General features: G+C 44.2%; 2 protein-coding genes and 1 non-coding gene across 7 annotated transcripts; 1 reads left to right on the top strand and 2 right to left on the bottom strand.

The window, feature by feature from the left end:
* Positions 1 to 49,070: 49,070 nt before the first annotated feature.
* TRNAR-UCU (transfer RNA arginine (anticodon UCU)) lies at positions 49,071 to 49,143 on the bottom strand. The gene has a single exon. It is a non-coding gene; the product is annotated as a tRNA-Arg (tRNA).
* A 102-nt stretch (positions 49,144 to 49,245) lies between these two features.
* On the top strand, positions 49,246 to 55,916 carry LOC115673866 (uncharacterized). 5 transcript variants are annotated; one of them, XM_030596120.2, is made up of 14 exons: positions 49,246 to 49,365; positions 49,489 to 49,649; positions 49,780 to 49,869; positions 52,275 to 52,340; positions 52,423 to 52,488; positions 52,574 to 52,659; positions 52,745 to 52,790; positions 53,023 to 53,077; positions 53,913 to 53,989; positions 54,131 to 54,290; positions 54,383 to 54,510; positions 54,589 to 54,693; positions 55,334 to 55,474; positions 55,559 to 55,916. In XM_030596120.2, exons 2-14 carry the CDS (start codon positions 49,632 to 49,634, stop codon positions 55,625 to 55,627), a joined length of 1,107 nt encoding a protein of 368 aa, XP_030451980.1. In that variant the 5' UTR covers positions 49,246 to 49,365; positions 49,489 to 49,631; the 3' UTR covers positions 55,628 to 55,916. The 5 variants fall into 5 exon arrangements, with proteins under 5 accessions (XP_030451980.1, XP_030451977.1, XP_056170008.1 ...); XM_030596117.2 differs by having other exon boundaries at positions 49,247 to 49,388; XM_056314033.1 differs by having other exon boundaries at positions 49,250 to 49,649; positions 55,565 to 55,916.
* Positions 55,917 to 57,703: 1,787 nt separating this feature from the next.
* LOC115673775 (uncharacterized) lies at positions 57,704 to 60,173 on the bottom strand. Its single transcript, XM_030596019.2, has 4 exons — positions 59,540 to 60,173; positions 58,823 to 59,168; positions 58,565 to 58,646; positions 57,704 to 58,181 (listed from the first exon to the last, which is right to left on the bottom strand). The coding sequence occupies exons 1-4, from the start codon at positions 60,039 to 60,041 to the stop codon at positions 57,981 to 57,983; spliced, it is 1,131 nt and encodes a 376-aa protein (XP_030451879.1). The 5' UTR covers positions 60,042 to 60,173; the 3' UTR covers positions 57,704 to 57,980.
* Between the last annotated feature and the right edge of the window lie 11,916 nt (positions 60,174 to 72,089).

Genomic DNA, 72,089 nt, shown 5'->3' with positions numbered 1-72,089 from the left:
AATGCAATCAGATTCATGAATTATGTTTTCTCTGCCCCTGCGCATGTGTTGTTTTAGCCTTTTCTCAGAATGTGAGACATGATCTCTTTCATATGTTCACCAAGTGGAACAGGTGACATATCATTTGGTATTGCCAAGTGGAGTACGTGGCACACCCCATTTTATGTTCGCCTAGTAGGACAGGCAGCATAATATCTCATTTGGTGTTGCTAAGAGGAGTATGCGGCACACCCCATTTCATGTTCGCCTAGTAGTACAGGCAGCATAATTTCTCATTTGGTGTTGCTAAGTGGAGTACGCGGCACACCCCATTTCATGTTTGCCCAGTCGTACAGGCAGCATAATTTCTCATTTGGTGTTACTAAGTGGAGTACGCGGCATACCCCATTTCATGTTCATCCAATGGAAGAGGTGACATGATCCTTTTTGTGATTGCCCAGTGGTATGGGCAACACATCCCATTCTTTCTTTATATCATGCGCTATTTCGCATCTATAGGAAACTACAGGTAACAGATAGGCAATCCAGTACCTCAAGAACCTTACTTCCAGTGGACCAGAAGTTTGGAGATCGAGGGAAGTCAAAGCATTATAAAGCTTTCCCTCACTTGGACGCTTTTTGTGCGATTCGTATGTAAGGCTCTTTCACCGCTCTACACGAAGTGAGAAGCCTTAGCATACGTTCTTTATTGTTTGCATATCAGGCATCATTGCATTAATAAAAAAAAAAATTCATCATTTTGCATAGTTTAAATTTAGGTCTCAGTCTTTGAGCGAAACCTCTGCGAGCCTCCACTCAAAGAGGGGCAGCTGTTGACACCTAAATTTCGGCGCATCATGTAGTGGTTAATTACATAGAAAATTAGGGATTAAAATTTAACCCCTGAACAAAAATATTACAAATCGCATAGCATAAAGTTTAGGTTCATATAGATTAGTTGCATTCCGCATCGGACCGGCGGTGGTGAGAAAACTGAAAATTCATCGCGCAAACCGAGCTCGAGCACTCGGCTCATTCAGAGGATGGGGCAATGGGTCTTGGTTGTCTTATTTTGAGCTTAAATCAGCCCATTAAAGGATAAAGCCTAAGCCAAAGCCCATTAGGACTAGGAAGCCCGGTTAATTAACCTAGGGTTGTGATATAAATATGTTGTTATGCGTCATAATCAAGGGGGGCTCTCATAATTTTTCAGAGAACACAATTCTTGAGAGCACGAGAGATACACGTGAGAGTGAGAGTGCAAGAGAGAAAGAGTCGGTCGCGCACGCGCCAGCCTTCACCGCACCGCCTCGTGCCCGTGCCGTGCCACCACCTTCCTCGCGGCCAGACCTACAGCCACGAGAGTCCCGAGCCCGCCTTGCCCACTGCCAGCGCTATCTCAGCCCAGGCGACGAAGCTGCTGATCCGACTATGAAAGAGCGACCCGAGTTACCCGACGACGTTGCTTTTCTGTTGCTTTCGTCCTCGATGACGGTCTTCGTTCCACACGACGAGTCAAACCGTGAATTGCTTGTCCGTGAGCGAGTCCCATCCTTCAACGGCTCTCAGCGGGGTGTCCAACTCTTGGACGACCATCTCACTCCCTTCGTGCGCACAAGAACAATGGCCGAGTAAATCGAAAACAGAAAAGAAAATAAGAAGTGGTGGATTGTTGAAGAACGTGGATTCCTTGGTCAAAAACTCACGGATTGGTCAAGCTTGGAATTAGTGGGCCTGCACGATACAGGTAGTGATCTTGAAGAGAAGAAAAATTATAAGTGGAAGGGCAATTTGCGAAGTCATTGAGGTCCCCGTTCCACGAGTCAAGCCGAGGCATCCATCAAGCTCCATCATCTGCAGATTTCCAAGCCGAACCAAGCACCAGCAGCAACTCGCCATTGGTCCCCTAGCCACGAGCCGCCGTCGGCCGCATCGTCGCCACCGCCGCCGCCGACCCGCCCACCGTCGGCCGTCCCGTGATCCGATCCCGATCCCCTGCAAATTCGAATTTGGGAATTATCCGCCAATTAGGTAAGATTATCCGAATATTTCTTTTAAATATTTAATTTCCTAGCTTTCGGATAACTTAGATATTTCGTGAATATTTTGGTGGATAGTTAGATATCTTAGGATAAGTTTGTGCTATCCGCAATATTCAAAAGATACCAAAAATTAGGAATCATTCCTAATTTGGCAACGTATCTGGACGACTATCCGACCTTATCCCTAAGGTACGATACACGGCGATACGGAAAATCATTATCTTATCCATAATCACTTGGATATGATAATAGATTTTATTTGCTTTCCAAATTTGAACAATCAGCTTTCCGTCGATATCTATAACCCTATAGATATGACCGTTAGTTTGATTTATTTGCCTAATTTGAATCTGATAAGAAGAATCTTGCGGATTGCGTGGATTGTTTGAACGTGGTTGTTATCTTTGTTTAATTGTTTTCCTTTTAAAAAGAAAATTCCAAAAAAGATTAGTTTGGATTTGAATTGATCTTATTAGAAGATAATGATGCATGTTTAGGATATATTTAGAATAACTTTCTTTGAATAAGTCGATCGGATGACTTTTTAATTTAAATTAGGAATTAGAGTAATTTATTTCCTAGTTTAATTTAGATATTATCGTAATCTCGATGGTTCATTTTAGGGTAATTCTTGATTTCGAATTTTCATAAAAATCCCAAAAAGAAGTCACTTTAGGATAGATTAAATTATCTTTTTTTTAAAATAGATTGCATGTTAATTTAGGCATTTTTTTAATTCCGAAATTCATTCAAAAACAAATCATTTGTCCGTCATTAGAATTAGGTCACGTCGTCGCATGACATATAGTTTGCATGTTAATCTGCATTAATCGCATGTTAATTTGGACGATGCTCGACTTCCGACTTAGGGTATCCGCTACCCGGTTGGCTTTTCTGGGATGATACAAAATATCACAGTCATTGTCCTTCAGCAACTCCATCCAACGACGCTATCTCATATTTAGCTCCTTTTGAGAAAACAAGTACTTGAGACTCAGGTGATCCGTGTAAATCTGGAACCTTTCTCCACATAAATAGTGCCTCCAAATCTTAAGTGCGAAAATGATTACTGCCAGCTCCAAGTCGTGAGTCGGGTAGTTCATCTCATGAGGCCTTAACTGACGCGATGCATAAGCAACCACCCTTCCATGTTGCATTAGCACGCATCCCAATCCCTTAAGCGAAGCATCGCTATAAATCTCATATCCTCCCGGTCCTGAAGGGATTGTTAGCACTGGCGCAGTCGTCAATCTCTGTTTCAATTCCTGAAAACTCTTTTCACACTGTTTCGTCCATTCAAACTTTGTCACCTTCTTAAGTAACCTTATCAATGGAGTGGCTATCGCTGAGAATCTTTCCACGAATCGTCGATAGTACCCTGCCAGACCTAAGAAGCTTCGAACCTCAGTAACTGTCATCGGTCTCGGCCAATCCATCACTGCTTCAATCTTCGCCGGATCCATGGAGATTCCTTCTCCAGAAATTATATGTCCAAGAAACGCCACTCGGTTAAGCCAAAACTCGCACTTGCTAAACTTAGCATACAGTGCATGCTCTCTTAACATTCGCAGGACCTTTTCCAAGTGTACCTCATGTTCCTCGGGACTCTTTGAATATACCAAAATATCATCTATGAAGACGATGACGAACTGATCCAAAAACTTCTTGAATACCCGATTCATTAAGTCCATGAAAGCAGCAGGGGCATTAGTCAGCCCAAACGGCATTACCGTGAATTCATAGTGCCCATACCTCGTCCTGAATGCCGTCTTAGGGATATCCTCCTTTTGGATCCTCAACTGATGATACCTTGTCCTCAGGTCAATCTTAGAGAATACCGAGGCTCCTTGCAACTGATCGAAGAGGTCGTCAATCCTCGGCAGTGGATACTTATTCTTGACGGTCACTTGGTTCAGCTGCCGGTAGTCGATACACAACCTTAATGTTCCATCCTTCTTCCTTACAAACAGCATCAGCGCTCCTCATGGAGACGCACTTGGGCGAATGAATCCCTTGTCCAATAATTCTTGCATCTGGACCTTTAATTCCTTCAGTTCCGACAGGGATATCCTGTACGGTGCCTTCGAGATCGGCTCAGTTCCTAGGGCCAACTCGATCACAAATTCCACTTCTCTTTCTGGTGGCAAACCCGGCAATTCCTGAGGAAAGACTTCGGAAAAATTGCACACCACTGGTATCTCTTCCAATTTTGGCTCCGCAACTATCGGATCAACTACATTCACCAAATATCCTTCGCAACCCTCATCTAACAACTTGGTCACCTCGAGAGAAGAAATCCAAGGTGCTGGAAAATCTCCTATAATCTCTCCCTAATTATTTGGAATATTATGTGATTTGATTTGTTAGCTGTAAATATTTGATTTGATTTTGTTACCTAATTTAGGTCTTCTATTCCTGTATATATACACCTTGTAATTACTCAATCATAATAGAAAAATACAAATTCTTTTCTTCATGGTATCAGAGCCTAGTTTTCTGATCTGAATTTCCTGCCTCTGTTTCTTTTCCCACCACTGCTGCTTCATTGCAGCCCTTTTTTTCAGCCTTATTGCTGACTAAGCCAGCCTTATTGCTGGCCTTCAAGTTGTGTGATAAACACCACTGTTACTCAATCCCTTCTTAGTCTCTTACTATAATCTGTCCTTTCAAGTTGCCAAATGGAAGATTCAGGGAAGGCTATCTCCAACCAAACTGGGTCCTCTCTTCAGGACCGATCCAACTCACCGATTGGAGATTTTCCCAACATGAAGGAATACCGATTGGATGGAAAAAATTATCTTCAATGGGCATAGATTGTGAGGACGTTTCTTAAAGGAAAAGGGAAGCTAAGTCATCTAGAAGGCACCGGTCCCAAAAAAAGTGATCCCAAGTTTCAGACATGGGACGAAGAAGATTCCTCAATTATGTCATGGTTGTGGAGCTCAATGCAACCCAAATTCAGCAAAAACTACATGTTTCTCCCTACTGCCAAGGACATATGGGAAGCTGTTCGTCAGTCTTATTGAAAAGTTCAAGATGCAGCAGTAATATATGAACTCAAGACGAAGGCTTCAACAACAAAACAAGGTAATCGTTCTGTTACAGAATACTACAATCTCATGAGAGGTCTCTGGCTTGAAATAGATCACAATCTGAATCTAGAGATGAGGTGTGCTGAAAACACTAATACTCTCCGAAACCATATGGAGAAAGATAGGATTTTTGAGTTTTTGGCAGGTCTGAATGCAAACTTTGATCAGATTCGAGTTCAGATTCTCGGAAAGAAGCGGCTGCCATCCTTGAATGAAGTTTTTTTCTACTGTAAGAGGAGAAGAAAGCCGACGGACTGTAATGTTTGAAGACCAACACACCGAAGGATCTGCCATGAAAGCAATTAAGGAGGAAACAAATCCCGACAAAAACAGGAGACCGGATCTGATTAAGACAATGGGCAGTGAAGGTTTATGGTGCAGTTTCTGCAAGAAACCACACCATACAAGAGAAAATTGCTTCAAGCTTCATGGAAGAACGTAGGTGCTCAGCAGAGCTAAAAGACAGCCACAAGCGCACATGACCAGTGAAGGTGAAGCTGCCCCTATGGACCAATACAAACCTGTTAGTGAGGAGATATTTAACAGAGAAGAAGTTGGTAAAATCAGGGCTCTCCTTGACTCCCTATCTAAGTCTTCTGATATGTGTTCATTAGTCCAGTCAGGTACGTGTCTAATTTCCGAAAACTCAACGGCTTCTCGGTACCCTAATTCATGGATTCTTGATTCAGGAGCAACCAACCATATGACACATGATCCCACTAAATTTGAAACTTATAAACCATCACCAGGAAATAGGAGTATTACCATAGCATATGGATCTCCTGTTACCGTAGCTGGCCAAGGAACCATAACTCTAAATCCCTTACTTAAACTTGACAATGTCCTTCATGTTCCTAAGCTGTCCGCCAATCTCCTTTCCATTAATCAACTACCAAAAATCTGAATTGTAAGGTGCTTTTCTCTATTGATCATTGTATCTTGCAGGACCTGAAAACGGGAAGGACGATTGGATTTGCTAAGGAACGGAATGGGCCCTACTACCTTGAGGATTCGAGCAAAATTGGTTGGTCTCTTGTGGGTTATAGTACCTCTAACAACTCTTATAACCCAGGAAACAACTCTTGCAATCCTATCCACTCATCTCAGATTTGGCTTCACCATTTTCGGTTAGGACATCCACCGTTTAGTCTTCTTAGGACTATGTTTCCTTCCATTTTTAAAGATGTTGCTGTTGAAAATCTTCATTGTGAAGTTTGTGAACTTGCAAAACATCATCGTGTTTCATTTCCTTTGAATAATAATGCTAGAGTTTCAACACCATTCTCTCTTATCCATACTGATGTGTGGAGTCCATCTAAAATTGCTAATTTTACAGGAGCTAGATGGTTTGTCTCTTTTATCGATGATTGTACTCGTACTACATGGCTATATCTTATGAAAGACAAATCTAATGTTCAATCTATCTTTCAAAACTTTCATAAAATGATAGTCAATCAATTTGGGGTGTCAATTAGGAGACTTAGGTCTGATAATGGGAAGGAATATTTCAATAAGTATCTTGATCATTTTTTCCAAACTCAGGGTATTATTCATGAGTCTTCCTGTGTTGATACCCCTCAACAAAACGGAGTAGCCGAAAGGAAAAATAGGCACCTCCTAAATGTTACTCGGGCTCTCCTCTTTCAAATGTCTGTTCCAAAGCATTTTTGGGGGGAAGCTGTTTTAACTTCAGCATATCTGATTAATCGGGTTCCTTCCAAAACCTTAGGAAATAAAAGTCCCTTACAGCTCCTGTCTACCTTTTTTCCTGATGTTTCCCATAAATGTCACCTTCCCTCTCGAGTCTTTGGCTGTATTGCTTTTGTGCATATTCATAATCACAACCGAAACAAACTCGACCCCCGTGCTCTAAAGTGTGTCTTTATTGGGTACTCTAATACTCAAAAAGGTTATAAATGCTATAACCCTTTAACACGTCGAGTTTTTTTCTCTATGGATGTCACTTTTAATGAAATCCAGTCATTTTTTCCTTCCCACCACCATCTTCAGGGGGAGACTCCAAATGAAGATAGTGGGTTTGAACTACTGCCTCCACTACCTAGTGCATCGCCCAATCCTACTTCGTTCAATCCAACTTCATCTCCTTCCCCATCTCTGTCTAGTCCTAGCCCTCTTAGTCCACCTAGTCCTTCATCAAGTCCATCAAGTTCTCTGTCCAGTTCTAGTCCCCCGTCAAGTCCTCTGCCTAGTTCATCATCATCCTCATCTAGTTCTACTAAGAATGAACCAACCAAATTGCAAGTTTACTCAAGAAGGACGAAGCTCCATCCGGAACTGGATCAAGTCCCGTTATCCGAACCGTTATTAGGAAATGAAATCACTCACCCTTCTTCTAATGAACCTGAGTTAAGTGATTTGGATTTACCTATTGCCTTGAGAAAAGCTACCAGGAAATGTACCCAACATCCTATCTCCCATTTTGTGTCGTACCATAAACTATCTGCTCAACACAAAGCCTTTATTACTACTCTTGATTCAATTACTATTCCTAACTCGGTACATGAAGCTTTTGAGGATAAGAATTGGATACAAGCCATGACGGAGGAAATGAATGCATTGAAGAAGAATGATACATGGGAAGTTGTGACTTTACCCAAAGGCAAGCAACCAGTGGGATGTAAATGGGTTTATACCCTTAAGTACAAAGCTGATGGGACCTTGGAGAGGTATAAAGCAAGGCCGGTCGCAAAGGGGTACACCCAAACCTATGGGGTGGATTATCAAGATACCTTCGCACCAGTAGCAAAGATGAACACAGTACGGGTGCTACTTTCTCTTGCAGCAAATTTTGGTTGGTCTTTGCAACAATTTGATGTGAAGAGCTCTTTTTTACATGGAGATTTGGAGGACGAAGTCTTTATGGAGCCTCCACCAGGTTTTGACAAGGACTTTGGAAACAATAGGGTGTGTCGGCTTAGAAAGGCTCTATATGGTCTCAAACAGTCCCCAAGAGCTTGGTTTGGAAGGTTCACGAAGGCAATGCTCGAGATGGGTTACAAGCAGAGTAGAGAGGATCACACTCTGTTCATCAAACATTCAAATGAAGGTATGGTCACAGCTCTACTTGTGTATGTAGATGATATAGTTGTGACTAGTAATGATGAAGCTGAACAAAAGTCTCTTAAGAGCAATCTTGCTCAACAATTCGAGATCAAAGACCTTGGAAAGTTGAGATACTTCCTTGGTATCGAGGTGGCCTACTCTAAGAAAGGTATTTTTATATCCCAAAGGAAGTATGTACTTGATCTTCTCAAGGAAACAGGGTGTCTCAATAGTAAGGCGGTGAGCACTCCTATTGATGCAAACCATAAAATGGATGGACAGGGAGAGAGTGGCGTAATTGAAAAAGGGAGATATCAAAGGTTAGTAGGAAGGCTTATTTATCTGTCTCATACTAGGCCAGACATAGCCTATGTTGTGGGAGTTGTAAGTCAGTTCATGCATGATCGTAAAGAAGAACATATGCAAGCTGTCTACCGGATTCTTCACTACCTCAAAGCTACTCCTGGAAAAGGTATTTTGTTTAAAAGGGGTGACAAGCTGAATCTTGAAGCCTATACTGATGCAGATTATGCTGGGTCACCAATAGATAGAAGGTCAACATCCGGCTATTGCACTTTTCTAGGGGGAAATCTTGTCACTTGGAGGAGTAAAAAACAAAATGTGGTTGCTAAATCTAGCGCTGAAGCTGAATTCAGAGCAATGGCGAATGGGATATGTGAACTTTTGTGGCTCAGGATTATCATTGAAGACCTCAAAGTGGAACACAAAGGAACTATGAGACTCTATTGTGATAATAAATCAGCAATCAACATTGTTCACAAACCGGTTCAGCATGATCGAACCAAGCACATTGAGGTAGACAGGCATTTTATAAAGGAGAAGCTTGAATCTGGTTTGATTAGTACTCCCTACACTCCTAGCAAAGATCAGCTAGCAGATGTATTGACCAAAGGCCTACCGGTGTCGAGATTTCAGGAGATTATCAGCAAGTTGGGCATGGAAAATATTCACTCACCAACTTGAGGGGCAGTGTTGGAAAATCTCCTATAATCTCTCCCTAATTATTTGGAATATTATGTGATTTGATTTGTTAGCTGTAAATATTTGATTTGATTTTGTTACCTAATTTAGTTCTTCTATTCCTAAATATATACACCTTGTAATTACTCAATCATAATAGAAAAATACAAATTCTTTTCTTCACAAGGGATCAAGGTTCCTCCTCGGTTTCCTTGAAACTCAAATCTAGGATGTCCAATCGGGTTAAATTGGATCACCCTACAACTGCAGTCCATTACGGCTTTTTGCTTAACTAACCAATCCATTCCAATAATCACATCAAAGTCGAACATGGCCAAAACTGCCAAATCTACCCTTCCTTCTCTATCCTCAATAACTATTTTACAGTCAGGACACCCTAGCGAGACTAATACCTTATCATTCAGAGGGGTCATCACACACAACATAACCTCAAGCAGAATCGACTCAATTCCAACCAATCTAACAAACTGCTCTGAAATAAACGAGTGGGCAGCCCCTGGATCAAACAAGGCATATGCAGCATGATCACAGAGAGAGACCGTACCTATGACCACACCTGGCGTGTCCTCAGCCTCCCTTCGCGCCATCGCATACACCCTTCCTTGCGCTGGCGATCTACCTTGAATGGCCGGTGGGGGATTCCCAGCCTGATTTCCGGCCTGGGGCTGCTGAACTTGCATCGGCGGTCCGGTTGGACGTTGCTGAGGGCAGTTTCTTATCTGGTGGTCCATGCTCCCGCACTTGAAACATGCCCCAAACCTGCTCTGCGGGTGGTTCGGCTTCCCGATGTTCTTTCTGACGGGAGGGACAAATCGCCTTCCCGCCATCGGCTTCTTCCCAAAGCGGCGGTTGTCCTTAGCCGGGGCAAACCGCGATCCAGAAGCGGCTGCCCTGTCCACCTGATCCCGCTCAATAGCCTGAGCCCTTTCATATAATTCCTCATAAGTTCTCAAATTCACCGGTATCAACTGACTGCGAATGTCGACTCTGAGTCCATCCCGAAACCTTCGCGCCTTGTCCTCAGGATGATCTACCATCCTTGGCGCAAACTTAGACAGCCTAGCAAATTCTGCCTCATACTGGTCTACAGTTATATGTCCTTGACGGAGTCTCATAACTTCTGCTAGTTTCCTTTCCCTAGCACTCTCAGAGAAGAATTTTCCATAGAAGTTCTCAGAAAACACGGCCCAAGTCTGGACGGTAACCTCGGGAAATACTCTTCCCCTGGTGGCCTTCCACCAGTCATTAGCATTATCTTGCAACTGATACACCGCTAAGGTCACCTTTTCAACTTCGGTGCACCCCAGAACTTCGAATGCCTTCTCCGGCTCCTCAACCCAACGCGGCGCAGCCTCGGGGTCACCCTTTCCGTCGAACTTCGACGGCTTTAACTTTAGGAACTGTTCCACTAACTGATGCATTTGCCTATTCCTAACTACCTGAGCCTACCCTTGATTAGCCTGATTACCATTAATAGCAGCAGTCGCTGCGGCTTCAGAGCTTGGGCGATATTGGCGGCCCTCTCTTGAGCCTGCCTTCCCATCAAATTCCCTATTTCTTGCAACGTCTGAATAACTGCATCAAGCCTTGGGTCTCTTGCTTCTTGGCCCACGACACTCGACTGACCTCTTGTTCCCATTCCTCTGCTCATCCCTACGGTTTTCCTCACTACTCACCTACCTGCTACAATTCCGCTCAGGAATTAGAGATCTAGGCCAAACTATACCAGTCTAAAGCCCTAGGCACAGAATTACAGCAATCAATCACTCAGCAGGCAGTCAGACACGAGTAGCATGAAGTCTCAGCCAAAGGGACATGCGTACTTACCTCGGGTCCTACCGCACCTGCACTTTACGGGTCAATCACAACAATCACTCAATCATGCAATTCAAACAGTTTGGAGGTACACGTAGCACACAAGTCACCCTATTCGGCTACCCATGGTCATCGCTCCTTATCACTCCAGACTTCGACCGAGTTGGATCGAGCTAACCTTGCTCTGATACCAAATCAACGGGGGTTGTCACGCCCCGAACCCTACGGCATGCAACAACCCTACCGCAGTCGATTCAATGCGACGTCCCAGGACGCGTCGCCGACCCAAAATCCAAAATAGAGGACAATGCACATGCGGAAGCAACATAACACCCGTACATAATAAAACAACATGACCAAGGATAGCGATAATTATAATAAATACAACTTGCATTAATAACAGGGATTTACAATATCCAAAGACAGGCAATATACACCAACCAAAATAGGTCAACAGCCACTAACATCAAAAAGGGTATGTGGCTCGGGCGGTCAGGCACTAACTCTAAAAAGGGCTTTATCAAAAAGTGTCGGCCCTACCTAACTAAGGTCAAATCTAAACTTTAGGGCAACTAGCCCGGATCGGATCCTGAGGACTCGGACGAATCGTCAGACGACTCGGACTCGGAATCCATCGAATCCGGCTCGGACTCGGCGTCCATTGACTCCACCCGAAATCATCCTCCGGCTCTGGCTCTTGCTCCATAGGCTCCGGCTCCGACTCTGACTCCTGATCGGACTCCCATTCCATCGGCTCCTCTTCTTCGGATTCGGTATCCATCCTGATGATGACTGCTGGGGGTCAGGATCCTCCTCGGACGTGGCAACGGGGCTCACGATCTCCCCATCAACGGCCTACGGATCCGACTGGCCTAACTCGTCGAACGGGACATCGAAGGTCCTAAGAGGACCGTGGGTGCCGAACTGGTTCCGGAAATACCAAGCGAGATAGGGATGGGCCTGGAGCTGTGGCCCGCCCTCATCGACCCAAATAATGTTATAATACCTAACATAAGTCTCCTAGTTCCCTACGGGGTACTCGGTCACCGATTGCTCTATGCAATACGGAATCCCCAAACGAAGTGGTGCTTCTGCCATCTTCAAGGTCGGGGGTCTGAAATGTGGGGTTTAAACAACAATGAGAATAAACCTAAGTGAGTAGGCCCCCTAAACCTAAACTAGGTTAACATGCACCTCCGGACAAGTATTAACCAAACAAACAATCAAACAATCATCTGACTTAGGCCTTCGGCCCAAATCCAACATATAATTTACCCTGTAGGTAAGGCACATAATAAAAATCATAATGGCACCGAACCCAATTACGGTACAAATACGAAATCACTTGGCCACGAACACATGCAATGCACATGCTCACACTCGTTAATGCACCCTTGCACACGTGCCACCACTATGCATATGCTCATGCTCATTTTTGCACACTTACACACGTGCCAACTTTCCATTTATCACCGACCCGCGTAAAACGTATCAGGTCCGACCCGCGTAAAACGCATCAAGTCTATCACATTTCAATCGATCTCCGGCCCACGTAAAACGCATCAGGTTGGCCTTCTTTAGGTAGTCCGCGCATCGTCTCGCGTAAAACGCATCAGGACGGGTTCAACACCCCGCGTAAGACGCATCAGGATTTTATGTGATCACATGTACACATACCACCAATTATTATCTGAACCCCGCGTAACACGCATCGGGGCAATTTAGATGATCACATGCTCATGTCATTCGCGCACACTTGCATAATTCACATGCTATGCTAATGCTCGATATGCACATTCATGGCCACATCATCTCGAACTCAGGGCATTCATAAAATTCACATTGAGCACTCAATTTAACATACTCACATGTTCAATTCACATCTCAATATGCCCAATTAACCACGTAATTCAAATCAGCCACTGTACAAATAATTGGCACCCGAACTCATGCGATTAAAATAATATAATTGATTACACTCAAGGCCCGCCATGCCTCTCGACTCTCGACCACATTAAACATTCGACATGGCATCATACAATCACTCCCGAACCATGCACCATTCGGCCAATACATGGACAAACCAAGGCACACACGACAATTCACAATGAAGCCCTAAATTAGCCGAACAAGGCCCGATCAAACCCACAATGACCAGCCACAAATCAGTCCACCTTAGGCCTCTAAATCATCATCGAATCATCACATTAGGCTCCCAAAATTCACCACATAATCAGCCACTACACGGCCCACACATTACACCCATTTTAATCCACATATTAGCCCAAATCAAGTCTATAATGATCAGCCAATAACCAGCCCATTCTAGGCCACCAAATCACATTTAAATCATCACCCTAAACCACCAAAATAGCCACAAAGTCATCCCTAATCATCCGCCACTAATTAACCCCTAAAATACCCTAATTAACCCCTAAACCTATCTAGAAATGCATAATGGCCTAATTAGGGTTTAGAGTTTGTACTCACTAGGTCTTAAGCTCTAAACGTGGCTGAACAAGGAGGAGAAAACGGGCTGAACTGAGCTGGTCCTAGCCGGTTCAGCGACGGCGCTCCGGCGGTCCTCACGGCGGCGGATGGCTGCGGCAACGAGCGGTGGCTCTCGGCTGAGTTGGGCGGCTAAGGAGGGTGGTGGTACTAGTGGTGGTGTCACGGAAATGAGAGAGGAAAAAGGTTGGGAGTGACTGAGGTGGCGGTGGTGGTGCGTGAGCAACGAGCTGCCGGCGGTGGTGGCGCTCGGCGGCGATGCACGCACGGTCAAGGGGGCTGGTGCGAGGTGGTGGTGGTGGTGGTGACGACGAGAGAGGGAGAGAGAGAGAGACGGTCGAGTGGTGATGATGAGGTGAGGCGGTGGTGCGGACGAGCGGCGTGCGGCGCTCAGTACCGGCGAGCGGCAGCGGCGTGCGACTGCACTGGTGGGCGGCTCACGTGGCCGAGGGAGAGGGAAATGGAGAGAGTGAGGCATGAGCGAGGGGAGTGGCCGGTGCAAATGGTGAGAGTGAGAGGAGAGAGAGAGATTGCAAGAAGTGTTTATCCAATTTGGTGAGTGGGGTAGGTAGAACAACTCCACTAACATTGACCATCATATCCTCTCCACTAACACATAATCCAAAAGCCACAATTCAAAGGCCAATCACATCCAATCAAGATCAATGGCCAAGATGGGTCCTTAACACAAAATATCTAGGGGCAATTAGGGAATAAGCAAGAGTGATGGGGGCACTTTAGTCCATTATTTTTGGCACTAATGGGGCTGAATAAAACCAATTAAAACCTCTAAAATTCGAAATTAACGCTTAAGGCTTAGGGGCAAATCAGTAATTTTCCATTTCCGGTCCGAAATTCCATTTTTCGACCATACCGATCCCAAATATAATTGGCCACACTAATACGATGTCGTCCTTGCAAAATAGTCGCGTACGTCCGTGAAATTCGACACTCAAGTCCGGATTCAATTCCACGATCAATTTCGCTCAAATGCGATTTTAGCATATCTTACTAACGGGCAGCTGTTTAGGGGTTACGCATATCGACTCAAAATACCCGAGTCGTGACGGTCTCGATTTCCAAAAGAACGTGAGAATTTATCGCTAGTTCCGAAGGTCGCGATCGTTCGGAATAAGTTTAGGATCGTTCGCCACGCGTACTCTCGGTCGTGCGGAATCACCCGTGATCCGATCGTACGTCGTTGGCCAAACCAAATCCGTCATCTTCCTTGAAATGAGAAATAAACATCTATTTCATTAATCACGAAAGTGGGTCGAATTCAGGATGTTACAACTCTTCCCCCCTTACAAAAATTTCGTCCTCGAAATTTACAACCCAAACCCGACTACTCAAACAAATGGGGGTATTGACGTCGCATTGCTTCATCACTTTCCCAGGTGGCACCTTCTGTTCCATGATGTTCCCAAATAACCTTGACCAACGGGATCGTCTTATTCCTCAAAACCTGCTCCTTTCTGTCCTCGATTCGCACCGGACTCTCCATGTACGACACATTATCGTCTACGTCTATTACTTCATGATTCAGCACGTGGGTCGGATCCGGTTCGTACTTCCTTAAAATTGACACGTGGAAGACGTTATGAACTTGCGACAAATTCGGCGGCAAGGCGAGACGATAAGCCAACGTTCCAATCCTCTCTAAAATCTCGAACGGGCCTATATACCTTGGACTCAGCTTTCCTTTCTTGCCAAATCGAGACAGTCCTCTCATCGGTGAGATCTTACGGAATACGTGGTCACCAACCTGAAACTCCAACGGTCTACGCCTTCGGTCCACATAACTCTTCTGATGGCTCTGTGCTGTCTTTAGCCTGTCCCGGATAATCTTTACAGTTTCCACCGACTGTTGAACCAACTCTGGACCCGTTACACTTCTTTTTCCCACTTCATCCCAATACAACGGTGTTCTACACGCTCTGCCATAAAGCGCTTCAAACGGTGCCATCCCAATACTCTTGGTCGTGCGGAATCACCCGTGATCCGATCGTACATCGTTGGCCAAACCAAATCCGTCACCTTCCTTGGATCGGCCCACATTGGCCCAAAATATTCCCTCGTCGTTCCTCGGAATCGGACTCGATTCACGATCGAGTTCTTGGGTCCACGTACCGTTTCCTTAGTTAGCCATTCCCTACTGGTCAGCATCCCGAGAATGATAAGTTCCGAGCGAGACTTACTAAAATGAAATGAGAAATAAACATCTATTTCATTGATCACAAAAGTGGGTCGAATTCAGGATGTTACAACTCTTCCCTCCTTACAAAAATTTCGTCCTCGAAATTTACAACCCAAACCCGACTACTCAAACAAATGGGGGTATTGACGTCGCATTGCTTCATCACTTTCCCATATGACACTTTCTATTCCATGATGTTCCTAAATAACCTTGACCAACGGGATCGTCTTATTCCTCAAAACTTGCTCCTTTCTATCCTCGATTAGCACCGGTCTATCCACGTACGACACCCTGTCGTCCACATCTATTACTTCGTGATTTAGCACGTGGGTCGGATCCGGTTCGTACTTCCTTAACATTGACACGTGGAAGACGTTATGAACTTGCGACAAATTCGGCGGCAAGGCGAGACAATAAGCTAACGTTCCAATCCTCTCTAAAATCTCGAACGGGCCTATATATCTTGGACTCAGCTTTCCTTTCTTGCCAAATCGAGACAGTCCTCTCATCGGTGAGATCTTAAGGAATACGTGGTCACCAACCCGAAACTCCAACGATCTACGCCTTCGGTCCACATAACTCTTCGACGGCTATGTCTTGTCTTTAGCCTGTCCCGGATAATCCTTACCGTTTCCACCGACTGTTGAACTAACTCTGGACCCGTTACACTTCTTTCTCCCACTTCATCCCAATACAATGGTGTTCTACACGCTCTGCCATAAAGCGCTTCAAATGGTGCTATCCCAATACTCTGCTGAAAGCTGTTGTTGTAGGCAAATTCAACCAAATGTAACTGCTCTTCCCACTTGCCTTGGAAATCTAATACACATGCTCTTAGCATATCCTCTAAAGTCTTAATAGTCCTTTCAGACTAGCCATCCGTCTGCGGATGATAGGCCGTACTGAACTGAAGTTTCGTCCCTAAGGCCACTTGCAGACTTTTCCAAAAATTAGCAGTAAACCGAGGATCACGGTCCGAAGTGATCGTCACCGGCACTCCATGCAGTCGGACTATCTGCCGCACATACAATTCCGCATACCTTTCCAACTCTAAGTCCTTTCGCACTGCCAGGAAGTGCGCTGACTTAGTCAGTCTGTCCACTATCACCCAAATAGAATCGTGTCCTCTCTGGCTTCTTGGTAATCCCGTGACGAAATCCATCGTAATATGCTCCCATTTCCATTTTGGGATTTCCAATGGCTGCAACATTCCACCAGGTTTACAATGTCGTGCCTTCACTTGTTAGCACGTCAAACACTTGGCCACATGCTTGGCCACATCCACCTTCATTCCATTCCACCAATAATGCTGTCGAAGATTCTGGTACATTTTCGTGCTGCCCGGGTGAATGCTATAATTGCTCCTATGAGCCTCTGATAAAATCTCTTCCTTAAGTTCCAAATCGTCGGGCACGCACAAACGTCCTCGAAACTTCAGAATTCCCTCATCGGACACTTGGAAGTCCGGTTTTCTCTTAGTGGCATCCATCTTCAGAATTTTCTGAATCTCAGGGTCCGTGGATTGAAATGCTTTAATTTTGGTTTGCACTTCCGGTTCAATCCTTAACGTCACCACTAAACTGGAGAGGTGTCCTATCTCGAACTTAAACTCTGAGTCTCGCGCCCCTTCCAATAAAATCTACTCTTTGACTATTAATTGCACGATGCTGGACTTCCGACTTAGGGCATCCGCTACCCGATTGGCTTTTCCGGGATGATACAAAATGTCACAGTCATAGTCCTTCAGCAACTCCATCCAACGACGCTGTCTCATATTTAGCTCCTTTTGAGAAAATAAGTACTTGAGACTCTGGTGATCCGTGTAAATCTGGAACCTTTCTCCACATAAATAGTGCCTCCAAATCTTAAGTGCGAAAATGATTGCTGTCAGCTCCAAGTCGTGAGTCGGGTAGTTCATCTCATGAGGCCTTAACTGACGCGATGCATAAGCAACCACCCTTCCATATTGCATTAGCACGCATCCCAATCCCTTAAGCGAAGCATCACTATAAATCTCATATCCTTCCGGTCCTGAAGGGATTGTTAGCACTGGCGCAGTCGTCAATCTCTGTTTCAATTCCTGAAAACTCTCTTTACTCTTTTCCGTCCATTCAAACTTCGTCTCCTTCTTAAGTAACCTTGTCAATGGAGTGGCTATCGCTGAGAATCTTTCCACGAATCGTCAATAGTACCCTACCAGACCTAAAAAGCTTCGAACCTCAGTAACTGTCGTCGGTCCCGGCCAATCCATCACTGCTTCAATCTTCGCCGGATCCACGGAGATTCCTTCTCCGAAAATTATATGTCCAAGAAACGCCACTCGGTTAAGCCAAAACTCGCACTTGCTAAACTTAGCATACAGTGCATGCTCTCTTAACGTTCGCAGGACCTTTTCCAAGTGTACCTCATGTTCCTCGGGACTCTTTGAATACACCAAAATATCATCTATGAAGACGATGACAAACTGATCCAAAAACTCCTTGAATACCCGATTCATTAAATCCATGAAAGCAGCAGAGGCATTAGTCAGCCCAAACGGCATTACTGTGAATTCATAGTGCCCATACCTTGTCCTGAATGCCGTCTTAGGGATATCCTCCTTTTGGATCCTCAATTGATGATACCTTGTGTCACGCCCCGAACCCTACGGCGCGCGAGCATCCCAACCGTGGTCGGTATTGTTGCGACGTCCCAGGACGCGTTGCCGACCCAACACCCAACATAGAGATTAAAGCACACGCAGACGCAACATAAACACTCGTACCATTTAAAACACATGACCAAAGATAGCACAACCAACAAACAACGTTATAAATATATACATTGCATTAACAACAGGGAAAAATATACAATATCCATTTACAACATAAGTACAAAAACCAAAAGCGGGTCAACAGCCACTACTGACAAAAAGGGGTAAGCGGCTAGGGCGGTCAGGGATACTAAGACTAGAAGGGGCTCCGTCAAAAAGGTACTGACCCGATCTAACTGAGGCTAAGGCTAACCCTACGAAACCCTGTCCGGGTCGGATCCCGAGGACTCAGAGGAACTGTCAAATAGCTCGACCTCGGAGTCTAGGGAATCCAGCTCGGACTCGGCCTCTGCCGGCTCCTCCTCAGAATCCATCTCCTCAGGCTCGCCCTCCTGCTCGGGGTCCTGCTCTATAGGCTCTGGCTCCTCATCCGACCCCATTGGCTCCGAGTCAGAGTCCCAGTCCACTAACTCCTCGTCCATCGGGTCCGGCTCGTCAACCTCCCAGACAACAAGTCCGTGTCCAACGCCAGCACTAGAACTCCCCTCGGATGTGTACTCGGGGCTCGCCAGGTCTCCATCCTGACACTTGGGATCTATGTCACCTAACCCGTTGAATGGGACGTCAAAAGTCCGGAGGGGCCCGAAAGTCCCGGAATAGTCCCTAAAACACCAAGCTATGTACTCGTGGGCCTGGAAATGCTGCTCGCCCACATCAACCCACACGGTAGTAAAGTGTCTAATATATGTATCCCCGTTCCCTACGGGGTACTCGGTCACGTCCCGGTTTATCTGAGACGGGATCCCAAAACGTATAGGTACCTCAGACATCTTCAAGGCTGGGGGTCTGAAAAGTTGGGTTTTAACAAACAATGAGAACGAATCTCAGCGAGTAAAACCCCCTAAACCTAAACTAGGCTAACATGCACCTCCTGACAGGCAAACAATCACACGAACAGATCAAAATCAATTGACCTAGGCCCGCGGGCCCAGATCGAGCACACAAATGACCCTGCAGGTTAGACATAATACAATCACATAATGGCACATACGCGACAGGCTTAGTCACACATACGCCATGCACATGCTCATACTCCTTGATGTCTGCATCATACACGGTTCACCGATACGCACATGCTTGCACACTGCCAATGCTCTCTTGCACACATATGCCAATTCTCATTTATTAATCGACCCGCGTAAAACGCATCAGGTCTAAAACGCATCTATCAACATCCAACACTTCCTGGCCCGCGTAAAACGCATCAGGCCCAGTGTCTTTAGCCCGCATAAGACACATCAGGCGCAACACCGATCTCCATATACGGACCAAAATCCGCGTAAAACGCATCAGGCTAGCTGTCTTCTGGTAGAACCAGGCATCATCCCGCGTAAAACGCATCAGGACTTAGGCGATCACATGCTCATGTCAGGCACGCATACTCGAACAAGTTTCGTCTCAAGCCCATACTCAGCATGCGAAATACGTGACCATGCAGTCCAGCACTCAGGCAACAATACGATTCACAATGAGCACACAATTCTAATCATAGGTACATAATCAAACCATTTCGAGTCATGCTCAAACAATACCATGGCTAACTTGCCCACTTAATCCAATGATTCAATTCAGCCATAACGTGCTCAATTAATACACTAGCATGTTCAAATAAGCAATTTAATGCAATTTGGCTTCGGCACGCAGTCGGCACATAATTTATGCTATTAGCACAACACAATCTCGCACGCTCAAGGCCCGCCATGCCACTTCATTCTCGGCCACACACAAGGCATCACAACATCGACCACAATCAACACAAATCAGCCACTACATCACTCAAACAAGGCATGGTCGGAAGTTCGCGATTAAATCCCAATTGACCGGTCTTAGTCCAATTAATTCCCGATATGGACAGCCAACAATCAAGTCAATCTAGGCAGTTTCTCCACTTCCAAATCAGCATACTCGGCTCCCAAACCATCACATAATTTACCATTCACTAATCAACCCATAATTGATCCTAAATCACCTTAATTAATCTCTAAACCAACCTAATCCTATCTAGAAGTGCTTAGTGGCCTAATTAGGGTTTAGGGATAATTATTCACTTAGGCTCCTAAGCTCCAACTAGCTGATCGAAAGAGAAAAATGGGCCGGCTGAGCTGGTTCACGACGGGCTTAGCGGCGGCGAACGGCAGCTCACACGGGCGGTGATCGGCGGTCCAAGGCGGCTAGGGTGACGGTGATGGTGCTGGTGATGGATGGGGAAGAGAGAGAGAGAGAGAGGTCGGCTGAGGGTAGCGTGGTGGCGGGACGGCTGACTGTGAGCGGCGGTTCGGCGGTCGACGCTCGCGCAGGCAGTTCCCGGCCAAGGGGCTGATCCGGCGGTCCTCATGTGGCCGGATGGAGAGAGAAGAGGAGAGGGTGAGACGGGGTGGTGATGGTGAGGCTAGGTGGACGAGCGGCATGGCGGCGACATGCAGCGGCGCTAGCGGCGGCGGTGGCTCCGGCGTGGCTGTTCTCACGGCCGAGCAAGGGAAATCAGAGGGAGAAAGAATGGCGTGGAGGACGAGGGTGAGTGGCCGATGGTGTAAGGAATGAGAGAGAGAGATTTAATTATTGGTCTAAAAGGGGGGTTTGACCAAACTTTTCCTAATGTCTATCTTGCCCTTCACTCCAAGGGTTGAGATAATCCAAGGCCAAAATATCCAAGAGCAAATTAGTCTCAAAATTCTGAATTATTGGAGCTGATATTATCCAATTAAATCCCCAAAATGACCTCCCATAATTTCCCAAAATTCGGAATACAAAGATAGGGCTTAGGGACAAAATCGTAATTTTCCGATTTCGGGCAAAATTTTCAATTTTCGACCGAACTGATCCTAAATACGGTTGGCCGCTCTAAAATGACGTCGTCCTCGCAAAGTAGTCGCGTAAGTCCACGAAATTCGACGTCCAAGTCCGGATCTAACTTCGCGATCAAAATTACTCAATTACAATTTTAGTGTCTCTCACTAACGGGGGGCTATTTAGGGGTTACTCATATCGACCTAGGGTTACTCGAGTCGTGACGGTCTCGACTACTGGGAAGACGCGAGGATTTATCGCTAGTTCCGGAGGTCGCGATCGTTCGGATTAAGTTCGGGATTTGTTCGCCACGCGTACTCTCGGTCATGCGGAATCACCAGCGATCCGATCGCACGTCGTTGGCCAATCTAAATCCGTCACCTTCCTAGGATCGGCCCACATTGGCCCAAAATATTTCCTTATCATTTCTCGGAATCGGTGCCCGATTCACGATCGGGTCCCTGGTCCACGCACCATTTTCCTAGTTAGCCATTCTCTTTTGGTTAGTATCCCGAGAATGATCAGTTCCGGGCGAGACTCACTAAAATTAAATGAGAAATAATATCTATTTCATTGATCCCGGGATTGGGTCGAAATTCAGGACATTACAACTCTTCCCCCCTTACAAAAATTTCGTCCTTGAAATTTGCAATCTAAACCTATCTATTCAAACAAGTGGGGGTATTGATGTCGCATTGCTTCTTCGCTTTCCCAAGTGGCACCTTCTGTCCCGTGGTGCTCCCAAACAACTTTGACCATTGGGATCGTCTTATTCTGTAGCACTCGATCTTTTCTGTCCTCGATCCTCACTGGTCTTTCCACGTACGACACCTTGTCGTCCACGTCTATCTCCTCGTACCTCAGAACGTGGGTCGAGTCTGGTTCATACCTTCTCAATATCGATACGTGGATTACATTATGTACTTGAGACAGATTAGGCGGCAAGGCAAGTCGGTAGGCCATATCTCCGATCTTCTCTAAAATCTCAAACGGACCAACATACCTCAGACTCAGCTTTCCTTTCTTGCCAAATCTGGACAATCCTTTCATAGGCGACACCTTGAGAAATACATGGTCTCCAATCTGAAACTCCAAAGGTCGTCATCTCCGATCGGCATAACTTTTCTGGCGACTCTGAGCGGTCCTTAACCTTTCCCGGATAATCTCGATAGCCTCAACCGTCTGCTGTACCAATTCTGGGCCTGTGATACTTCGTTCTCCAACTTCGTCCCAACACACTGGCGTCCTACACGCTCTGCCATACAAGGCCTCAAACGGCGCCATCTGAATACTTTGCTGATAACTAAGCGAATTCCACCAGGTGTAGCTGCTCTTCCCATTTGCCCTGGCAGTCTAATACATAGGCACACAACATATCCTCCAAGGTTTGTATCGTCCTTTCAAACTGACCATCCGTCTGTGGATGATAGGCCGTACTGAATTGCAACTTCGTTCCTAAGGCCGATTGCAAACTTTTCCAAAAATTGTCCGTAAATCTCGAATCACGGTCCAAAGTGATCGTCACTGATACTCCATGCAACCGAACAATCTGCCGCACATACAACTCTGCATACCTTTCCAACTCAAAATCCTTTCATACCGCCAGGAAGTGCGCTGACTTAGTCAGTCGATCCACTATCACCCAAATAGAGTCGTGACCTCTCTGGCTTCTCGGCAATCCCGTGACAAAATCCATAGTGATGTGCTCCCATTTCCATTCAGGGATTCCTAATGGTCGCAATAACCCTCCAGGCTTACAGTGCTGTGCCTTAACTTGCTAACATGTCAGGCATTTCGCTACATGCTTGGCCACATCCTTTTTCAATCAATTCCACCAATAATGCTGCCGCAGATTCTGGTACATCTTTGTACTACCTGGGTGGATACTATAATTGCTACGATGAGCTTCTCTTAAAATTTCCTTCTTAAGCTCGACGTCATCGGGCACGCACAATCGTCCTCGGAACTTTAAAACTCCGTCCTCACCCACTTGAAAATCCGATTTTCTTGTAGCGACGTCCATTCCAACAATCTTTTGTATCTCTTGGTCCGTAGACTGTAGTGCCTTAACCTTGATTTGGATCTCCGGTTCGATTCTCAATGCAGCTAGCAGGTTAGTCGGCTCACTTCGAACTTAAACTCTAAGTCTCTGAGCCTTTCTAACAAGGTCCACTCCCTGATCATCATGAGCGCCATACTTGACTTTCGACTTAGCGCATCCGTTACTCGATTCGCTTTCCCGGGATGATACAAGATGTCGCAGTCGTAATCCTTCAGAAGTTTCATCCATTGGCACTGCGTCATATTTAATTTTTTCTGCGAAAACAAGTACTTGAGGCTCTGGTGATCCGTATAAATCTGGAACTTTTTCCCGCACAAATAGTGTCTCCAAATCTTGAGAGCGAAGATAATCGCTGCCAACTCTAAATCATGCGTCGGATAGTTCATCTCATGCGGTCTTAACTGGCGCGACGCATACGCAACTACCCTTCCATGTTGCATCAATACACATCCGAGCCCTCTTAATGACGCGTCACTATAGACCTCAAATCCTCCTGGTCCGGACGAAATGGTTAATACCGAGGCGGTTGTCAGTCTATGCTTCAATTCCTCAAAGCTCCTTTCACACTTAACATCCCACTCGAACTTGGTTTCCTTCTTAAGCAGCCGTGTCAACGGCGTGGTTATAGACGAGAACCCTTCTACAAAACGTCAATAATAACCAGCCAAACCTAAGAAATTTCAAATTTCCATCACTGATGTCGGTCTTGGCAACTTAGTTACCACCTTAATCTTTGTCGGGTCCACAGAAATTCCTTCTCCCGAAATTATGTGTCCAAGGAATGCTACTCTGCCAAGCCAAAATTCGTACTTACTGAACTTGGCGTAGAGTGCGTGTTCTCTTAAGGTCCGTAGTACCTCGGTCAGGTGTACCTCATGCTCTTCGAGGCTTTTCGAATATACCAATATATCGTCAATAAAGACGATGACAAACCGATCCAAGAACTCCTTGAATACCCTATTCATTAAGTCCATGAAGGCAGCAGGGGCATTGGTCAGACCAAAGGGCATCACTGTGAACTCATAGTGCCCGTACCTCGTTCTAAAAGCGGTCTTAGGTATGTCCTCTTTCCTGATCCTTAACTGATGATATCCGGTCCGTAGATCAATCTTAGAGAACACTGAGGCTCCTTGCAATTGGTCAAACATATCATCAATCCTCGGTAATGGGTACTTGTTCTTAACTATCACCTGGTTCAACTGTCAGTAATCAATACACAACCTTAATGTCCCGTCCTTCTTTCTTACAAACAAGACCGGCGCTCCCCATGGAGACACACTAGGACGAATGAAACCCTTGTCCAATAATTCTTGCATCTGGACTTTCAATTCTTTCAGTTCTGATAAGGACATTCGATATGGCGCCTTTGAGATTGATTCTGTTTCTGGGGCCAATTCTATCACAAATTCCTCTTCCCGCTCTGGTGGCAAACCCGGTAATTCCTGGGGAAAGACCTCAGAAAAATCGCACACCACGGGTATCTCTTCTAACTTTGGTTCCGCCACTGTCGGATCGACCACATTCACTAAGTACCCTTCACAACCTTCATCCAATAACTTAGTCACCTCAAGCGAAGAAATCCAAGGGATCGAGGTTCCTCCTCGGTTTCCCTGAAATTCAAATCTAGGCTGCCCAATCGGGTTAAACTGGATTATCTTATTGCCACAATCCATTACGGCTTTCTGCCTTCCTAGCCAATCCATTCCAATTATCACATCAAAATCAAACATGGCCAACACTGCCAAGTCAATCTTTTCTTCTCTACCCCCGATAACTATCTTACAGTTAGGACAACCTAATGACACTAGCACTTTATCATTCAATGGGGTCATCACACATAGCATAGTCTCAAGCATAACAGGCTCAATCCCAGCCAGTCTAACAAATTGCTCTGATATAAACGAATGAGTCGCTCCCGGGTCAAATAATACATACGCAGCATGATCACATAGAGAAATCGTACCTGTGACCACGCCCGGCGTGTCCTCCGCCTCTCTTTGCGCCATTGCATAAACTCGTCCTTGCGCAGGCGGTCATCCTTGATTAGCCGGTGGGGGATTTCCGGCTTGATTCCCTACTCGGGGCTGTTGCGATTGCATCTAAAGTCCCGAAGGGCGCTGTTGGGGATAATTTCGGATCTGGTGCTCCAAACTCCCACATTTAAAACAAGCTCCGAATCGATTCGGCTGGTAGCTCGGTTTCCCAATGTCCTTTCTAGCCGGTGGGACGAATCGCCTGTTTCCCGCCATCGGCTTCTTCCTAAAATGGCGGTTGTCCCTATTCTGAGCGAACCGCGACCCAGAAGCGGTTGCCCTTTCCAACTGATCTCGCTCTATGGCTTGAGCCTGCTCATACATTTCCCCGTAATCACGGATGTTCAACGAAATCATCTGGCTTCGAAGATCAGCTTCAATCCATCTCGGAATCTCCGAACCTTATCTTGCGGATTTTCAACCATTCTAGGTGCAAACTTGGACAGTCTAGCGAACTCCGCTTCATATTGATTGTAACAGCCTGAATTTCGACGTAATTCCGGGATCAATAAAATTGACATTATTTCGCATTTCATTTTAGCAAGTCTCGCCCAAAGCTGATCACTCTCGGGATACTAACCAATGGGGTATGGCTAACTGGGAGAACGGTACGTAGACCAGGGACCCAATCGTGAATCGGACCCCGATCTCTAGAAACGATGAGGGAATATTTTGAGCCAATGTGGGCCGATCTTAGGAAAAGTGACGGATATGGGTTGGCCAAGGCCGACGATGTACAATCGGATCGCAGGTGATTCTGCACGACCGAAAGTGCTCGTGGCCGACCAGTCCCGAACTTGAACCGAACGATCGTGACCTCTGGAACTAGTGATAATCTCTCTCTATGATCGGAACCGTCATGACTCGGATAACCCTAGGTCGATACGTGTAACCCCTAAACAGCCGCCCGTTAGTGAGAGACCCTGAAATTGGAAATTTAGCGAGTTTTGGTCACGAAATTGGACCCGGACTTCGATGTCGATTTTCGAGGGCTTGTGCGACTATTTTTACGAATCCGACACCATATTATGTTGGCCACACACATTTGGGGTTAGTACGGTCGAAAAATGGAATTTCGACCCAGGACCGGAATAATGACCGTTTTGCCCCTAGCCTATTTTTGAGCTTCGAATTTTGAGATAATATTGGATTAATTGAATTAAATTTTCAGCTCAATTATTGGGGCTAAAGACTATTATACCCCTCAATTATTGGATTAGATTGGATTAGGGCCATTGGATCAAGGGCATTTTGGTCAAATTTCTTGGATTTGTGACACTTGTCCTCCACTACCCCCCATATTTGACCAAGTTAGACCCCATTTCTCTCTCCTCACTCTCTCATTCGGCCACCATCTTCTCTCTCTCCCGATTCCCTTTCCTCCACCGCCGGTCTTTCTCTCGGCCAAAGGACGTCGGAGCGACCGCAGTCGCCGGAGCCGCACGCCGCCGCGCCAGCCGCCTTTCCGCGCCGCTTCACCACCATCCTCTCATCCCCACCCTCTCTCTCTTCCTCGTTCTCTTTCTCTCCCTCGGCAAAGGAACGCCGGAAGCCGCCACCGACCGAACTGCCGTCAGCCTGTTGTGGATCACCGTCGGACCGCCGTCCCCGTCGCCACCAATTACCGCCGTCACCACCTGACCACCACCGAGCATCACCGTCATCATCACCGCTGTCCGTACGCCGAGGACCGCCGTCCGTACAATCGGCCACCGAGAGCCGATCACCGCCAAGGCCACCGCCGTTGGAACGCTGCCGCTGATTTTTGCCGTTCATAGGCGATCGGCCGTAGTTCCTCGTCGTCGTGACTTAGGATTTGGTGAGTGTACCTCCTAAACCCGAATTAGGATTGATAATGCGTTTTCTGGACTGGTTTGGGTACTGATAATATGTACTAGGAGAAATTTGGAAACCGATTGGTGGAGGTTGTCATCGAGACTATTTGGTGGATTAATGCGATTTAATTGGGAATAAATATTGGCCTCGAAGTGGTTGATATGGTGGCTGTCCATTGGTAGATTATTGGACTAGAATGGGTTAATTGAGGTCTATGTGGTTGAATTACAGGGATTGCCCGGGTTGGTTGATTATTGGGTGCATTGTGCTTAATTATGCTACGCCATGTTGGGTACTTGTGTGGCCGAATCGTGAGAAGTGTGATTGGCCAACTGATAGTTTGAATTGATTATTGAGTTGCACATGGTGAATTGGGCCGCACGGTATTAATTGGCCAAGTGGGCATGTTGTTGTGAATTGAGCACATTGCTGTGGCATGAATTTAACTGGATGCTCGAATTATATTGGATGCTCATGATTCATTGTGCTGCATTGCATGGCCACGCATTGTGTATGCCGCGAATGGGGTATGAGATGAGAATTGTGCGAGAATGCATGCCTGACATGAGCGTGTGATCACATTTCGCCCTGATGCGTGTTACGCGGGGTGTGCCGTCCTCATGCACTTTGAAGCAAGACGATGCCCGGTACGTCCGGAAGACGACCAACCTGATGCGTTTTACGCGGTCTCTGGTTCGTGTGGAGATCGGTGTTGCGCCTCATGCACTTTGTAGCAGGCTAGAGACACCGGGCCTGGGGCGTTTTTACGCTGGCCACGGAGTGTTGTGATTATGTGAACCTGTTGCATTGGGACGGGTCAGACCTGATGCGTTTTACGCGGGTCGTATTAAATGATAATTGAGCATTGAGCCGGTGTGCGCGTGTGCAAGACTTGGTGAATGACATGCGAAACGAAGATTATTGAGCATGAACATGCGTTTGGCGTACGTGTGACTATGTGTACCACGTATGTGCCGTGATCATTATATATATATCGATTTGTTTAACCTGCAGGGTCAGCCAGGTGAGTGATCTCGGCCCAAGGGCCTAGGTCGGAGGTTAAGTGTGAATTGTATTGTTATATTTATTATGGGTTGCCTGTCAAAAGAATGCATGTTAGCCTAGCCTAGGTTTAGGGGTTGTACTCGCTGAGATTCATCTCACGGTTGTAATAACCCACCTTTTCAGATCCCCAGCCCTGAGCATGGTGAGGCCGCCGCCTCTTTTTGGGATCCCTACGCAAATCCATTCGACATCGAGAGTATACCCATCAGGGAATGGGGAAGCTTATGTGAGATACCATTTGGTAGTGTTTGTAAACGTGGGTGAGTATTTTTACCAGACTCAAGAGTACGTGGCTTGGTGTCTGAAAGACGCAAACGGAAACATCGGGCGACCCCTCAGGACATTTGACGTCCCGGTAGATATAGGTGGAGTGATGATACCTCAGATGGTCGACGGCGAGGTTGTGGATCCCCCAACCGCAGACGAGCCTGTGGCTATGAACCGGGAGCCAGGGGTATGGTACGAGGACCCGAGCCGATGGATGAAGAGGTCGAGCCGGAGCCTATGGACCAAGACCCGGGCGAGGACGGAGAAGTCGCTGAGTTGGGATCAGACGTAGAGATAGGATCAAAGAAAGAGCTAGGACTGTTTCTGGACCTGGAGTTGAAGATGGATTCGGAGGATGAGAGGGCTGCTGCACAGGCCAGGAAGGACGAGGAGGAGGAGTCCGAGCAGAGTGAGCGATCTTCAGAGGAGTCTACGGAGTCTTCGGACCCAGACTAGGAGCCTGAGGAGAGGCTGGAGCTTAGTAGTGGGGACTGTTCCTTTTTTACTATAATCCTCCTAGTAGGTCTAGTTTGACTCACCCTAGCCACCTACCCTTTTTGCTTAGTAGTAGCTACTAGAAAGTTTTCGGGACGGTTGTTCATGTTGATATGTTTATGTAAATGTTGTAAGAGAACTTTTGATAGTAATGCAAAGCATGCATATTTCCAGTTGTGTTCGATTGTGGTTTGGCTGCCATTGTCTCGTATATTTATTGTCAGGGTTTGTTTAATTATTGCTTCCGCTTGTGCCTTATTCTCTGTTTGGACATTGGGTCGGCGGCGCTTCCTGGGACGTCGCAAACATATCGACCAAGGTAGGGATGTTTCGTGCCGTGGGGTTCGGGACGTGACATGGATCCACAGTCATCTGCCCTTGGCGGAGCCTCATGAATTCCGCCAGTTTTCTTTCTTGTGCACTCTCCGAAAAATACTTTTCATAAAAACTCTCGGTAAACGCGGCCCAAGTCTGGGCGGTACCTTCCGGAAACACTCTATCTCTAGTGGCCTTCCACTAATCATTCGCGTTATCCTGCAACTGATATATCGCCAGGGTCACTTTCTCAGTCTCGGTGCACCCCAATACCTCGAAGGCTTTCTCTAACTCTTCTACCCAACGCGGTGTAGCCTCGGGGTCACCCCTTCCATTAAACTTAGGCGGTTTCAACTTCAGGAACTGCTCTACCAACTGGTGTATTTGTCTATTTCCAGCTACCTGAGTCTGCCCAAGATTAGCTTGATTTCTATTGATAGCAGTAGCTGCTGCGGCCTCAGCAGCCTCGGCAATATTGGCGGCCCTTTCCTGAGCCTGCCTACCCATCAGGTTTCCTATCTCTTGCAGGGTCTGAATAACCTCATCCATTCTAGGATCTCTAGCCTCTTAGCCCATAGCACTCAGTTGCCCTTGGGTTTCCTTTCCTCTTCTTCTCATCTTTACTGACCTCACTACCCGCCTACCTGCTATAATTCCATTCAAGAAATAGAGACCTAAATCAAGCGAAACCGGTCTAAGGTCCTAGGCATGGAACTAACACAACAACAATCAATCACTCAGCATGCAACTAAGCACCAACAGTACAAGACTTCAATCCGAGATACACGTACTTACCTCGGGTCCTGCCGCACCTGCACTTTACGGGTCAATTCATATAAGCACTCATTCAAAACACAGACAGTCAGGAGGTATACATAGCACACAAGGTCTCTCTATTGGCTACCCAAGGTCATCGCTCCTTATCACTCCAGGCTTCGACCAAATTGGATCGAGCTGACCTTGCTCTGAAACCAAATCAACGGGGGATGTCACGCCTCGAACCCTACGGCGCGCAAGCATCCCAACCGTGGTCAATATTATTGCGACGTCCCAGGATGCGTCGCCGACCCAACACCCAACACAGAGATTAAAGCACACGCGGAAGCAACATAAACACCTGTACCATTTAAAACACATGACCAAAGATAGCACAACCAACAAACAACGTTATAAATATATACATTGCATTAACAACAGGGAAACATATACAATATCCATTTACAACATAAGTACAAAAACCAAAAGCGGGTCAACGGTCACTACTGACAAAAAGGGGTAAGCGGCCAGGGCAGTCAGGGATACTAAGACTAGAAGGGGCTTCGGTCAAAAAGGTACTGGCCCGATCTAACTAAGGCTAAGGCTAACCCTACGGAACCCAGTTCGGGTCGAATCCCGAGGACTCAGAGGAACTGTCAGACAACTCGACCTCGGAGTCTAGAGAATCCAGCTCGGACTCGGCCTCTGCCAGCTCCTCCTCAGAATCCATCTCCTCAGGCTCGCCCTCCTGCTCGGGGTGCTCTATAGGCTCTGGCTCCTCATTCAACTCCATTGGCTCCAAGTCAGAGTCCTAGTCCACTGACTACTAGTCTATCGGGTCCGGCTCGTCAACCTCCCAAACAACAGGTCCGTGCCCAACGCCAGCATTAGAACTCCCCTCGGATGTATACTCGGGGCTCGCCAGGTCTCCATCCTGACACTGGGGATCTATGTCACCTAACTCGTTGAACGGGACGTAAAAAGTCTGGAGAGGCCCAAAAGTCCCGGAATAGTCCCTAAAACACCAAGCTATGTACTTGTGGGCCTGGAAATGCTGCTCGCCCACATCAACCCACACGGTAGTAAAGTGTCTAATATATGTATCCCCGTTCCCTACGGGGTACTCGATCACGTCCCGGTCTATCCGAGACGGGATCCCAAAACGTATAGGTACCTCAGACATCTTCAAGGCCGGGGGTCTGAAAAGTTGGGTTTTAACAAACAATGAGAACGAATCTCAGCGAGTAAAACCCCCTAAACCTAAACTAGGCTAACATGCACCTCCTGACAGGCAAACAATCACACGAACAGATCAAAATCAATTGACCTAAGCCCGCGGGCCCAGATCGAGCACACAAATGACCCTGCATGTTAGGCATAATACAATCACATAATGGCACATACGCGACAGGCTTAGTCACACGTACGCCATGCACATGCTCATACTCCTTGATGTCTGCATCACATACGGTTCACCGATACGCACATGCTTGCACACTGCCAATGCTTTCTTGCACACACATATGCCAATTCTCATTTATTAATCGACCCGCGTAAAACGCATTAGGTCTATCAACATCCAACACTTCTTAGCTCGCGTAAAATGCATTAGGCCCAGTGTCTCTAGCCCGCGTAAGACGTATCAGGTGCAACACCGATCTCCATATACGGACCAAAACCCGCGTAAAACGCATCAGGCTGGTCGTCTTCCAGTAGAACCGGGCATCATCCCGCGTAAAACGCATCAGGACTTAGGCGATCACATGCTCATGTCAGGCACGCATACTCGCACAAGTCTCGTCTCAAGCCCATACTCAGCATGCGAAATGCGTGACCATGCAGTTTAGCACTCGGGCAACAATACGATTCACAATGAGCACACAATTCCAATCATAGGTACATAATCAAACCATATCGAGTTATGCTCAAACAATACCACGGCTAACTTGCCCACTTAATCCAATGATTCAATTCAGCCATAACGTGCTCAATTAATACACTAGCATATTCAAATAAGCAATTTAACGCAATTTGGCTTCGGCACGCAATCGGCACATAATTTATGCAATTAGCACAACACAATCTCGCACGCTCGATGCCCGCCATGCCACTTCATTCTCGGCCATACACAAGGCACTCAACAAGGCATCACAACATCGACCACAATCAACACAAATCAGCCACTACATCACTCAAACAAGGCATGGTCGGAAGTTCGCGATTAAATCCCAATTGACCGGTCTTAGTCCAATTAATTCCCGATATGGACAGCCAACAATCAAGTCAATCTAGGCAGTTTCTCCACTTCCAAATCAGCATACTCGGCTCCCAAACCATCACATAATTTACCATTCACTAATCAACCCATAATTGATCCTAAATCACCTTAATTAACCTCTAAACCAACCTAATCATATCTAGAAGTGCTTAGTGGCCTAATTAGGGTTTAGGGATAATTACTCACTTAGGCTCCTAAGCTCCAACTAGCTGATCGGAAGAGAAAAACGGGCCGGCTGAGCTGGTTCACGGCGGGCTTAGCGGCGGCGAACGGCGGCTCACACGGGCGACGATCAACGGTCCAAGGCGGCTAGGGTGACGGTGATGGTGCTGGTGATGGATGGGGAAGAGAGAGAGAGAGAGAGAGAGGTCGGCTGAGGGTGAGCGGCGATCCGACGGTCGATGCTCGCGCGGGCGGTTCCCGGCCAAGGGGCTGATCCGGCGGTCCTCACGTGGCCAGATGGAGAGAGAAGAGGAGAGGGTGAGAAGGGGTGGTGATGGTGAGGCTAGTTGGACGAGGGTCATGGCGGCCACATGCGGCGGCGCTAGCGGCGGCGGTGGCTCCGGCGTGGCTGTTCACACGGCCGAGCAAGGGAAATGAGAGGGAGAAAGAATGGCGTGGAGGAAGAGGGTGAGTGGCCGATGGTGTGAGGAATGAGAGAGAGAGATTGAATTATTGGTCTAAAATGGGGGTTTGACCAAACTTTTCCTAATGTCTATCTTGCCCTTCACTCCAAGGGTTGAGATAATCCAAGGCCAAAATATCCAAGGGCAAATTAGTCTCAAAATTTTGAATTATTGGAGCTGATATTATCCAATTAAATCCCCAAAATGACCTCCCATAATTTTCCAAAATTCGGAATACAAAGATAAGGCTTAGGGACAAAATCGTAATTTTCCGATTTCGAGCCGAAATTCCAATTTTCGACCGAACTGATCCCAAATATGGTTGGCCACTCTAAAATGACATCGTCCTCGCAAAATAGTCGCGTACGTCCACGAAATTCGACGTCCAAGTCCGGATCCAACTTCGCGATCAAAATTGCTCAATTACAATTTTAGGGTCTCTCACTAACGGGCGGCTATTTAAGGGTTACGCGTATCGACCTAGGGTTACTCGAGTCATGACGGTCTCGACTACCGGGAAGACGCGAGGATGTATCGCTAGTTCCGGAGGTCGCGATCGTTCGGATTAAGTTCGGGATTTGTTCGCCACGCGTACTCTCGGTCATGCGGAATCGCCCGCGATCCGATCGCACGTCGTTGGCCAAACTAAATCAGTCATCTTCCTAGGATCGGCCCACATTGGCCCAAAATATTTCCTCATCGTTTCTCGAAATCGGTGCCCGATTCACGATCGGGTCCCTGGTCCACACACCATTTTCCTAGTTAGCCATTCCCTTTTGGTTAGTATCCCGAGAATGATCAGTTCCGAGCGAGACTCACTAAAATTAAATAAGAAATAATATCTATTTCATTGATCCCGGGATTGGGTCGAAATTCAGGACGTTACACCCTGTCCTCAGGTCAATTTTAGAGAATACCGAGGCTCCTTGCAACTAATCGAACAGGTCGTCAATCCTCGGCAGTGGATACTTATTCTTGACGGTCACTTGGTTCAGCTGCCGGTAGTCGATACACAACCTTAATGTTCCATCCTTCTTCCTTACAAATAGCACCGGCGCTCCCCATGGAGACGCACTTGGGCAAATGAATCCCTTGTCCAATAATTCTTGCATCTGGACCTTTAATTCGTTCAGTTCCGATAGGGACATCCGGTACAGTGCCTTCGAGATTGGCTCAGTTCCTGGGGCCAACTCGATCACAAATTCCACTTCTCTTTCTGGTGGCAAACCCGGCAATTCCTGAGGAAAGACTTTGGGAAAATTGCACACCACTGGTATCTCTTCCAATTTTGGCTCCGCAACTGTCGGATCAACTACATTCACCAAATATCCTTCGCAACCCTCATCTAACAACTTGGTCACCTCGAGAGAAGAAATCCAAGGGATCGAGGTTCCTCCTCGGTTTCCCTGAAACTCAAATCTAGGATTTCCAATCGGGTTAAATTGGATCACCCTACTACTGCAGTCCATTACGGCTTTTTGCTTAAATAACCAATCCATTCCAATAATCACAGCAAAGTCGAACATGGCAAAAACTGTCAAATCTATCCTTCCTTCTCTACCCCCAATAACTATTTTACAGTCAGGACACCCTAGCGAGACTAACACCTTATCATTCAGAGGGGTCGTCACATACAACATAACCTCAAGCAAAATTGGCTCAATTCCAACCAATTTAACAAACTGCTCTGAAATAAACGAGTGGGTAGCCCCTGGATCAAACAAGGCATACGCAGCATGATCACAGAGAGAGACCGTACTTGTGACCACGCCTGGCGTGTCTTCAGCCTCCTTTCGCGCCATCGTATACACCCTTCCTTGCGCTGGAGGTCTACCTTGAATGGCCGGCAGGGGATTCCCAGCCTGATTTTCGGCTCGGGGTTGCTGAACTTGCATTGGCGGTCCGGTTGGACGTTGCTGAAGGCAATTCCTTATCTAGTGGTCCATGCTCCCGCACTTGAAACATGCCCCAAACCTGCTCTGCAGATGGTTCGGCTTCCCGATGTTCTTTCTGACGGGAGGGACAAATCGCCTATTTCCCGCCATCGACTTCTACCCGAAGCGGCGGTTGTCCTTAGCCGGGGCAAACCGCGATCCAGAAGCGGCTGCCCTGTCCACCTGATCCAGCTCAATAGCCTGAGCCCTCTCATATAATTCCTCATAAGTTCTCAAATTCACCGGTATCAACTAACTACGAATGTCGGCTCTCAATCCATCCCGAAACCTTCGCGCCTTGTCCTCAGGATGATCTACCATCCTTGGCGCAAACTTAGACAGCCTAGCAAATTTTGCCTTATACTGGTCCACAGTCATCTGTCCTTGACGAAGTCTCATAAATTCTGCAAGTTTCTTTTCCTTAGCACTCTCAGAGAAGAATTTTCCATAGAAGTTCTCAGAAAACACGGCCCAAGTATGGGCGGTACCCTCAGGAAATACTCTTCCCCTGGTGGCCTTCCACCAGTCATTAGCATTATCTTGCAACGGATACACCGCTAAGGTCACCTTTTCAGCTTCGGTGCACCCCAAAACTTCGAATGCCTTCTCTCGCTCCTCAACCCAACGCGGCGCAGCCTCGGGGTCACCCTTTCCGTCGAACTTCAGCGGCTTTAACTTTAGGAACTGTTCCACTAACTGATGCATTTGCTTATTCCCAACTACCTGAGACTGCCCTTGATTGGCCTGATTACCATTAACAGCAGCAGTCGCTGCGGCTTCAGCAGCTTGGGCGATAGTGAAGGCCCTCTCTTGAGCCTGCCTTCCCATCAAATTCCCTATTTCTTGCAACGTCTGAATAACTGCATCAAGCCTTGGGTCTCTTGCTTCTTGGCCCATGGCACTCAACTGACCTCTTGTCCCCATTCCTCTGCTCATCCCTACGGTTTTCCTCACTACTCACCTACCTGCTACAATTCCGCTCAGGAATTAGAGATCTAGGCCAAACTATACCAGTCTAAAGCCCTAGGCACAGAATTACAGCAATCAATCACTCAGCAGGCAGTCAGACACGAGTAGCATGAAGTCTCAGCCAAAGGGACATGCGTACTTACCTCGGGTCCTGCCGCACCTGCACTTTACGGGTCAATCACAACAATCACTCAATCATGCAATTCAAACAGTCTGGAGGTACACGTAGCACACAAGTCACCCTATTCGGCTACCCATGGTCATCGCTCCTTATCACTCCAGACTTCGACCGAGTTGGATCGAGCTAACCTTGCTCTGATACCAAATCAACGGGGGTTGTCACGCCCCGAACCCTACGGCACGCGACAACCCTACCGCGGTCGATTCAGTGCGACGTCCCAGGACCCATCGCAGACCCAAAATCCAAAACAGAGGACAATGCACATGCGGAAGCAACATAACACCCGTACATAATAAAACAACATGACCAAGGATAGCGATAATTATAATAAATACAACTTGCATTAATAACAAGGATTTACAATATCCAAAGACAGGCAATATACACCAACCAAAATAAGTCAATAGCCACTAACATCAAAAAAGGTATGTGGCTCGGGCGGTCAGGCACTAACTCTAAAAATAGCTCTATCAAAAAGTGTCGACCCTACCTAACTAAGGTCAAGTCTAAACTCTAGGACAGCCAGCCCAGATCGGATCCTGAGGACTCGGACGAATCGTCAGACGACTCGGACTCGAAATCCATCAAATCCGGCTCGGACTCGACGTCCACTGACTCCACCTCGGAATCATCCTCCGGCTCTGGCTCTTGCTCCATAGGCTCCAGCTCCGACTCCGACTCCTGATCGAACTCCCATTGCATCGGCTCCTCTCCCTCGGATTCGGTATCCATCCCGATGATGACTGGCTGGAGGTCGGGATCCTCCTCGGACGTGGCAGCGGGGCTCACGATCTCCCCATCAACGGCCTGCGGATCCGACTAGCCTAATGCGTCGAACGGGACAACAAAGGTCCTAAGAGGATCGTGGGTGCCGAACTGGTTCCGAAAACACCAAGCGAGATAGGTATGGGCCTGGAGTTGTGGCCCGCCCTCATCGACCCAAATAATATTATAATACCTAACATAAGTCTCCCCGTTCCCTACGGGGTACTCGGTCACCGATCGCTCTATGCGATACAGAATCCCAAAACGAAGTGGTGCTTCTTCTATCTTCAGGGTCGGGGGTCTGAAATGTGGGGTTTAAACAACAATGAGAATAAATCTCAGCGAGTAGGCCCCCTAAATCTAAACTAGGCTAACATGCACCTCCGGACAAGTATTAACCAAACAAACAATCAAATAATCATCTGACTTAGGCCCTCGGCCCAAATCCAATATATAATTTACCCTGCAGGTTAGGCACATAATAATAATCATAATGGCACCGAACTCAATTGCGGTACAAGTACGAAATCACTTGGCCACGAACACATGCAATGCACATGCTCACACTCGTTAATGCACCCTTACACACGTGCCACCACTATGCATATGCTCATGCTCATTTTTGCACACTTGCACGCGTGCCAACTTTCCATTTATCACCGACCCGCGTAAAACGCATCAAGTCCGACCTGCGTAAAACGCATCAGGTCTATCACATTTCGATCGATCTCCGGCCCGCGTAAAACGCATCAGGCTCATGACACAACCCGCGTAAAACGCATCGGGTTGGCCATCTTCCAGTAGTCCGGGCATCATCCCGCGTAAAACGCATCAGGACGGGTTCAACACCCCGCGTAAGACGCATCAGGGTTTTATGTGATCACACGTACACATACCACTAATTATTATCTGAACCCCGCGTAACACACATCAGGGCAATTTAGGTGATCACATGCTCATGTCATTCACGCACACTTGCATAATTCACATGCTATGCCAATGCTCGATATGCACATTCATGGCCACATCATCCCAAACTCAGGGCATTCATAAAATTCACATTGAGCACTCAATTTAACATACTCACATGTTCAAATCAGCCACTGTACATATAATTGGCACCCGAACTCTTGCGATTAAAATAATATACTTGAGCACACTCAAGGCCCGCCATGACTCTCGACTCTCGGCCACACTAAACATTCGACATGGCATCATACAATCACTCCCGAACCATGCACCATTCGGCCAATACATGGACAAACCAAGGCACACACGACAATTCACAATTAAGCCCTAAATTAGCCGAACAAGGCCCGATCAAGCCCACAATGACCAGCCATAAATCAGTCCACCTTAGGCCTCTAAATCACTATCAAATCATCACATTAGGCTCCCAAAATTCACCACATAATCAGCCACTACACGGCCCACACATTGCACCCATTTTAATCCACATATTAGCCCAAATCAAGTCCATAACGATCAGCCAACAACCAGCCCATTCTAGGCCACCAAATCACATTTAAATCATCACCCTAAACCACCAAAATAGCCACAAAGTCAGCCCTAATCATCCGCCACTAATTAACCCCTAAAATACCCTAATGAACCCCTAAACCTATCTAGAAATGCATAATGGCCTAATTAGGGTTTAGGGTTTGTACTCACTAGGTCTTAGGCTCTAAACGTGGCTGAACAAGGAGGAGAAAACGGGCTGGACTGAGCTGGTCCTAGCCGGTTCAGCGGCGGCGCTCCGGCGGTCCTCACGGCGGCGGCAACGGTCGGTGGCTCTCAGCTGAGCTGGGCGGCGAAGGAGGGTAGTGGTACTGGTGGTGGTGTCACGGAAATGAGAGAGGAAAAAGGTTGGGAGTGACTGAGGTGGCGGTGGTGGTGCGTGAGCAATGAGCGGCCGGCGGTGGTGGCCCTCGGCGGCGGTGCATGCACGGCCAAGGGGGCTGGTCCGAGGTGGTGGTGGTGGTGACGACGAGAGAGGGAGAGAAAGAGAGACGGCCCAGTGGTGATGATGAGGTGAAGCGGTGGTGCGGACGGGTGGCGTGTGGCGCTAGGCACCGGCAGGCGGCGGCGGCTTGCGGCTGCACCGGCGTGCTACTCACGCGACCGAGGGAGAGGGAAATGGAGAGAGTGAGGCGTGAGAGAGGAGAGTGGCCGGTGCAAATGGTGAGAGTGAGAGGAGAGAGAGAGATTGCAAGAAGTGTTTATCCAATTTGGTGAGTGGGGTAGGTAGAACAACTCCACTAACATTGACCATCATATCCTCTCCACTAACACATAATCCAAGGGCCACAATTTAAAGGCCAATCACATCCAATCAAGATCAATAAACAAGATGGGTTCTTAACACAAAATATCTAGGGGTAATTAGGGAATAAGCAAGAGTGATGGGGGCACTTTAGTCCATTATTTTTGGCACTAATGGGGCTGAATAAAACCAATTAAAACCTCTAAAATTCGGAATTAACACTTAAGGCTTAGGGGCAAATCGGTAATTTTCCATTTATGGTCCGAAATTCCATTTTTCGATCATACCGATCCCAAATATAATTGGCCACACTAATACGACGTCGTCTTTGCAAAATAGTCGCGTACGTCCGTGAAATTTGACACTCAAGTCCGGATTCAATTCCACGATCAATTTTCGCTCAAATGCGATTTTAGCATCTCTTACTAACGGCGGTTGTTTAAGGGTTACGTGTATCGACTCAGAATACTCGAGTCGTGACGGTCTCGATTTCCAAAAGAACATGAGAATTTATCGCTAGTTCCGAAGGTCGCGATCGTTCGGAATAAGTTTAGGATCGTTCGCCACGCGTACTCTAGGTCGTGCGGAATCACCCATGATCCGATCGTACGTCGTTGGCCAAACCAAATCCGTCACCTTCCTTGGATCGGCCCACATTGGCCCAAAATATTCCCTCGTCGTTCCTCGGAATCGGACTCGATTCACGGTCGAGTTCTTGGGTCCACGTACCGTTTCCCTAGTTAGCCATTCCCTACTGGTCAGCATCCCGAGAGTGATCAGTTCCGGGCGAGACTTACTAAAATGAAATGAGAAATAAACATCTATTTCATTAATCACGAAAGTGGGACGAATTCAGGATGTTACACGAGGAGCCCCTAGGCAAATTCAAGTCTTACAGGCGATGAGCTCCTAGGCAAATTCGAAGTCCTACATGCAAGGAGCCCCTAGGCAAATTCAAGTCTTACTGGTGAGGAACCACTAGGCAAATTCAAGTCCTATAGGCGAGGAGCCCCTAGGCAAATTTCCAAAGTCCTACTGGTGACGAACCATTAGGCAATTTCCAAAGTCCTACAGACGAGGAGCCCCTAGGCAATTTCCAAAGTCCTACTGACGAGGAGTCACTAGGCAAATTTTAAAGTCCTATTGGTAAGGAACCACTAGGCAAATTTCCAAATCCTCAGGCGAGGAGCCTCATGTGTTCATGGTTCGTGGGTTCGTCCTTAAACCACGAAATCAAAATAATCATCATAATCATCACCGCCATCAATTCATACTCTTGGATAAGCAACAAAGAGACGCTCACAAATAGGTAAGTTTCTCTCCCTCAATCATTAAGAACCTTTCAAAATATGTTCTGAAAAGAGAACCTTTGAATTAGATTACGAATTTCAAAAGCAAGATCCTTAATCAATTTGTGTGAAATTTCCATCTTATCTTGTTCATTGAGTCAACTAAAAATTCAGGTGTCACCTTGTCTTTAAAATCAACCTCTAACGAGCTCAATCTCAAAGAGGGGCAACTATTGACACCTGATTTTTAGCTCATTTTTTTTTCATATTTTCAAAAATCTCAAAATTAGGACTAGGAATCTTGGCCAAGCCTAGAAACCTACTTCTAAACCAAAAATAAATTTTTTAGCATTTTCCTGCATTTTCCTTTAATTTCTTTTAGTCAAAATAAGTGAGAAAATCAAGAAAAATAGCAAATGGAATCAGAAAATTCCATAAAAATAGTCATTAGTCTTATTTTAAATCCAATTTCATTAATGCATCATCAATTTTGAAAAATTTCAATCGGGTATGTGTTTTTCCCAAAATTGGGCAAAATCAAACTCGAATTGAACCAAAAATGCAATTAAATCTTTTCTAGTCATTTTTAAGTCATAGTGTCTTCACAACAAATGATTCTGGGCCCTTGATTTACATAATGGTCGGTCCAATTGCACAATTTGTCAAAGAAATCAGAAAACCCCAAAATTCAATTAAAAATTAGAAATTTTGAGTCCAAATTGGGAATCGTGCCCAATATGAAATTGTCGAACCATGAGATCATCATTTCTAGGGTTAATCAGATGTGGGTAATTCAATTTTGGCACCAATTTTTCCTAATCAGGTCATTAGGACATCGAATTGAACAAAACCCCAATAACCCGATTACAAAAAGTTAAAAATCTAGGACATGATTTTGTCAAAAATTGGGAAAAATTACATATTTGGGTTCAAAATGTGGTAAGGAATTCAATTTTGGGGTTTAATTTTGAAAATTGAGTCAAAATTGAGCTTAATTTGCGAATTTAGACCAACTCGGGTCTGCCGGGTAGACCGAGTCCACCCGACCCGACCCGGGTTGGTCTTCTTCCTTACCCGACCTACCCAAAGCATGCCAAACCCAGAAAAAATCCTCTCAAACCCAAAACTTCATGAATCTTCCCCGAACAATCTAGCACGTGTAAATTGACTTGGCCAGTTAGAGAATCTCCAGCTGGCGCTAGAGAATCAACCTAACTGATTCTAAGTCGGTTCTAACTGAATCTGGATGGGAAAATTAATCAACAAAAATAAGAAAAAACTGAATGTGATGAGGAGAAGGTGTTCGAGGAAATTACCGAGAGAGAGGACAGAGAGAATATGTGCGCAAGAGAGAGAGATTAAGCGTGAGGTGAGTAGAGACTCCCGGAGACCAAGCGATTGGCGCTTTTTCGATTGAAAAACACCGACAAATCGGCCCCGACGGTGAGTTTCCTCATCGGAGAACCTGCAACGAAGCTGGTTACATTGGCCTGAAAGTCAAGCTCGGCCGGCGTATCCAGGCGTTCTCCGACGAAGCCGAGGCCACCAACTCTGAGTTCAGGTGCTAAGGAAGAGTTATACAGTCGTAGATTCGCTCAAAAACGTCATTTGATCCTCTGACGAAGCAGGTAAAATTTGTTCATAATTACAGTTCTCCAAAATTCCATAAGATGAACTTGAGTTCAATCTTACTGATCATGTGATTTCTTTTGTGACTTTGAGTTCTTTGGTAATTAAAACATGTTTCTGAGCATTTTTTTTGGTTGTTTGGTTGCATTTTGATGGTTAAACTTGCATAAATCGAGTCGATTGTCCATGAACCTTCTCGCCAGAGCTTCCTTGACCTCGCCGGAGTGCCTTTCGTGGTCATAAGCCACCCAAGTTAGTTGATCCTTTCTCTGATTGATGTGCTGATGTTGATTTGGATCGTTTTAGACGGCTAGGGCGATTAGAATAAGGATTTGAAGCTTGGAAAAGCTTGTTTTGGTCATTTATGACTTAGGGCTTTTGAATCGGTTTTTCACCAGTCGATAGTAGTCCGTCGGCATAATGGTTAGGCTAAATTGACAGTAGATGATCAAGACAATACTCAGAACCTAAAATAATGGCAAAAAACTCATCGGAAGGTCGTCAACGGCTAGCTCAAACTGGCGGCCTTAAGAACCTTCAAACCTGATTTGTGCCCACCAAGTGTTTGACCAAATGCCCCAATGAAAAATGTCAAAACGGCGCTGTTTTGGCGCTGAGCTCGCCGGAGAAGACAACCGGCGACCGGCGCCGGGGAAGCCTGATTCGGCCAAGCCGAACCGGGTTGAACCAGGCCGGTCCGGTTCGTTTTTCAGCAGGAATTTTAAAAATAAAATAAATAAATAATAAAAAATTGAAAAATCAATAAAAATTATAAAAATTCAAAAAAAATCATAAAAATTCAAAAATTGTGGAAAACATAAATTTTTTTTCTAGAAAACATAAAAATAGATACTTTAGACTTTGGTGATTTTGTTAGATCATAAACCTTTCTCCGCACAAGTAATGCCTCCAAATCTTCAAAGCGAAGACTATCGCTACCAATTCTAAGCTGTAAGTTGGATAGTTCAGTTTGTAGAACCTCGGTTGTCTAGACACATAAGCTATCACTCTTGTATGTTGCATAAAGATGCAGCCCAATCCCTTATAAGAAGCATCGTTGTAAATCTCATAACCTCCGGGACCAGACGGTATCATCAAACTGGGGCAGTAGTCAATTTCTGCTTGAGTTCTTAAAAACTCTTATCGCACTTATCCGTCCATTTGAACTTTACCTCCTTCTTCAATAATCACATCAGGGGCGTAGCTATTCTAGAGAAACTTTCAACGAATCACCGATAATAGCTAGCTAGGCCTAGGAAACTTCCAACTTCCGTCACTGTCGTTGGTCTTGGTCAATTTACGACTGCTTCTATCTTCGTTGGGTCCACTGCAATTCCTTCGCCGGATATTACATGACCAAGAAAAGCTACACAATTGAGCTAGAACTCGCACTTACTAAACTTGGCATAAAATGCATGTTCTCAAAGGGTCAGCAAAACCATCTTCAAATGTTGTACGTGCTCCGCTGGACTCTTCGAGTACACCAGTATGTCGTCGATAAACACTATGACGAACTAATCTAAGTATGCCTTGAACATTCGTTTCATTAAATCCATGAAAGCAGCTAGGGCATTTGGTTAAACCAAACGGCATTACCGTAAACTCGTAGTGAACGTAATGCATTCGAAATGCTGTATTAGGAATATCCTCCTTCTTGATTCTCAACTGATGGTATCCCGTCCTCAAGTCTATTTTGGAAAATATCGATACTCCATAAAGTTGATCAAACAAGTCGTCAATCCTCGGCAATGGACACTTGTTCTTGATCGTCACTTGGTTGAGTTGTTGGTAGTCAATGCATAGACGCAACGATCCGTCTTTCTTCTTCATGAACAAGACTAGCGCTCTCCATGGGGATGCACTAGGGCAAATGAACCCTTTATCAAGCAACTCTTGCATCTGTACCTTTAGTTCCTTCAGTTCCGACAGTGCCATTCGGTAAGAGGCCTTGGAAATAAGCTCTGTTCCAGGAGCTAACCGATGACAAATTCTATCTCCCTTTTTGGGGGCAATCCTGGTAATTCCTTTGGAAAGACGTCGATAAAATCTCGCACTACGGCGATGTCTTCCATCTTCGGTTCTTCAACGGACATGTTAACCATGGTCGCCAAATAACTTTAGCAACCTTCCTCCAGCAGTTGAGCTACTTCAAGTAATAAAATCGGGGGTATAGAAGGTCCTCCCCCATTTCCTATAAACTCGTCCCCAATTTCCTACGAACTCATAGCTAGGACCGCCAAACGGATTGATCTGGATTACCTTACTATAACAGTTCACCATAGCTCATTGCTTTTTGAGCCAATTCATTCCGATAATGACGTTAAAGTCATACATAGCCAAAACAGTTAAGTCTATGATTTCCTTCCGTCCACTTATACTTATTTCACACCCTTGACAGCCTAAGATAAACAACACATTGTCCTTCATTGAAGTGGAAATACTAAGGACTGTCCCCAAAGGTTTCGATTCCAATCTTGCTAATCTAACGAACTATTCGGCTACGAACGAATGTGTAGCTCCCATATCAAAGAGTGCATAAGCAGCATGGTCATGTAAGGAGACCATACCTGTGATCACGGCCTGAGAGTCCTTTGCCTTCTATTTGGTCACAGCGTACACTCTTCCTTATGCTAGGGGTCGAACGAGGTTGTTCTGCAGCATGATTCCAGCTTGTTGTCCCACGTGTAGCGAGTGAGGTTGCATCCCTGTTGATCGGCGTGGGCAGTTTCTCACTTGATGGTCTTGCTGGCCACACTCGAAACATGTTCCGATTTTGGTGAGGCACGGGGCTATTCCATGTCGTTTCCCACAAAATCTACATACGCCGTTCGAAGAGTACACTGGCTTTCCAATGCCATTCTTCTTGTTGGGAGGGATGAAGTGTTTTCCCCCAGTCATTGGCTCCTTCCTGAACCGATGGTTGTCTCAGGTAGAAGAATACCGCAATTCAAACGCGGCTGCTCATTCCGACAAATCTCTCTATTAGCTGGGCCCGCTCATGCAGCTCGTTGTAATCTTTCAGGTTCAGGGGCACCAACTGACTTCGAATTTCTGGCTTTAGACCATCCCGGTTTCTCCTTGCTCTATCTACTGGATCCTTGATCATTCTAGGCGCGTATTTCGACGGCTCCGCGAACTTGGCCTCATACTGATCAACTAACAGATTGTTCTGGCGACGTCACGGGAATTCCACCATCTTCTGCTCACGTGCACACTCGGAAAAGTATTTTCCATTAAAGGCTTCAACAAAGGCATCCCAGGTTGGGATTGTACCTTCAGGAAAAATCCTTCCTTGGGTGGCCTCCCACCAATTACTAGCGTTACCCTGCAGTTGGTATACCGCCAGCGTTACCTTGTCTTCCTCTAAGCACCTCAGGAGTGCAAAAGCTTTCTCCAGCTCCTTGATCCATAAGGTCGCTGCCTCGGGATCATCGTCCCAGTAAACTTTGATAGCTTCAGTTTTAGGAACTACTCCACCAGCTTATGCATCTGTCATCCAAAATTCCCGTTTCTAGCTAATGGGACATCACTGGGAGCGGCAGCAGCAGCATTTTGAGCCTGTTGTCGCATCAGATTTCCCATGGTTTCCAAAGCTTGCATAATCCTATCCAATCGACGATCCTCTTGTGCCCTTCCACTTGCACCTGCTTGGCTCTAGGATGCCCTTCCTCTAGGGGCTATTGGTTCTGGGTTACTCATCTTACAGGGATTCTAGGGGAAAGTTCGCTACACAATCCCAACAAAAGGTCAGGAATCTAGAATACCTATTCAAGAAAACAATCAGCACTCACAAGCATAGGGTGTTTTCCTAACTAACTATCCCAAAATCCCAGTGCACCTTATCATTTCAGGTAATGACCATGCTCTGATACCAAATCGACGGGGTTGTCACGCCCCGCACCCTACCCACCGAACCTCGGGCGCACGAAAATCGCGAGGTCATAGAATTGCGATGTCCCAGGAGGCGTCGCCAACCCGTTTCTTTTATCTTTCAATTAAGCACATGCGGAAGCATACTTAAACATCACCCAATCAACAATAACAAGCGGATAGCAAGGAAAACATATACACAAAAGCATGCTTCATATATATATGCATCGTTAACAATCGGACGTTAGCAAAATACAAACCCGTTACTACAGGCCTTTTTTCCGATTTCAATCAAAAGGGTCGGGGTTAAACCTAACTCCTCTATCTACGAGGGTGGCTTCCAAAAAGTGGTTCCACCACAGGAGACTAATTCTCTATGATTCGGGCTTGAGATCATAGTCCGGGTCGGGCTCGAGTCACTCACAGCGCCATCGAGAGGATTCCCCACAACATAGGGGTCTAATGGGGCTCCGTCAAGATCACCCGGGAGTCCGTCGAACTCACGAAGAGGACCATAGAGATCCCCGTTGAACCATAAGAACCAGGCCACAAAACGATGAAGAACCAAGTGTTCTAAGCCCTCATCGATCCAAACTGTAGTGATGTGCTTCCGATAGGTAGTATCGCTCCCTGCTACCACAATCACAGTAACGTCCACCTCCCTAGTAACGGGGTACCCAAAACGGACGAAGCGATTATTCATACCTATAAGCATGAAAAGAAGTTAACAACAAAAAAAAGAGTAAAACTCAATAAGTAGAATCTCTAAAGCTTGTATAGGAGGATACCTCGCCTTGGAAACATGCCAAACACAATCAAATAATCACACGCAAATTCTTACCTCCTATCGGCACATAAAATTCACACAAACAAGCACATGTGGAACCTCGCTTCTACTTAGCATGCAATATTTATACATAGTAATCAAGAACACTTCATATCACATATTCATGCACAATACATTCACACGTGTTCCGATTATTACGATCGCTCACTGCCACGACTGACACTTACGTCAGTGATCATCTAGCATAACTGAGCATCATCCCATCCTATCGGGCACGGTAACGTCTTGACCTCACTCGAAGACGGCATTCAATTAAGAGCATCGTTCCAAAATCTATCGCGAACGGCAGCCGAAATCCATCGGGCATCGTCCTCCGCAATCATACGAATACGAAACCATTTATGTGATTACGCAAGCATATCAAGCACTCAAGCCAATTATTATCTTTCACTTAGGCCAATGCAAGAGTGTTTAATGCTCACACGGTTAGATATCTAAAATCCCCCACACGTAAAAATGCACTAAAATAATCACATGTGAACAACCGCAACTCTTCAACATGCCAAATCGCACACACTTCATTTACAAACCTACCTTGTGAAGATGGACACCCGCAAGGTGACATACAACGTTGTTTTTCTTATAACTCCTAACTAAGTGACAACTTGCGAGTTTTATTACAACAAACAATCACAAGAACACATACATCCCACCTTGATCCCCACAACATAAACGTGCATCAAGGAACCATATAAATCCGCACGGCAATTAATAACAAGAATAAGAATAGCGGAAACATTTCATGAGCAAACCTCACAAAATTGCTATATGGCTCCATCTTCCTAGAACAAGCAAAATAAGGCAAGACAAGCATTCGCGTCATCCAACGATGATTCCGACTAACCTTCCGTACCTACACAATCCATCCATAATAATCCCTAGCCAAGGATAGCCACACACATGATGGAACAAGCTCAAACAAGACTAAACCTAAGTCTGAAATGTGTAGAATAACGTTTTATCCACGGATTAGAAGAACTACTTACGAAATCAGTTGTACTCCGGACGAAGATGGATGAACGGCGACGGCGTTGAGTAGATGACATGGTGGCAAGCGACTTGGTGGCGAATAATGGCACGGCGAATGGACAAACGGCACGGCACGGTGGTCGGCGCGAACTGACAGTGCGGTGCGGCGACGGTGTGATGCGACGGTGGACGGCACAGCGGCGAGCGGCGATGGGGAGAAGAGGACATGAAAGAGAGAGAGGGTGAGGGAGAGGGAGAGGGAGAGAAATGAGAGTGAGTGAGAGTGAGAAATGAGAGAAATGAGGAAGGCTTCTCCCTTAAGTGCTCTTGCAAGAAGACCCCAATAATGCAAGTGCATTAATGATTCAACTACCAAGCCTAGTCTAGCTCCTTAATTTGCTCCTTAATTTGCTCCCAACCAAGTAACTTCATGGACAATAAGCCATCTTGGAAGTCTTCTTCAACAAGCCTCACTCCTAGGTAATCATGGCTACAGAAATAGGCACATGTGATTGGTTGGGGACTAACCAAGATAACCAAACTAAAAGTCAACCAAGTGAATCTCCTCCTCTTCCTTCAAACGTGGCGCCCAATCCTTCCAAGACAAGACCAAATTTGGGTTTCTTCCCAAATCAAACTTCTAGAAGTCGCATTAAATGCAAAACTATAGGTTAATAAACATAGGACACCAATTATGCACATGGCATATTAATGTGCAATCTTCTAAAAATCAATTAAGGGTCAAATGATGCGCAATTAAACATCGTTGGATTGAGGATGTCACAGTATGGGCCTAGTCTGTCCACACACCACACACTTAGGGCGCGCATGATAACTATTATAGATTCATATTTTTTTATTTTTCTGTTTTCGAGAATAAGTTTGGCACAGAAATCTATTTGGTAACACAATTTCATTTTTCTATTGTTGGAACAAATTTTTAATTCAGAAATAGATTTGGAACCTGAATAAGAAGTAAAATTTTTCTACTTTTTTATTTATGGAACAAAAAGAGAAATAAAAGCTCTTCTCATCGCTCGCCCTCGCTTTCCATTGCACGCGGCCGCCGCCGCCCCTGCCGGGCGCCCATCAATGAATAGAAAAAGGCGTAAGAGGGAGAAATTTTATATTGTTACCAAACTCGTATCTCTGTTCAGAAACTAGTCTAGGGAATAGAAATAGAATTGATCATAAATCTATTTTTGGAACGGAATGATTATCATTCACGCCCTTACTTTCTCGAGTCCTATCCTACCATACCAAACTTAAAACCAAAAAAAGAAAAAAAAAAACAGGGAAGATTGATAATATTATATAAGAAGCGCACGCCTGGTGGGACTCGAACCCACAATCGTCTGATTAGAAGTCAGACGCCTTATCCATTAGGCCACAGGCGCTGTTACATACTCATATTGCACTCAATTTATATATATTAAAAATATTATTTCTAATTCCATACATCCTAATAGTTTAGGAGCTTCATTGGAGGGACGAGGGAAGCCAACACAACCGCCGTGCCTGAGTCGCGAGAGAGAGAGCGCACGGGGGAGAGCGAACGAGAGGGGCTGACTTTCTAGGGTTTTTTGTTTGGGGAAATCGAATTGAACCGGAGGAGTGAGGTCAGTGAGCGCGTGATCTGAACGTAATTTGATTCTCTTCTTTGAAGGCAACGACGATGGTGAGTTTGATTTGGAATTCGATGATGTATGTGTGTGAGAAAGAGGTGTGCTCTCTGTGTGCAGGCGCGGTCGAGTGTGAGAGGTGTAGAGGAGAGTGTGTTGTGGTGAGAGAGGCCCGCGAGTGCCCCGAGCGCCGAGAGGGCTTTCTTGAATCTTGAGTGTTAGGGTTCGCCGGCGCCGTTCCTTCTTCTCCGATTCTCCTCCTCATGGATCGCAAGCTCGTGGTGCGTGTCGTTCTCGGGCGATTCGTCCATCGGTTCTGCCCTGATTCGTTTCTGGGGTCGCCGGAATCTCGACTCTCCGCGACATGTTTCTTGGTTTGATTGTTTTGCGGCTGTTTTTCGGGAATTTCAGGTTCTGGGTATCCCGTGGGAGGTTGATTCCGATGGCTTGAGAGAATACATGAGCAGGTTTGGTGAATTGGAGGATTGTATTGTCATGAAGGTGTGCTATCTCTCTCGTTCTGTTTCATGCTCGAGTGAATTGATATATCGGAGTGTTTAGGATTCTTTGATGGTAGGCTACGCGGCTTCTACTTTTTCGATCTCTCTTACGAATCTGGGTGATTAAGTTGGTGCTTTTCTCCATTTACCGAATACTTGAGATTTTGATATCAGAAATGTTGGTCCCTCTCTCTTTCTTTAATTGGAAGTTATGACTCGACATTAGCAGATAACGAATGCGCGAAAGTTTATCTTTGTGAATGATGTCACTCGAATATGGAGCATGATTCTTTTGCTCCGTGGGAGAGACCTCGTAGACTTGCATAGACTTTGTTTTGGTTGAGTTTGAATATGTTCCACCAGATCAAGTTACATGAGATACCCCTCCAACTATTGAAGATTATGCTTTGAATGGTCGAGTAACGAACATTATGAAGAAGATAACGATATTAACTTCCTACTTACAAGAAACACCTTCTTCTTCCCTTAGATAGTTATGCCATTTGGCCATCAGATCTTTCTAATTGATCTTGATAAAGCTGGACATCTTCAAAGTCATTAAAACTCAACATGACTCTGCCAATGTTGGTTCTGCGTTGTCTGCAACCAGGCTTCCTCTGTATCAAACTCTCCGATTATCATCCTATTTTTCACCTTTGTGTGTGCCAAACTTTCTCTAATATCAGAAGCTTCAATCTGTTCTGCTGAAATAGTGTCAATTTCATTACGAACCCATCAACAAGAATTCCATTTACATCTTTAGTTAACATCGCAACGCCTGATTCTCAGTCAATTTACCCACGGCTCCATCAGGAACATCTCCTCTTCCTGATTTGCTCCACGGTTAATCTCTTCCTTCTTCTTTGGTTAGCTTTCTCCAAAAACATTTTCATGTCAGTTTTCCCCAGGCTACCGTATTCAGGGAAGTTCTCTGCCATCTCTGCATAACTTCTGGTGGATTGTTAAACACTGCTGGCAACAGGATTGCTACTGTCGACTTCATACCCACCTTTTCTTTTCCTGGAAATTTTTTTTATCTCTGAAGTTCCTGTGCGGCCAGCTGTAAAAAATTGTTGCACGTTTCTATTTAAATTTAATACTCAAAACTTCCGAGCTAGATACACATTCCAACCACACAACAGGTTCATGCATTCCCCTGATTCTTCTGAATCGGTGAAAGCACTGCCACGTCTTTATTTCTTAAACAAACAACTGTTGGTTGCCACTCCATTTGCACATAAATTTCACAGAAAATGTTTTGGTTTAGTAGCTCTTGCTCAAAAAGATTTTAAAAGAGGTTTAGCTTATTCTCCAATGTGTCAACTGGGTTATATGATGTCAGCTCTAGGTGTGGGGTTTTATCGAGCCGCTTTATTTCATTTGATTACTCATGCTTATTAGAGAGCATGATTGTTTTTAGAATTCGGATCAATTATTCATTGAATAAAAGCTATTGTCACATATTCTTCAGATAAAAGTCAGTATATCGTTCTTATGGGAGGTTGAAAAAAGCATGTACCAATTACAAAAACTGCTCTGCTCTATAAGTAGGTACGCTTCTCTTTGTGGTTTTTCCCACTTGCATGTTTTTGGTCAGATATCAAAAGAAAAAAGGGCTAGGACGGTCTAAGTTTCAAATTGCAGTCCATGTCCTTTCATCTACTATATGAGAACTAGATGGCCTTCTATCTTTACCTTTCTCCGCCTTTCCTTAAAGCTAGTGATAGAAGATTTAATGTTTGTTGTGCATTCCTTTCCGTTGGTGTGTGCGTCTCTCTCTGTCCCCCAAGCCCATACACTTGAATGTTAGACAAGTTCAAGCTGAAACAATCTTTATCAATCAGCTCTTCAACCTTTGGCTTTTTACCACAGCTTCCTCCTTAAAAGGATGTAGCACATGAACTCTGTTGGCTGTGATCCAAGCATTTTCCCACACTCGACCAGATTTACCCCTATAAATCTGCCAAAGGAACCAATCTTTATTGATTTTTTTTCCTCTACAATTCTTCCATACTCACTCACTGCAGCCAGATGCCTCCGACTCCTGGAAGCACTTGGCCCTTTACTAGCATCTAAGAGAACAGGTATTAGGATACACTAGAGGATTCTGTATGATTTTCCTAGCTAATTATGCTAGAGGAGTACAAAGCAAGCTCGACTTTTGAAACCCTATACTCCCCTTGGCTTTGGTTAGGGTGATTACTCAAGTTGATACATGTAGTAGGGCACTTTTCTGAGAAGCATGCAGGGACATTTGTTTAATAGGATTATTTAATAGAAGTTAGCTCTATGATTACCGTAATTGCAGAATTACAACTTCATTATTTCATTCTGTTTGTATGTTTGCCTATGATTGGTATCATGTTCATTCCGACCACATATAACATTCTCATCTTCCATTTTTAGGAGCGCTCAACTGGTCGATCTCGCGGTTTTGGATATGTGACTTTTACATTGGCTGAAGATGCTAAGGTTACTTTGTCTTGTTACCTACTTCATTAAAATTAACGCAGATTCCTGGTTACTTCGGACTGAATATCTGCTCTCCCTGCAGAGTGCATTATCCAGCGAGCACATTCTTGGCAATAGAACACTGGAAGTGAAAGTGGCTACGCCAAAGGTTATTATTATGCAAATTAGAAACAGGTCCTTATATATATGGATATAGATACTATCAAATTTTTTACCTTTCTCCTCTTTGACAGGAGGAGATGAGAGCCCCTCCAAAAAAAGTTACCAGAATATTTGTTGCTAGGATCCCACCGTCTGTAACCGAGTCAACCTTCCGGAGGTAATTAATCAAGTTGACAAGATACAGATTGTTTGACTGTTAAATTATAGAAAGTCCTGATGAGCATGATCCTTGTTGTTGGCAGTCACTTTGAGAAATATGGTGAGATATCGGACTTATATATGCCGAAGGTGATCTCTCTCTCTCTCTCTCTCTCTCTCTCTCTCTCTCCAAAAAGAAAGAGGGTGCATGGATTGTATTCCAATCATTAAGTTTTGAAGAAGTGACGCACTTGGTCCATATACAAAAGCTGTTGCAAAGATCAAATACTATGCTTGTGTCTACCTTTGCATTGTCTGTGCTAAGTATGCATAACTTCGATCCAAGTTGTTTATTTGCTTTTTTGACATGTTCTGTGTACAGGACTATGCTTCAAAAACACACCGTGGAATTGGTTTTATTACTTATGCAAGTGCAGGTTAGTCCTTTTTATGAAGAATCTTTTATTTTCATTGTTTGGTTCTCTCTGTTTCTTTTGGGAATAGAGAAACAGCGCCTGGAATGGAAAATGGATGGTATGACAGATATAGAGCTACTACATACTTCTGGAGATGACTGAAGTAAATTACATCGCCCATGCATCAGAATATTCTCTTAGGCTGATTTTAGGAGGAAGCTTGTATTTTCAGGATAAGCAGTTTTAGAGAATGTCACACAGCTAGATTGTTGCAGCTTCTTTATTTTGCTTTAGGTTCTCAACTTGTGGCTACGCAGCTTGCGAGCAATTCAACTGAAGCTGATTTGTGACTGAAGACATCTGGTTATATCGTGATATCAAATTGTCGATTTGGACAATCTAATATAGAGAGTTCGATCTTCTTGATAGTTAGTTTAAAATATGGGATGATATGATCGAATATCTGTACAAGTAGTTTACCTGATATTTGCTGGTATTTTAATGAAATCAAATATTTGTCCTTTGATAGTCATTGGTGCTTCATTGCTGACAATACTAAGTGCTAATTTATTCTATCACTAGCAAATGTTTGCTTAGCTGGAAATATAAATCATTGGTCCCTTCTATTCTATTTATTCATGTTGCATTGCTTTGATGATGTGGGCGATTGTGGTCGCTGCTCACTTTGTTTTCCCATCAATTCCATTCATGATTTTGGGAGCACTGTGATGGGATGAATCTGCCTCTCTCTCTCTCTCTCTCTCTCTCTCTCTCTCTCTCTCTCTCTCTCTCTCTCTCTCTCTCTCTCTCATATATTAGAATAGATATCATTGATCTCTCTTATTCCCGATGTTAGACTCAGTGGACAATTTAATGGCTGAATCTCATGAGCTTGGAGGGTCCACAGTTGTCGTTGATCGTGCAACCCCGAAGGTATGTAAAATTGCACCTGATATCTTCTGTGGTATGGAAGTCCTTTTCTTAGAAGATTTCAGATTAAATAATATCAAAGTCGTTTTATGTACATAGCAAATGTACTCCTTCCAGCTACATCTCACATTGTCATGTTCTCAGGAAGAGGACTTTCGACCAATAGGCAGAATGGCTCAGGGATCAGGAGGCAGAATGGCACAGGGTGGATATGGTGCATATAATGCTTATATATCAGCTGCTACTAGATATGCGGCTGCTGGTGCCCCAACCTTATATGATCATCCAGGCTCAAGTTATGAAAGTAAACTCCATGAAGTACATCTTCATTTGCAATCTGACTACTTTATGCATCCATTCACTTCCTTACTGTCTACTGCTGTTTTTATGGAATAGGAGGTGAATATGCTAGAGGAATGGGGAAAAAAATATTTGTTGGCAGGCTTCCTCAGGAAGCGAGTGCAGAAGATCTTCGGCGGTATTTTGGTAGATTTGGGTCGATACTGGATGTTTATGTTCCCAAGGTAATAGGTGTGAATTTAAAGTGCAAATGATGACAACTGTCGAGATCATCTTGCCCTAAGAATGTTTACTTCCTGCAGGACCCTAGGAGATCAGGACATAGAGGTTTTGGCTTTGTAACTTTTGCGGAAGATGGAGTAGCTGATCGCGTTTCTCGCAGACCGCATGAGATTTGTGGACATCAGGTATTTAAGTAAACCCCTTATAAGTTTCCTTTAATTAAATGCTGATTTTCCTAGAATTTCTCACTTTACTGCTTGTATCTACGGGTATGGGGTTGAGAGCATCTATTCTTTACAAATGGTATAGTAGATCACATGATTTGTTTTTAAACAAATTTACCACATAAATCTACACTTAGTATGACCAAATTCTGTTCATGGTTACTCCATTCAGAGGGAATGTTCAATTAAGTGACTAGGTTACATGTCTTGTGTGAGCTGTCCTTGGAGATGGGTGCGCCAACCAAGATAAGCACATATCTCTTTGACGGTAATTGGATTACATCTCTCCATGTTGGCACTTTCCAGGTTCAGCAAACTTTGGACCTATCGAATAAAGCGCTTGGTACTTGTGATGCCATCTTAATCTAGGATATGGTAAAATTTGAGCTGAAGTAGTCTTCAGAAAGTCTTAGGAAACTGTGGATTTGTAAGTCCTAGATGCTTCTGAAAGTTGATGCTATGCTTCTAGTTGGTAGCTCAGTGAGCATTTAAAGGTTTTAGTTTCTTATTAGAAGGGATACTAGATGAGTGTAGATGCTAATCGCGGTGCATTTTCCTTCCTTTTCATGATCAGTTTTCTCTTCATCCTCTTGTTTTTCAGGTAGCAATAGATTCGGCAACCCCCGTTGATGATCCTGCTGCTGGAGGAAGTTTAATGATGAGTGGTGCCGAACCCTTTGGAGGCTATGGTGGTCCAATACGTTCCTACAGCAGGATGTATGGAAGCCTGGATTTTGATGATGTAAGTAGAGCAGCTCTTTTGCACGACTTGTTTTCTGAAGTGAGTATGACTTCACTAATTGGTACATGATGCTTACTTCTGTAGATGCAGTGGGGTTATGCTTATGGTGGCGTGAGACCATCAAGAGCTGATAGCAGGTATAGGCCATATTAGGGACGTGGTGATTTTCGCATTTCCTGATTGACAACGTCGAGGATGCTGACTATATGAAGTGGCATTGCTCCGTTGAGGCATAAGCTAGGTTAACAGACGGTTCAAGATGATGCCTAGGCACATTGGTGGGCAGTATTATGATGGTCGTAATGAATTCTTTTTCTCCTTATTGGAATATTTTTTTGTTCTTTAATGTGTATTAGAGATAGGAAGTTTTCCAGATTACTTTGGAGCCTTAATGGTTATGTTGATCAAGATCTATATCCAAACCAGAGAGTTACAAGTGGAACTTGGTGGGCCATATAGGATCTTAGTTTTCTTCATCTTGCTCAAGTAAAAAGCTCTCATTACCGACTTCATCATGCCAAAGTTGCTGTCTGATGTTTCAAGTTCAATTCTTGTTAAGCTTGACATTAGAGGATTTGTCTACCCTTCAGTGAGTATAATTGACCTAGAGAAGAGCCAACATGTTGCATGTTATCCATCGATCTTTGGTTCTGATGTTGATTCCAAATGCTTGTTTTTAAAAGGGTAAATGTCACTAGTGACGTCCATATTTTTACTCAAAATTTATAACTGCCTTTTTTACTTTTGTCCAAAAGCTTCCATCTACTTGGAAAAAAGTGTTATCGGTCATTTTCGGATTGATACGGTGATGGAATTTGCCGGCGTGGTTTTTTTTTTTTTTTTTTGTTTCGATGTTGACACACATTCTCTCTCTCTCTATAAGCAACTTCTACTTCTTAAACCTCACTGAATCCAAACAGAAACCACCAAATCTAACACCCCAAACGATACAAAACACGTAATACGTATAGACCTGCTCATGATCACCCCTTGCGGTTGAGACGTAAGCTTGACGCTCTCAAAGAAGCACGAGCTGCCATGGCCGCTAGCTTGAAGCGGCTCTAGCTCGAAGAGTGCCAATGGTGCTGGGCTTGACGAAACTCAAGCGGCCACGGTCGAGTCTGACGAAGCTCTCTCTCTCTCTCTTCTCTCTATCTGTCTCTCATTTTTATGTTGGCTGATGTTAATACTTGGCGCCATATAGAAGATTTCATATTTAGCGCAATGTAGAAAATTTCACAAGTCATAGCCGGACATTTATAATGTAATATCCAACTCAGCAAACACGTTGTCCACGTTGGTAAAAAACAATTGGTAATTAGAAGAAAAAAAGTATAATCGGAGAACTGACAGTTGAACATTTCAAAAAGAGGATCGCTTTTGAATAAAAAAAGAAATAGACGGACGGTTTTAATTTTCAAACAAAATTATAGAGATCATTGGTGTTATTAACCCCTTTTTGAAAATCAAATGGTCGTTATAATCTAGCAAATTAACAAAAAATACGAACTTCTCTATCAAGACAAGTGCAAATCGATACAAAATCAAAGCAAAGGCTCCCAAGATATTGATCTTATTCATTATCCAGCAATCTATTATCCAAATCATTTCCCCTCCTTTGTTTTTTTTTTCAAATCGCGTTGCCTCCTCTTTCCCGATTCTCACATTCAACAGAGAAACCTCATTTGATCAAAGACTTGAAGTTTGTCAACAATGTCATGACTCGTGATCCAGGATTCTCGATCTCATAAGCCATAATTGTAAACAAATTGCAAGTTCCACCTCGCCTCCTCCATTTTCTAAACCAAGATATAATGAAGTGGTCCAGACTTCTTTCCATGGCCCGGCCGGCAAAGTCTGTCAATCTTCTCATTATCTTAGTCATTCAATGCACCTAACTTAAGTTCTTCCCACAATTCAGTCGTTTGACGCATTCGATCATTGTATACTAAGTTAGGTTTCAATTCAAATTCACTTTCAAATTGTCAAGATGGTAACTTCAAGATAACATGCAGGACCTAATTGATCATTTCTCAGCAAATTAAGTGAACTGGGAATGAAACTTGACCAGATCGCAAACTCTTGTTTTCTCTCCATTCCAAACATCAAGTTGACTTGCTTGGACTAGAGTCGAATGGAATTGCTCGGTTCGAATTGAGAATGTCCGACTTAATAACTTGGGTAATCACTTGAGTGAACTACCGTGCAATACATTGAAGTTACTGAACATCATAGAAAGCATAAAAATAACATTACGCCAAGTGACGATATTTTAATGCTCGTTGCTTTACATGTATCATACAGTATTAGATCATATCATACAACATACGTAAAAAAGAATCTGAGAACACAAACAGCTAGCCAGTCTCAGTAAAGGAATTCCCTAATGCTTTGCGAAAGACGAAGAAGTTGAACAGAAGAAGAAGAAACGGACCTGGTCGGAGATGAGCAATTTTTAATCAGATAGGACTTTGCAAGGTTTCATCTTGAGTCAATTCGGTAGAAACTACAGTTCATGGCAGCGTAAGCAATTCCTGAAGGAGTTCACTCGGAAAGGCCTGCAAAAGATTATGTTCTTCTGGGAAGCCTTGGAATCCTGATGGCGCTGCATGATCGAGCTTCTCATTTCTTGAGCCGCTATCTCAGCCGTTCTCAGTTTGCTCAATATCCTGTCCATCCCTGTGGAGCGCTTCTTTTCCAGTTTCATCTGAACCAAAATTACATGTTCACAAAGTGAATAAAATTGATTTCCGTGACTAATATGGTGAAAATTCGAATATCAGACTGCATCATACTTGAGGAGTTTGAGTATAGGCTTATAGCAACTTAGTACATTGTCAGAGCCAAAGTAGATAAAGCTGATTCAAACTTCGAAATGTAAAGACTAGTCCAGGCATGCCACTGTTTTATTTCTAAAATTAATTTCCCGTCCGCTGTGTACAATTTTAGCTTAAATGAGGTCCTCGGATATGTTGAAAATACTCTCCTTTGTTGGCAAAAATTGGAATAGATACTCATTTAATTTCCCTTAACATCATTAAGTAGATGTCAGATGAGCCCTCATTTGAGCTAAAATAGCGAAGGGCCGACCTCTAGTTTCTTTATTGACGCTTCTGCTTTTGCCTTCTGTAGATTTTCCCAGGCCGTGATCTTTGCTTCTTCCCTCTGCAACCTGCCAAAGAGAAGATTCATATTCATATGCATATCAGCTTATGCAACATCTCCATCCATGTGTTAGATTCTACTTCCTAGTGCCTTCATCGGTGTTCAGGTCGACCCGAAACACTATTCACATGAATGGTGCAAACAAGGCATGATACCTCACACTGGCATTAAGTAGAACAATACCAGTACATGTTCTTCGTGGCCTCCACCATGTCCCAAGATGATCCTTGAGCTTCGCCTTTGCCAAATCTATTCGAGTCCTCGACACCTCGCCCGTCCTTTCTAGAGAATCTCATAGCGTGCCTCCTGGACCAGCTAATTATGGTTGCCCGCTTGTCTATTCCCACATCCCGCACTTCCAACTTACTGGATTTTAAGCTCTGGGATGGAGGAGATTGACAACTAGAAGGCCTGCTCTTTGGAGACAAGCAGGGGCTACTCTTTGGGCTCATCTGAGTCGCCATGTCCCGTCTCGAGACGGCACGAGAAACCCCATTTTCGTTATCCTCGGTACAATCGAATTTCTCATCTGCAGATCGTTAAACCATTAAGGTTCCAAGCTGACATTAAGCGAATTTCAAGCTGCAGCAGAGGTCCATTTAATTTAAGGTTTAATTTCAACAAAACCAAGAAGTGAATTCTCAGTTTCCACCAAAACCACAGAAAGAGAGAGAGAGCAACACGCCACAAAACTTATCTTCTACAAGCTGAACCAAAAACCACAAGAACCATATTGAGAAGAGCCTCTGAACCAGAACATACCTCAATATTTCCCAGAAATCATTTCTAAAACTGAAGCACACGCCCTGTTCACACGCATCTATAATGCACCACCAATCACACCAGCAACAACCACAAAAAGGAGGAAAAAAAAAACAAGAAGTCAACATCGGAACTCACCCACCATCTCCGACCACCCAAGGCCACTAGCAGACCGACCCACATTGCCATCGTTATTACCCTTCTCACTCAGCACACCACCACGACCCAACCCGACACAGCCCATCACTCCCTCGTCGGCCACCATCACGCCCGTCGAGAACGGCGACCCCAAGGCGAAGCTCCGCCCGCTCCACCCGTCGACGCACGGCGAGTAGCAGGGGTAGTACCCGGACTGGCCCAGCGGCCCGCTCTTCGACTTGGGCCGCCTCTGCTGGCCGTTGGGGTGGTGGGCGGCGAGGTGCGAGTTCTTGACGGAGACGGGGCTGCAAATCCACCGTTCGGCGTCCTCCCATTTGGAAGGCAAGGTCCTGTTGCTGTTGAAGGGCGAGAACGAAGGCGACGAGGCGGGGTTCACGTGGGCCCTGCTCGCGGCGGCGGCGGCGGCGGACGGGACGCGCTCCGAGGTCCAGCCCTTCGGGGTGCCCAAGTCGTGGAAGGGAAGGGAGTTTCTCCTCTTCATCGACGACGGAGACGGTGGACGCTGTGGATGAAAGGCCCAAACGAAGTTCGATATTTCGACGGAAATTACATTATTACAGAGAATGAGACACCAAAAAAACAAAAAGGTTAAAAAAAAAGAAAAAGACAAATTAAAACAAGAAAGAAAAGGAAAAAAAGAATGCAAATTTTCCTGCTTGAAAGTCTATTTTCGTAGGTTTGCCGCCAGAAGACAGCCGTGAATAAAGAAATAGGCGGACCGAGAAGAAGAGAAGGGACAGGTGTACGGTGACAAACATCTGGTTGTTTTGTCATCGCGGGGCCTACTATGGTTGATCTCTCCTTTTCCTGTGTCTTATATATAGTTAAACACAATTAAAATGGCACATGAAGGACAATAAATTAGTGGTTCCAAGGGAGAGAAAAGCTCTCCTGTTGCCAACCAAGCCAAGTGGCAACAAACCACAGGGTTTATCTCGGTGAGCATCCTCCTTACTCAGAAAGAAAGAGGTAATGAGTTCGAGATTATCGAATTTACAATTGCTTTCTCAATAGGAGTTAGCGGTGAGGACATTTAATTACAGATGTTGGTTTTGACTTTCACGATCTGAAAAAAGATAGGGCAAAAGTTTGAGAGTGAGTTGAGAGTTAAAATAGAACTGACCAAAACAAAATGGCAAAAAAAATGGCCTAGAAGCTTTAAGACTATCGAATTTGCAATTGCTTTTTTATTGTGTATAGACAGATTTCGTATCGGTCATTTTTTGTTCCTTAAATTGAAAGTTCTCTAGCATCCCAACCGATTGCTTTAGCCCTAATAGGTTAACATATATTAGATTTTATTTAAGACAAAAAACATGCCTTTTATCTAAATGATCGATTACATACCTCTATTGTCAAAGATACCAAACACATACTTGAGTTTTACCTTTAGAAACCATTTTGTACATTAGCATCAATTATCTGTGTTCCTGTTTATTAAAATGCCGTTTTCTTCCCAAATTGCCCATATCCAAATCCTAAATTCACACTCCTACCCAAAACAGTCAAAACCAACTTAAAGCTTAACCATCAAAACCCTAAGCAAGACGCCAAAAGAAAGAGTAACTTGGCCTTTTCGATCTGGAGTTTCATTTAGCGGTATGTGAATGATATTTGCAAAAGGATAGATTTATTTAAATGGTCAGCGGATCAAAATTAAGGTGTGTTTTTGGTGAGTTGCCTTTAATTTAAGAGAAACTTGCATTTGGAATCTATGATCGATTTTTTCAACTTGGTCCTTTTAAGAACTAAGACTAGAACGAGACCCGTTTCATGCACGAGATATAATGCCTTAAACAAAAAAAAAATGAATCATTTTACATCTGATAGTCTTGAGGATGTAATGGTTTGTTGCCTGATTGATCTTAAAAATTCACATAGGCTAACTTGCCCGAAAAAGTATGGAGGCCAAAAACTTGGAAAAGTATTGCCTTGCGTATTTCCATAAATATTGTTAGTGACATAAATAGGAAGTTAATGAATGAATTTTATACTATGTAAATCCACTAATTGAGAAAGCTTCAATCCCACCTTCGAATGCTCAATTCGAGTCCTCCTCACGTACTCAACTCAAACGTATCTAGGGGCTATGGTGTGGCTCACATTTACGATTAGTCTGCTCTTCTTGCCTAGTACCAAATGTGGAAATATTTCATTGGAAAGGCAAATAGGAACTTGAAAATACTCAAACTCAAGACCTCATGTTTTGTATCATGTGAGATTTCGTGAGACACTAATAATGTTCAAATAGCTTAAACTGTTAGATGAAGATGTGGTTTGAACTTAAGGAGTGAAGTAAAAGAAAACAGCACAGGTTATCTAACGCTAACTAAAACAAATGCATGTATATTTCTTCTTTCTCACAGTACAACTGTAGTTTTTTATTTTTTATCTGACTCTTCCGTGCCCTCTTTTTGGGAGGTGACAATTCGAGGTGTGTACCTAGATTTTGCTACGATCTGGACCAGTGGTGACGGAGAGAGACCCCAGGAAATAATGCCAAAGAGAAGGGTAAAAATCGTGCGTTTGCCGCCGAAACGTGCGTTAGATAAAGAAGCTTCAAATCCATTTTTTTCATTTCGGTAAGTCTGCTGTCTCTCAAGCTTTTGTCCGAACGGGACAACATTATCCTGTCGTTACTGCTATATCTCTCTCCTTCCATAAGGAAACAACAAACGTCACATGCGAAGCAGCATTTCACTGTCTTCGGCAATAATGGTGCTCCCGCAAAAGGACAGAAGAAGGCATCGCAGAGAAATGGATGCTATGACCATCCATGGAAGGTGGGATTCGCTCTCTAGAAAAAGGGTGTTTGGCGAACATCGGCTTAGAAAAATGGAACTCCTGGAAAGGAAAAAGAACCGTAAGATACGCGCTCAAGCATACGAGCACGCATAATGTCGTTTCAATTTTATCGGATGTCTGCAAAGAGTTCTTGGTCCTGTTCGTAAATAATTTCGTTTCTCTCTTTTTGACATTGTTTTCTTTTATTCAGAGGATCGGATCAAGTGGACAGAACAGTTTTGTTTACTTCAGCTGATATTTCAAGTTCTATTCCTACTCAACATTATTTCTTGATGTTGGGATAATTACTAAAAGAGTTTCAAACCCATTATTCGAAGGCCAATTTAGTACTAAAATTTTTAATTTGGCCAATTTAATCATACGCCTTTTGACGATTTGCCAATGAAGTCATTTAGATCAATTTTGGTAAAAAATCACTAATGTGGCGCTAACGTGGATGCCAACCGTCTTACATGGCACAGCCGGCACTGCCATGAATAAATTTTTCAATTTTTAATTTTTTTCTGAATTTTCTATTTTTTATTTTTTTTAAAAGAGAAATTTAAAAAAAAATGCAAAAACTATTCATCTCAATACCGAACATGCTACGTAAGATGGTTGGCGTCCACATTGGGGATTTTTTGGCAAAATCGGAAGGACTATATTGATAAATCGTTAAAAAGTTAAAGACTAAATTGGCTGAATTGAAAATTTTAGGACTAAATTGGTATCCATACCGCAGGTCTATGATTTTTTTGATAATTTTCCCCTCAACATTTGGTCTTTTTTCTTTGAACCTAACGTCAAGTCATTAGAAAGTAACTTTCGGCAAGATTATTTAGGGTGCGTTTGGAAATGGCTTTGGGAAGCCATTTTGGGCATCAAAAGCCCTTTAGGCTAAAATTTGGTGTTTGGGAAATTTTTTTGCCAACCCCATTGAGAAAAAGCCAGCCTTGTGAAGGCTGAAAGCCCAAGGCAAGTCCCAGGCTACCTTGGGCTTTCAGTTTTCTCGGCATGCAACTCCCCCAGGTAAGTAAAAAACATTTCTTTCGAAACTACCCTCATTTATTTTTTGATTTTCCGGTTTTGGCCTCGTCTATCACTGTTCATCATCTTCTTCGCTTACACCTCGGCCAACATGGCTGTGAGGGGACGGCGATCGGTCGGAGGGGGGCTGGCGTGGTCACACAACCCAACGATCATCGCCTGGGCTCGGATGATTGCCACGAGGGGCCACGCAACCCAGGCGAGCGTCGCATGAGGTCGTGCGACCTAGATGACCTTCGAAGGCCACCAGCGACCTAGATCTGGCGCTGTGTGGCCGTTGTCTGAGGCCGAACGACCTTAGATAGCCCCCGGCAACCACCGATGAGGGCAGCCTGGGGTCGAGCGACGGGGTCGCATGACCGCCGCGACGGGCCACGTGACCTAGGCGAGGGCCACCTGAGGTCACGCGACCTAGACGGTCCTCGAGGGTCGCCGACGACTTAGATCTGGCGCCGGCGGCCATCGTCTGAGGCCGAACGACCTTAGGCAGCCCCCGCCGACCACCGACAAGGGCCACCTAAGGTCAAGCGACCCTTGACGAGGGTCGCGAAACCTAGGTGAGGCCCGCCGGTGACCTAGATTTGACGCCGCGCGAAACCCAAGCAAGGCGGCCCTCTTCGGTGGTCGCCGGGGCTTCCCTCGTTGTCCAGCCTTAGACGAGGACTGCGCAGCGTCAGATCTGGGTCACCGGCGACCCTCGCCTGGGTTTTGCGACCCTCATTGGGGGTCGCTCGACCGCAGGCGGCCCTTGTCGATGGTTGGCGGGGGCTGCCTGATGTCATTCGGCCTCAGACGACGGCCGCCGGCGCCAAATCTGGGTTGCCGGCGGCCGCCTACCCTTCGCTGGCTTTGGCAAAGGATTTCAACTTTTCTTTAATAAAATTTGTAAAAAATGCCTTGCAAGTATAATTTTTCCAAACGCTATTTTACCCAAAGTTGCTTTGCAATGACTTTTAAGTGACAATTTACCAAACACAATTTGCATTTTGGAAAACTCCTTCAACTTAAAGTCCTTTGCATTTCCCCATAGACTTTCCCCTAAAGTGTTCACAAACGTAGCCTTAGTGTTCTAGACATATACAAATGGGCCATTTTTTTTACCTAACCGAGGATATAAACTTCATTTGATGTGTAAAAATGCTCAAAATACCGTTGTAATGTAGACAAAGTGATGAGCGTCGGACACACCTATAATCCCACGTCACTCACATCAGGATAGGTTGTGCCGCTAAATGGGTTTTGCATGACCTCTAACCAGCGCGATGCATGGTGGCAATGGTAGGTCAAGTAAGGTTGCTCTCAATGACATTAGAGTCGAGATTGGGCTGTTCGATGTTAGACATGTCTCTGATCTCACATAGCTCGTGTTCGACAGTATGCTTAAGTCTCGTACCGTCTCAAATTAACACGGGATGTTTTTATATTCGTGCTTGCCCTAGGCTGGGTAGGCCTATCTTCACAAAGGAAAGAACGTTAGGTGCTTATTACCGACATAAATTGGATGAATGATTGGCTCATTAAATCGTTGGAGCAGCTAATGATTGACACTATTCTTATCTGGGCAAAAGGACACTATAAGTGCCATAACTTGTGAACGGTGCTCACTTTAGTGCCAAAAGTTTTCGCCGGCTCACTTAAGTGCCAATTGGAGAAAAAACGATCACTTAAGTGCCAAAAGTTTTTTTTGGATCACTTCAGTGCTAAAATTTTTGAAAAACGATCACTTAAGTGCTAAAATTTTTTTAAAACAATCACTTAAGTGCTAATTTTTTTGAAAAATGATCACTTAAGTGCCAATCTCCGGCGAGCCACGTCAGTTTCAAAAATTAATAAAAAAAATGCCACGTCGGATTTCCGGCGAAAAATTATGTACGGCACCGAAGTTGGCACTTAAGTGATCGTTTTTCAAAAATTTTAGCACTCAAGTGATAAAAAAAAAATTTATGGCACCAAAGTGAGCGCCGTACACAAGTTATGGCATTTGTAGTGTTCTTTTGCCTCTTATCTGAGATAGGTTGACAATTTCTTGGAATCTAACTGTATACACATTAGATCGTCGATACCGTCTATTATTTCCCTCAACATAATCCAAATTGATTAATCATAAGCTGCCTAATTTAGCTATAAACAAGTTCTACACAGATCAGCCGGTATAGATGGGTGATCAAATAATGGGGTGGACGTCGATTCATCAGATTGGCATATGTGAAAATCATTGTTTTGACTCTAAATGCTGAATAATGAGTTGAGTCTCTAACGAAAGAGACGAGATAGATTGACTCATTTCTAACCTTCATTTTTGTTGTCATCTAGTGTGGATGAATGCGAAAGGGATAATGACACGAGTAAGCCCTGAACTTTGGTCCAATGTGTAATGTGGCCTATGAACTTTTAATTTGTTCAATGTTGTCTCTGAACTTCAGCCTAATATTCAATGTGGTCCCTGAATTTTTAATTTGTTCAATGTGATCTATGAAATTTTGATATATGTTTAATTTATTTCATGAACTATATGAAAATGTTCAATGTAGTCCCTGCTATTATAGTCCCTGAAGGACTATATTGAACATTTTCATGTAGTTCATAGACTAAATTGAACATATACCAAAAGTCTAGGGACCACATTGAACATTAGACCGAAGTTCAGGGATTACATTGAACAAATTAAAAGTTCAGGAATTACATTGCACATTTAACCAAAGTTGAAAGATTGTTTGTATCATTTTCGCAATGTGAAACGAAAAGATTCGGTAAGGTGATATAATGGGAAGTGAGCATGAACATACTTGAAAATCGGGGAACTATGATAGCATTTTTTTCCTTATTCACATGTTTCGGTGCAATTTGATTAATGATTTTCATTTTTTTTTCTATAGTACTCCTGCCGTATAACTTTGACCCAAGTAGGTCCAATGCTCATTATTCAAAATGTGGGGTTGTTTCCTTCTCCACAAAGGGAAAATTAAATGAGAACTCGTGTTGGACCGATTGTGCATGCACATGGGGAAGCCCATACATGACTTAATTTGTGTGTGAATTCGCAAGTCAAGGTTCCATCTTCAAATATTTTCTTTATTATAATTTCTATTATCATTTCCCTTCAATATTGTTGAATATAATAATTTAAAGACAACAACCTTTTGGTCGGCGAAGCTTTTGCTTGTTCCAAACCCTTAAAAGGACAAGATACATAGGAAATTATAATTTCAGTCAAAACATAATAAAAGATATTATAGAACGACTTTTTTCGTAACTGGCACAATTGGATTCTCTATCAATTTTAATCAAAGTGATATCGGTGATATTTGCCATCATTTATCAAAAAAAGAAAAAAGATTTTAGCCGACGAAGACTTTTTAATTTACGTTGAGAATTTTAAAAAGCAATAACCCCATCTTCCTTTTAAGCTATTACTCGTGCAAATCACGAATAATATTAATAAGAGATGAATTGGAAAATTTGTCCAAAAAGTCCTAAATCTATTGTACGTCAGTCAATTCAATCCTAAACCTTTTTAAAAATTATCAATTCAATCCTAAACCTTTTAAAAAGTTGTCAATTCAGTCGTAAACCTTTCAATTGTGCCAATTTAGTCATAAATCTATTGACTATTTGCCAATTTAGTCCTAAACCTTTTAACGAATTGCCAATTTAGTCATTTCAGCTAATTTTGGCCAGAAATCTTTGACATCAACACCACTTGGATAATTTTTTTTTATTTTTTAAAAAAATAGAATTTTTTATTGATTATTTTATGTTTATTATTTTCTTTTTTCTTTTTTTTTCCCTTTCTTCTTCTTTGTTGAGTCGGCGACTCACCTGCCAAGGTGGCCAGCCACTGGGCAAGGCCCGGCGACCCTCGCCGGCTTGGGGGCGAGGGCTACAAAGCCGTCGTTGGCCGTGGGCGAGGGCGTTGCGGCCCTCGCTCACCCTCACCGTGGCCGGCGAGGGCCGCGACACCTTCGCCAAATCTGGCGAGGCGAGGGCCGCGACGCCTTTGCTAGATCTGGCGAGGCGAGGGCGTTGCGACCCTCTCCCAAGCCGTCGCCGGCCACAGTGATAGCGGGCGACGGCTCGCGACGCCCTCACTAGCCACAACCATGACGGCTTCACCAGATCTGGCGAGGCGAGGGCGTCTCGGCCCTCGCCTAGGCCATCGCTGTGGTTGGTGACGGCCTGGACAAGGGCCACGACGCCCTCGCCCACGGCCAGCGAGGGCTTCGCGACCCTCACTTACAGGCCGGAGGGGGTCGCCGGCCCTTGCCCGGGGGCCGACAACCCCCACTGGCCCTTGCCCAGTGGCCGATCACCTCCAAGAGTCCTCGGACAGCGACTCGCCGGCTCAACAAAGAAGAAAGGAAAAAAAAACATAAAAGAAAATAATAAAAGAAAATAATCAATAAAAATTTTGATTTTTTTTAAAATATAAAATTATCCATGTCATCGTCACGTCGGATGGCCGGCGTCGACTAGATCGTCACGTCAGCAATTTTCGCCCAAAATTAGCCAGAATGACTAAATTGGCAATTCGTTAAAAGGTTTAGGACTAAATTGACATATAGTCAATAGGTTTAGGACTGAATTGATACAATTGAAAAGGTTTATGACTGAATTGGTAACTTTTTAAAAGGTTTAGGACTGAATTGGCAAAATTAAAATGTTTAGAACTGAATTGACCGATGTATAATAGGTTTAGGACTTTATGGACAATTTTCCCGAGACGAATTTATCATATCTACCAAGAGTACAATTTTTACGATATAAATAAATGGAATTTAAGATTCTAACATGATGATTCAATTAAAAAATATAAATTTCTACCATAATTATTTCTAAGAGTTGGCCAAATGAAGCATATGAAATGACCGTTAAAAATCCTATAATCGTTCACAATCTCATATTACATCACACTATTTTGATACAATAAATCTTAAAAATCCTCCTTGTAGCAAACATTCAAAACAGCGACTTGTAGACACATGATTTTTACGTATTTTTAAATGAATTAAAAATCCTTGTACGTATTTCGTACCCAATTCTTATGTCCTTTTTAATATTTCCTCGCTAAATATCTTTTGATTTTGGTTTCCTAGAAAATTGGTATTTCATCTTTATCCGCCAGTGAAATAGTCACCTAGCGAATAAGTCGCAACATTTATGTTACGATTTTATATCACTTCCTCCAACACAGTTTTTGTATTATATCACGCTTCTTAATTTGATTCTCCACTTTAAATTAACTTTATTATATCATCCTATTTGAAACTTAATTCTAGATCGATTTGAAGTTTAATAAACCCTCTTGGACAAATCCAAAACTCAATTGTTGTTTGGTCTTGTAATCATCCCTTGTCTCTTTTCATTGTGGCATGTTTATATACGTAGCAAATCTTTACAAAGAACTCTAGGCTCATACGCTAAAACAATTTCAATTGGGAATTAGGTTTGGAAATAAAATAATTTCAATTTAATGATTTTCTTTAATTTAAAATGAATAAAAAGTTATTCCTTTAGTTACCCTTGTAATGGAAGATTAAAGCATTGTGTCCACTTTTCTATATATATTAGGGCATTTGGTAATTGGTTGAAATTTGCACTTGGCATTAAAATAGAGTGCCAGGTTTCAATGCTAAGGCAAAATAAAAATAAAAAAATCAAACTTTCACTTTACCACATCTTAGATGATGGCTCCGCCATTCAAGTTGAAAGGCCCAGTCCCACTCCAATTCTTTTAGGGACTGGGCCGCTTTCCTACTTTGGGGCTGGGCTAAATTCTTGTATTGCACGCCTAGGTGGCCTACTATGTTCTAGCTGATCTAATGACTAATCAAAATAGTTTCGACAATTTTGATTGCGAAGTGATTTTTTACAATTTGATAACCCACGGACAACCACAGAGACCTTATTAGTTAGATCTGATAGAGCATTGTTTACACCTGATTTTTAGCTGACGCATCCTAAAGGTAAAATCTTGAGATTAGGGTTTATGATGGCGACAGAACCCAATCCTCAACTAAAAAGAGTCATTTAGCATTTAAATTAGCATTAGTCATTCATTTTCTAGCTTTTTGCATTTCAATTTTAAAAAATCAAAGATTTGACTTTCGAGTTGACTTTTTGGTCAAACTTTGATCAAAAGTCAACCCAAAGTCAAAATTTATGTTTTTGCATAAAAAAACCCCAAAATAGTGTCAATTTCACTTTTGCACAATCAATTTTCAAAAAATTCAAAGTTTGACCCATTAATTGACATTTTAGTACATAAGTACTAAAATGTTGACGTATGGTCAACACTTTGTCCAAAAAAATTCTAAAATTTCAAAACCTCTAAATCAACTCATTTTCAGCTTAATTTCACTTTGGTATCATCAATTTTACAAAAATCGGTTTAGAATCAACTTTTCCCCAATTTGCGGATTTTGGTTCAAATCAGCCAAAAATGAAATTACTTCATTTCTAATCATTTTTTAGGATGATTTCCTTCACGGCATTTGATCTAGAGGTCGTATTACATTCAATTTTTAAGTCAATTTTAGAATTCCAATCCAAGAATGAAAACCCCCAATTTAGGCCATAATTAGTGATTCTGGTCGGTTCTTCATGATTTGCATATTTGAGACACGGATGAGCCTAATTTCTTATATGAAATTTAAATTCGAAATCAATTTTGGAAGATTCACATGAATTTGAGCCAATTTGATCAATTTAGTGATCCAATGATTAAGAAATCTAAGAGTAATTGGTCCAATTAGTGCAATTTAATTTGACCCATTCTAGACTAGCATCTAATTTGATGAATTGAAGCTCAATTTGGCCAATTGGACTTCAATTAAATCCATTAGTCTAGCTTGGCCATGCAATTTAACTCAAATTAAAGAACAATTGGGCCAAACAAGTTAAATTGGATCAATTTGTGCTTGAATTTAAAATTGGTTTAATTCAATTTAATTGAATTCAATATTACTCGGGCCAATTAAACATAATAGGGATTAAATTGTACAAAATTGGAACAAATTGGTCCGAGAATTGAACCGGTTCAACTCGGTCAAAATCGGGTTAAACCAGTCTAATCGGTTCAAACCGGTTTGATCGGAATTGAACCGGTTCGATCGAACCGGCCATTTTCCGGTCAAAAATCCGGCAGCCGGCAGTCCATTCCGACCAGCCAAGGTCGGCCACAAAAGCAAAATTACCAAAATACCCTTACTTAAGGATTAAGCAAATTACATAGGGGTTAAGCAAATCAATCATGGCCATCCATTTAGAATAGATCATGGCCATCCATAATGCCATGTTACCTATCCTTAGCCTTTAAGGAATATTCTTAATCATTAAGAATGCATTCTAGGCCATTAGATTGATTTAAGGGCTAGGATTCAAAGTTGGGAGGGTATATAAGCTTTTTCCCTCCAAAATTGAAGAAAGGGACTCTCATTTTCAGATCTATTTTCTCTCTCTCTCTCTCTCTCTCTCTCTCTCTCTCTCTCTCTCTCTCTCTCTCTCACATTCTCTCCCTCTCTACTCTTGGCCGAGAGCTCTCCTTGCTCAAGTCGGCCATTTGTTGACCGGTTTCCGGCACACCGTCGCTACTCTGGCAACCCCCGGACGTCCCGGAGCCAGTCACAAGGCCAGCCGCCATCTCTGGTGGTCAGAGCTTCCTCACCAACCTCGTTTTCATCTTGACACAATTACCGGCGCTACTGTCGGCGATCTGTCCAACCAATGATTTCGGCTATTCCAGCATCCCGGCATCCTTCCTAGGCGGTCCGAGAGCTATGATGAGCACCCTTAACTTCATCTCGAAATTGTGTTGGCCGGCTTCCACTGGAAAAGCCATTTGAGTTCCATTCTACGCTTAATTTTACTTCTTTTTATTTGGATCACAATCTTACATCAATTTTCTTATCTTGTGACATAGATATCGAGAGCTATATTTGGAGCCATTTCAGAGTTCATTGGTGGCCAAAATAGCTCGTTTGAGCTCAGCAACATCATTGAACAAGGTAGGTACTCTTGGATTTTATCCTGTAAAATCGTGTACAGAGAGATCTACATGCTTGAAATGTTGATTTCAGCTCGTAAATGTCGAAATCTTGTGAAGTGATGAACTAGAGAGTCGTAGCATACATCTTGAGCTTCGATTTGATATGCTGAACGCCTTAAACGGATATCGTTTGCTAGGTCAAAACTCCTTCGAAAGTCGAGATCAGTAGCTGGAATGAGAATGTTGTATTCTGTTCTTCCGTGATACTAAATGACCTTGCTTGGTTTGATGATTTTTCTTATTTTTGAAGTTCATTCTTTGAGAAAACTTCCGTCATGAAAGTTGTCAAGCACATTCATATCTGTCCACTGTAAAAATTTCATAAAATTCCAAGCATGTTAGGTTAGGACGATTAGCAACGTCATCTAGCCTCAGTTCTTGTGATAGATGAGTTTCTGACTGACCATCATGTGTTCTTCGATTTTTACAAATTCGTGTATTCAAAATCTGAAAAAGTGTTCTTCATGAAAGTTCTAAGATCTAGAGCTTTCCTTTGACATCAATTTCATCAAAATCGGAGCTCATTTGGATTTTCAAATTAATTTTTATTAAATCCAAAATATGTTTCTCCGAATTTGATAAAGTTAAAGTCCTCTTTTGCTAAAACTCAAAATTACAAAGTTGTTCATTAGTATCTTATTATGTAGACTGGAA

Source organism: Syzygium oleosum, unplaced genomic scaffold (assembly GCF_021117445.2).
Source record: "Syzygium oleosum isolate NSW1041296 unplaced genomic scaffold, Sole_v2.1 Sole_v2.08, whole genome shotgun sequence".
Lineage (NCBI taxonomy): Eukaryota > Viridiplantae > Streptophyta > Magnoliopsida > Myrtales > Myrtaceae > Syzygium > Syzygium oleosum.
The sequence above is the reverse complement of the archived record's forward strand: the minus strand, read 5'-3'. Positions and strand labels throughout refer to the sequence as shown.

Coding starts and splice junctions, on each gene's coding strand:
- LOC115673866 (XM_030596120.2), top strand. Junction 53,078..53,912: donor TATTACTTATGCAAGTGCAG/GTTAGTCCTTTT, acceptor TCCCGATGTTAG/ACTCAGTGGACAATTTAATG. Junction 54,511..54,588: donor TGGATGTTTATGTTCCCAAG/GTAATAGGTGTG, acceptor TACTTCCTGCAG/GACCCTAGGAGATCAGGACA.
- LOC115673775 (XM_030596019.2), bottom strand. CDS start 60,041: ATGAAGAGGAGAAACTCCCTTCCCTTCCACGACTTGGGCACCCCGAAG. Junction 59,169..59,539: donor TGGGTGGTCGGAGATGGTGG/GTGAGTTCCGAT, acceptor AACGATCTGCAG/ATGAGAAATTCGATTGTACC. Junction 58,647..58,822: donor GCCACGAAGAACATGTACTG/GTATTGTTCTAC, acceptor TCTCTTTGGCAG/GTTGCAGAGGGAAGAAGCAA.